General features: G+C 42.8%; 1 protein-coding gene across 1 annotated transcript; it reads left to right on the top strand.

The window, feature by feature from the left end:
• Positions 1-6605: 6605 nt before the first annotated feature.
• Positions 6606-54017, top strand: ano7 (anoctamin 7). The gene is made up of 21 exons (XM_023967035.2): positions 6606-6683; positions 7218-7325; positions 7674-7810; positions 8241-8298; positions 8993-9103; positions 13595-13763; positions 15275-15365; positions 15606-15702; positions 17020-17163; positions 17358-17495; positions 17813-17911; positions 24053-24155; positions 24263-24374; positions 24498-24552; positions 38594-38691; positions 39099-39259; positions 47697-47902; positions 48003-48142; positions 48270-48360; positions 50058-50177; positions 52056-54017. Exons 1-21 carry the CDS (start codon positions 6681-6683, stop codon positions 52218-52220), a joined length of 2406 nt encoding a protein of 801 aa, XP_023822803.2. The 5' UTR covers positions 6606-6680; the 3' UTR covers positions 52221-54017.
• The last annotated feature ends 7533 nt before the right edge of the window (positions 54018-61550 follow it).

The following is a 61550-nucleotide window of genomic DNA, read 5'->3' as shown; positions in this document are numbered from 1 at the left end:
TGTATTATTAGGATAGAAAACACTCTGAAGTTTCTAAAACTGTTATAAATTATGTCTGTGAGTATAACAGAACTGATATGGCAGGCAAAAACCTGAGAAAAAAATCCAAACAGGAAGTGGGAAGATCCTATTGAATAGGAGCCGTAGGAAGTTTGCACTTCCTACGGCTTCCACTAGATGTCAACAGTCTGTAGAAACCTTGTCTTGATGCTCTACTGTGAAAGGGGGGCCGAACGAGAGGGAAATTAGTCAGGTCTGCCATGACCTGACCATTCTTTGACCATGCGCATTCACATTGACGGCGAGCTCTGTTCCATCGCTTCATCTGAAGTCAATGTAATTCTCGGTTGGAAGGTTATTCAAGATTTATGTTAAAAACATTCTAAAGATTGATTCCAATACATCGTTTGACATGTTTCTACTGACTGTTACGGAACTTTTGGACATTTCGTCAGGTTTTAGTGAACGCGCTTCCTGACATTGGATTTGTTTACCAAACACGCTACAAAAATAGCTATTTGGACATAAAAAATGGACCATTACCTAACAAAATGAATATTCTTGTGGAAGTGGGAGTCCTGGGAGTGCATTTCACGAAGATGAGCAAAGTGTAGGTGAAGCTTCATTATATTGCTTTTTATGAGTTTTGTTTGACTGCCACAATTTGGCGGGTAACTGTATGGCTTGCTTTTGGGCTGAACGCTCGTTTCAGATTATTGACATAATAATATGCATATATTAGCAACTATGACTGAGGAGCAGGCCGTTTACTCTGGGCACCTCTGTGCACCTTTCATCAAAGCTACTCAATACTGCCCCTGCAGCCATAAGAAGTTAATAGCTATTTCTGACTTTTGTGAGTCCTCTCCTTGGCTGGATAATGTCTGTATGGTGTTTTGTGGCTAGGCGCTGTCCTAACATAATCGCATGGTGTGCTTTCGCCGTAAAACCTTATTGAAATCTGACACAGCGGCTGGATTAACAAGAAGTGTATCTTTAATCCTATGTGTAACACTTGTATCTTTCATCAATGTTTATGATGAGTATTTCTGTAAATTGATTTGGCTCTTCTGTAAATTGATTCGGCTGTTACACGTGGTCTGCCACTGCGAGGACGATCAGGTGTCCGTCCTGTCTCCCTGTAGCGCTGTCTTAGTGGTCTCACAGTACGGACATTGCAATTTATTGCCCTGGCCACATCTGCAGTCCTCATTCCTCCTTGCAGCATGCCTATGGCACGTTCACGCAGATGAGCAGGGACCCTGGGCATCTTTCTTTTGGTGTTTTTCAGAGTCAGTAGAAAGGCCTCTTTAGTGTCCTAAGTTTTCATGACTGTGACCTTAATTGCCTACCGTCTGTAAGCTGTTAGTGTCTTAATGACCGTTCCACAGGTGCATGTTCATTAATTGTTTATGGTTCATTGAACAAGCATGGGAAACAATGTTTAAACCCTTTACAATGAAGATCTGTGAAGTTATTTGGATTTCTACGAATTATCTTTTTAAGTTTATTTTATTGCTGAGTATATCTCTTAACACCATCCAGTTTTTCAATTGTGCTGTGACATCTCACAAAAGTTCTGAACCTATCTAATCTCATAGTTTCTACAGATTGTAAATGATTATTATTCATTATTATTATATTATTGATCGATTGACTATGACTTTTCAAATCACCCAGCAATGCTATTTGTAGAGTTAGCTCCAGGTAAATGTTGCAATTCCTTAGCCATTCCTGAACCTAGTTAAGAGTTTCCAAAGAAAGAAAAGTAAATAAATTAGTCACAGGAAAGAGTTGTTCAGGGCCTAAGGCTGGGATTCGGTCAAACCTGACATATGTTTACGCAGTGTCTACATGTACGAACTACTGTCTGAACACACACCAGCAGCAGCAGTAGCACTAGTAGTAGTAGGKTTTCATAGCACCCAAAACCAATCTGTGATTTTATTTAACCATGGCGTAAAARCAACTGCATTAACACCGTAATGCGGGTTAGATTGAATTGAGCCCTATTGCAAGTGCATGATACCATTCTGCCCTACAGCTGGCCCTGTATACAGTAGAGCCATTGCTGCGAGTCAGARCCCGAATGGAGTGCTATCTGCATGGCTCATATCCAACAGTGTGAGGTGAAACATGCAGCCACACTCCAGTGCCACATAGCAAACCTCCTGACCGGTTTATTTGACTAGATTGTGAATAGACACATTTGAGGCCTCAGGGTTTTCTCATTACTCAATGTCAGTTGGTCCTCACCGACTGCAGGAATTCTGTGAAATTTGTGGTGAGACGTTGCTGTTAAGAGGCCATGTTCTCTGAACCCCAACTTAATTTGCTACTCTTAATGGCCTCAATTGAGTTAATATGAAAACATGATTTTGTATCAAATGGCACCCTATTCCATATATAGTGCACAGTAATGCTCTATATGGGGGATAGTGTGTCATTAGGGACACAGCCCCATGACTGAGATGTTTGCGCTGTATACCTTCAAATGGTCACTGTCTAGCTACTGAGGCGAATTCCTCTGCCACTGTACATTAATGCAGCTAATGATGGCATAATCAGGCATAATCGTGTTACTTACAGACATACAATAACTTGGGATGTAAAGTCATTTAAATTGGACATACAGTGRTGGGAACAATTAGGACGTGGCTGTTTTGCTGTGTGAGTTTCATGTTGTGTGTTTTGATGAGAGGGCATATTGTGCTGAGTCCCCTGGCATCTTGCTTGCTCTGGGAGCTTGTTGACACCAATGGAACATGAGGGTACTTTATGTGGAGCAGGCCTGSAGCCAGACAGCCTACTGAGGGACCATGAGGAAGAGGGGAGAGGAGCGAGAGGACATCACCACTCTCATCGCCATGACTAATACTGCAGACCACAACTACGGGAGCATGGATACTGGGGTAATCATGAAAGTATATTGTTTGATCATATTTAAACACTCAGAGTTATGGACTGTGTGTGTGTGTGTGTGTTGTGGGTGTGTGTGTGTGTGTGGTGTGTGTGGTGTGTGTGTGTTTGTGGTGTTGTGTGTGTGTGTGTGTGTGTGTTTGTGTGTGTGTGTGTGTGTGTGTGTGTGTGTGTGTGTGTGTGTGTGTGTGTGTGTGTGTGTGTGTGTGTGGTGGTGGAAACATTATGTTATGTCAACACCCGCCCATGCTAGTCTCCTGTTATGGTGTTGGGACATTAATCAGTGACTCTGATTACAAGGACAGGAAGTCAGAGAGCATTAGTCGAATGGCAACAACACTATAACTAAGGGGAGAGAGGATGTTGGTTAGGAACAACTTAAGTGGATACATTGATAATAGATCAACGTTTCATGTTCACAGATGTCTCAGGTCAGCTCTGGGGACAAAAATGTGTTCAGCATGCATCACTCGCATTGGTGAGTATACTGATGGAATGAGATGCGTAAGGATGGATTTAAAAAACGATTGGAAAAAACTGGTTGCAATGGTTGTACACAGCTTGTGTAAGGACGTTTCCTTCACGTCTTTATCTGGTTGTAATCTTTAATCTGACCTGATAATAACGTATGGATCTTGTCCTGAAAAATATATGTTTATATGGTCTTTACAGAGACCAGTTGATTGTAATTTGGTGACGTCTTCTTAACCCGTTTTAACTCATAAAAAGCAATCAATTACATTATGTGCGAAAGTTTGCCCGCTAGGTACATTACTTCCATTCCTGGTGTCCTTTCCTTTGTCCTCACTGGGTTTAGGGTGAAGTCGACCCTAGACGCTGATCTTAGGTCAGTTTTGCATTTCCCTACTAATTAGTCCATGGGCCAGAGGGCCACATTTCACATATATGTTATGGCCCCTAAGCAGGTTAGTACGGCAAACAGGATCAGGGTATTACATGTGGGTTTGTATTATCAGGGAACAATCTTCTCTAACTAAGGCAATTTGATATGTTATTAACTTCATAATACAACATATTAAGGTATGAAACAATTGGAATGGGAAGGACCTGCATTGATTTTGCATGGTCAAAACCGAATAAATAATTGGTGTAACGACCGATAATGTCCTAACATGTGTGTTACAATGAGGACAACTCAAAATGATGGCCCAAGTATGTCATGCATATACATATTTAGCTCGATATTACCAGAATAGTGATAAAAATATTCCTAAAAAGCTGCTTGAATTGCTGAGTTTTGTAGCCGTTTCAAATATATTACATGAAAAAACACTTAACATGTTCTAAAAGCGTTCACTGATTTCTAATAATTCCAATGGAATGCAATATGGTGCTGAAATATGTATTGGTTAGTGGCTGCTGAGGGTTGTCAAGAGCATCAGCGATGGTTCAATTGCTAAAAGGCTGAATTTTTTTCGAATCATCAATTGCATAATTTCTATGAAATTTGTCAACCAGCCACTGAACTAATGGCTACAAAATAATTAGGTAACATATTTCAATAAATAACAAGGTTAGAGAGTATGTGTTTAAATCGTGATGGTCAGGGACAGAAGCAGTGATGTAAAAAGTACTAAATTGTCATACTTGAGTAAAAGAAAAAGATACCTTAATAGAAAATGACTCATGGAAAAGTCACCCAGTAAAATACTACTTGAGTAAAAAGGTTTTACATTTACTTATGTACAGGGGTGGAAAAAGTACTCAATTGTCATACTTGAGTAAAAGTGAATTCTGTACATCAAATTCCCATATATTAAGCAGACCAGAAAACAAATAATTTACAAAGGCAGTATTTGCATTTAGTGAGTCCACCAGATCAGAAGAAGTAAGAATTACAACTTGTTATATTGATAGGTGCGTGAATGGGACCATTTTTCTGTACTGCCTGAGCATTCTAAATATAAAGAGTAGGTGTCAGGGGAAATATATGGGAGTAAAAAGTACATATTTTCTTTAGGAGTGGAGTGAAGTAAAAGTAAATATTGTCAAAAATATCAATAATAAAGTACAGATACCCCAAAAAACTACTTAAGTACTACTTTAAATTATTTTTTATTAAGTACTTTACACCATTGGACAGAAGAGATGAATCACCCATCTTCCTTTTTAGAGATCCTTGTGTTTACCTAAATCTTTGTTGACTTGCTGAGACAACTCAACAAATGACAGAGCACACATTTTAACTTCGCATTGCTATACTATCACGTTTCAGGTAAGACCCAGATGTGTCGAGGTCACAAAAGTGTATTACTAGTACAAGGGACGGCAGAGGTCAGTAATCCAGATAGGGTGCAAAAGGTCCAGAACTGCAGGCAGTCTCAGTGTCAGAGCAGGCAAGGGTCAATTATCCAGTGTGGTGTGGCAAGGTACAGAACGGCAGGCAGGCTCAGCTTAGGCAGAATGGTCAAAACCRGGAAAACAAGAACAGACAGGCGCAAGGGGAAACCGCTGGTAGGTTTCACAAAACAAAACAAATTGGCAACAGACAAACTGAGAACACAGGTATAAATACACTGGGGATAATGGGGAAGTTTGGCGACACCTGGAAGGGGGTGGAGACAAGTACAAAGACAGGTGAAACAGATCAGGGTGTGACACTATACAACAGACTATTACAGGTGGCAATTATAAAACCAATATGCTACCAGCTGATATCATCTGACTGTTATTTTGTCATGTGTCTGTAGTATTCTTTTTATATCATGTGACAAATGGCAGTGTAAGCAATGTTTTGGTACAATTGTTGACAGAATAACAATATGTTGTGTGCTCACCACGCCCACTGAGACTTGGAAAAGCATGCACAGTTTTATTAGGCTACAGATCTAATAATTTACTTAGAACTTCACATGGTGGTGAGAGTGTACAGTGATGAGCTTGATGCTAATTTCCTATAAATATTGTATTCTGGTGAGATGATGATCAGTGCTTGGCTGCCGTTTTTATTGACAAATAAAAAKGATSTSGCTCCTATCCATAACATCATCATGTACCCTCTAGACTGTGTCTGCGAGCTGTTGGCTAGAGCACATGTGCAAAGAGCATAATGGCCACATTTACTGTTTGTTGCAACACTTCTTGTGGCAAAACTATCAACAGAGTTAAATTCGGTAAATGAAATGTTATACAACAAAGTGTTTTTCATGTGCACTACTTCATTATGAACAGCTTTGCATTCGCAACAAGCCAGCTTGATGTAAACACACCGCTGATAATAGAATGTGCATATTTTTGTGTGCAAATATTAATATACTTGCTTGAAAATCTTTCAACAAATGGATTGACTGTTTGCTGAGCCGAGACTAAGCCCTATTGGTAATTACAATGCTAATTGTACACTGCATGAAGGGGTATATGTACAGTATGCACATGTTTAWATGACGAATATACCTGGGTCCCACAGAATTTGTGTTTAATTTAGGAGGAGAATTTGGCTGTGTTGAAGGATGGTGCTTCAGAGAAAGATGCTGAGCAGAGCCTATGGAGAATATAAGTTTGCTGAGCAGAGCCTAAGCCTTATTGGTAATTACAATGTTCATTTTATATATCTGCACATGTTAATACCATGTATACACCTGGGTCCCGCAGACTTTGTGTTAGTTTGGGAGGAGAGTTTAGCTGTGTTGAAGGATGGCGCATCAGAGAAAGACAAGTCAAGTCACGCCACCCAAGACACACACAGGAAGTGGAGGGAAGACTTCCTGTCCAGACTTCAAGCAGCCGGCATCGACCAGGAGATGGTGAGCGAGGGCAAAGGGACAGAGTCGTTTACATTTACTAGAGCGCTGAGTTTTGTGCCCAGACTAGGAAAAACTCTGAGCCCTAGTTATAGCCTATAACCAGGGCCCAGAGTTATTCCTGATCAGGTTATGTCATCTGGAAAAACTCCTGCCCCAATAAATGACACATCACCCATGGTAAACAACTGCTCCCATACCAGTCATGGTTCCTATGTGAGCTGCACACTACAGGATTCACCTGGAAAGAGAAAGACATGATCAATATTTACACGGCTTCCAGAGAGCTTGTCTTCCAAGTCATTTACTTAGCCCTTTCTACTGGGTGCTTGAATCAACAAGCTACCACATATAATATCGATGCATAATACCATATAATTGTACTATGCCAACAATGCAAAAAGTGTGAAACTTTTAAATTTTTTATTACATTATAATAGTTTTATCGTCCAGCATCAGTGGAAATAAATCATTGCTGTATCCAATTTATAAACACGCATAGTCAGTGATTTCTGTTTTCCTGTTTGCCTCGTCTAGCGGGAAGTTCTTCAAGCTAAGAAGAAAATCTCMTATGTGCTCCTGAGCGCCCCCTGGAGTGTCCTTTGCTACTACGCTGAGGAGATCAGTCTCCGGGTCCCTCTGCAGGTCAGTTAGTCAGTTGACTCCGTTCTTATGTTTCTACTCTCCTGTCACATGTCAAGCGATGTACACCTTTGGTATTAGGGTCAATTCAGCTTTCAATTCAGTCAATTCACAAAGTGAATTGAAATGAAATGAATCAATTGACAAAATGCACATAGAAATGCTGAGTTCATTAACTGAATTTCAATTCACTAGTCAACTGGCATTCTGGAGAACTACTGAACAGCCTTTATACCCAGTAGCTCTCCAGGAGGAGGGTTGGCCACTCTTGCTTTAGGGTGCTTAATCTCACGTGTTCACAAAATTAAACAAATGAGACACAAGTAGATAATGGTGCTGCATATTCCTCAGATGGTAACCACACCAAATTACAACTGGTCAGAGAGGATGCTAGAGAAAACAAAAATCCCAAACCTCATGAGCCAAGACGTGCCCAGCATGCCCCCGGACTATTACACCTGCCAGTTTCGCACCAACAAACTGGAAAGGTACGTTAAAAATCCTAAATGCTTTGCTTAGCATCTGCTGTCATTCAAACCACACCAAATTCTTTGCATTTCCACAACTAACTATCTTCCTGAAACAGTTAAACAATATGACCCGTTTAGATTTTCCCAGCAAGACACTAGTCCAGTTTTAAAACGAGTTGACTGGTTTTGTACAGAGAAAAACACCTTCTATAAAGTATTATTCCCTCAGGCCATGCTGTTTTACCTGAAGGTGAAAAGGCATGATGTGTACATTCAGGCTTAAATGGTGTCGAATACATGGTAAATAAAAACACAGTGTTGTGTTTGAGTTGCAGGTGTTGCAACAGAGAGGTGGAATCTAGGCAACAGACGAGTATATCCAATATTTAACATCAAAGCCTGCCATATACTGTACATACTATGTATGACCACCTGGCTGTGTCTACAGGTTTCTGGGCAGTGAGAATAAGGAGACGTTCTTCAAGACTACCCAAAGACACCAAGTAGTGAGTTTGCCATTTCAACTCGATTCTTCAAATTGGATCCGTATCTTGCAGTAAAAGCGTCACCAATACGGTATTTCAAGGAAACACAGCCGTGTAGATTCTGTCACACAAATGTGGACCTCTCTACTCTTCAGGTAACTCTCTATCTGAGCTCAGGGTTGTGTTCATTAAGGCAGGCAACGGAAACCATTTCAAAGCATTTTGGAATTGAAAACGAAATTTGACAATTATTGTTAGTCCCTCCCTGTTTCCGTCCGTTTTCTTCCATTTGGTGCCCAGTGAACACTACCCTGATTTACTAGTCAGATCCTTCTAGGTTTAAACAGTCCCTATTTAAGGTCATTATTCCTATTTAAAAACATATATTTTGGGGGTGTTTTTTAGACTTGACATATTTTTACACTTTTTATTGAGACAGCATGCATATCAGAAGGGGATAACGGCAGGTGGAAGAAACAGTGGGAAGGGTGGACTCAGTGATAGAACACCGGTCTCCGGTGCGTTACCACTCAACCATGGCTCCATTTGGATGACTGTCTGTTAGATTAATGCAGGGAAATGTAATTGTAAAACCACCATACCAAGAGGTCATGATGAACATGTGATAAACACATTTGATATATATGACACTACAGTAGTAGAATAATAGACTTCCTCACTTTGACAGTACAACACATTCCTTTGTCTGACCTAGCTGTATGAGATTTTAGCACGCACGCCTTATGGGGCATTAAAAAGAGGAGAGGTGGGAATCGAAAGGCTGCTCAGCGAGAACGCCGTCTCTGCTGCATACCCCCTGCATGAGGTTAGTGTCCTGCATAGACATACCATATGTTATGTATATATAATGTATGTTATGTATGTACATTTGATGTCGGAAGTTTACATACACTCAGGTTGGAGTCATTAAAACTCATTTTTCAACCACAAATTTCTTGTTAACAAACTATAGTTTTGGTAAGTCCGTTAGGACATCTACTTTGTGCATGACACTAGTAATTTTTCCAACAATTGTTTACAGACAGATTATTTCCCTTATAATTCACTGTATCACAATTCCAGTGGATCAAAAGTTTACTTACACTAAGTTGACTGTGCCTTTAAACAGCTTGGAAAATGCCAGATAATGATGTCATGGCTTTAGAAGCTTCTGATAGGCTAATTTACATAAATTCAGTCAATTGGAAGTGTACCTGTGGATGTAAGTCTAGGCCTACCTTCAAACTCAGTGCCTCTTTGTTTGTCAGTATAAACACCATGGGACCACGCAGCCGTCATACCGCTCAGGAAGGAGACTCGTTCTGTCTCCTAGAGATGAACATACTTTGGTGCGAAAAGTGCAAATCAATCCCAGAACAACAGCAAACAGGTACAAAAATATCTATATCCACAGTAAAACAAGTCCTATATCGACATAACCTGAAAGGCCGCTCAGCAAGGAAGAAGCCACTGCTCCAAAACCGCCATCAAAAAAGGCAGACTACGGTTTGCAACTGCACATTGGGACAAAGATCGTACTTTTGGAGACATGTCCTCTGGTTTGATGAAACAAAAATAGAACTCTTTGGCCACAACGACCATCAATATGTTTGGAGGAAAAAGGGGGAGGCTTGCAAGCCGAAGAACACCATCCAAACCGTGAAGCACGAGGGTGGTAGCACCAAGCATACTTCCAAAGTTGTGGCAAAATGGCTTAAGGACAACAAAGGCAAGGTATTGGAGTGTACATCACAAAGCCCTGACCTCAATCCCATAGACAATTTGTGGGTAGAACTGAAAAAGCGTGTGCGAGCAAGGAGGCCTACAAACCTGACCCAGTTCCACCAGCTCTGTCAGGAGGAATGGGCCAAAATTCCCCCAACTTATTGTGGGAAGCTTGTGGAAGGCTACCTGACACATTTGACCCAAGTTAAACAATTTAAGGGCAATGCTACCAGATACTAATTGAGTGTATGTTAACTTCTGACCCACTGGGAATGTGATGAAAGATAAGCTGAAATAACTCATTCTCTCTACTTTTATTCTGGCATTTCACATTCTTAAAATGAACTGGTGATCCTAACTGACCTAAGACAGGGAATTTTTACAAGGATTGAAAGTCAGGAATATTTTAAAAACTGAGTTTAAATGTATTTTGCTAAGGTGTATGTTAACTTCCGACTTCAACTGTATGTATGTATGTATGTATGTACAGTGCCTTCGGAAAGTATCTCTTGATTTTTCCACATTTTGTTACATTACAGACTTATCCAATATTTCCCTTGCCAAAAAAAAAACTATACCGATAATCGATATTAAATATTTTAGTGGCCTTTTAAGGTTTCTAGTACAGTTAAATAGTTGAAACACACACACACACACACACACTGACCACACACATATACTGACCATTTACGTGTGTCCCCATTACCAGTAAAGGCTCAGAGAGAATGCCACGAATCGCTGTTCACAGTCTCTAGTGGAGTACTTTTCCAAGTTAACCGGACGGTCTGTGTTGGCACTTTTGTTGAGCAGGCGTTTCAATGCCATGACCGAGGGTATCACGTTTGCTGCAGACGCAGTTGAGCTTATTTCTCGAGTCAGTTGTTCGAATGGAGCTAGGAGTGTTCATGTTTCCAAGTTTCAAACATGTTCTCAAATGCCATTGAAATGGCAGCAGCGGTATGAGAACAGGCACATTCTTGAGCATGCAATTCTGCTTTCCTCAGTAGGAAATCCTCGTCGACCCACCGTGCTGTCAGACTCATAATGGTCATGGGGCTGACATCACTGGTCCAAATGTCAGTCGTGAAGCTAATAGCATTGACGCCCATAGCAAGTAGCTCATGGATGTGCGTTTCAACAATACTGTGTAACTCCAGTAGGGCAACATCTGAAAAATAGCGCCTATTTGGTAGTGTGTACCGGTGCTCCACCAGTCGGTGAAAGCCAACATCATCCACGACAGAGAGCGGTTGATTGTCAAGGGAAATTATCTTGGCGATAATGGATTTCGCCTTTGAGTTGTCTCACTGAAATATTCTTACTCTTTCAAATGACTGCTCGACTTGTTGACTGCTCAAACATTGTAGGCTAGGTTAGGAATGCTGTGTTGCACGTATAGATCCCAAAAAATTGTGGCGTCATTACGTTATTTACCTACGCTATATAGGTATGCACATCAGCTTTGACATGGGTTTTGCACATCGGCGTTAAACTCGACATCGCACCGATGCCGATGTATGCATTTTTAGCTAATATCGTCCGATTCTGATATGCTTACCGATATATTGTGCATCCCTAGGTTTTAGGGAAGAGTACCAAAACAAGTCTGGGGAAGGGTATCAAAAAATGGCTGCTGCATTAAAGGTCCCCAAGAACACAGTGGCCTCAATCATTCTTAAATGGAAGACATTTGGAACCACCAAGACTCTTCCTAGAGCTGGCCACCTGGCCAAACTGAGCAATCGGGGGAGAAGGGCCTTGGTCAGGAAGGGGACCAAGAACCCGATGGTCACATTGATAAAGCGCCAGAGTTCCTCTGTGGAGATGGGAGAACCTTCCACAAGGACAACCATTTCTGATTTCACCAATCAGACTTTTATGGTAGTGGCCAGACGGAAGCCAGTCCTCAGTAAAAGGCAAATTACAGATCCGTAAGGAGTTTGCCAAAACGCACCTAAAGACTCTCAGACCATGAGAAACAAGATTCTCTGGTCTAATGAAACCAAGATTTAACTCTTTGGCCTAAATGTCAAGCGTCACATCTGGAGGAAAACTAGCACCATGCCTACTGTGAAGCATTGTGGTGGCAGCATCATGCTGTGGGGAGTCAGGATCGATGAACAGAGCAAAGTACAGAGAGATCCTTGATGAAAACCTGCTCCAGAGTGCTCAGGACCTCAGACTGGGGCGAAGGTTCAACCTTCCAACAGGACAATGACCCTAAGCACACAGCCAAGACACTGCAGGAGTGACTTCTGAATGATAAGTTTCTGAATGTCCTTGAGTGGCCCAGCCAGAGCCCGGACTTGAACCCAATCAAACAGTTCTAAAGAGACCTGAAAAAAGCTGTGTATCAACGCTCCCCATCCAACTTGACAGAGCTTGAGAGGATCTGCAGAGAAGAATGGGAGAAACTCCCCAAATACAGGTGTRCCAAGCTTGTAGCATCCTACCGAAGAAGACTCGAGCCTATAATCGCTTCCAAAGGTGCTTCAACAAAGTACTGAGTAAAGGGTCTGAATACTTCAGTTTTTTTATTTTGAATAAATTAGCAAAAAAATCTAAAAACCTGTTTCTGATTTGTCATTATGGGGTATTGTGCTTAGATTGAGGGAAAAAACGATTTAATACATTTCAGAAGAAGGCTGTAATGTAACACAATTTGGAAAAAGTAGAGGGGTCTGAACACTTTCCGAAGGCACTGTATGTACAGTACCAGTCAAAAGTTTGGACACGCATACTCATTCCTTCTTTTTACTATTTTCTGCATTGACTTCCTACATACTATGAAATGACACATATGGAATCAAAGAATTCCAAGAGTGTGCAAAGCTGTCATCAAGGCAAAGGGTGGCTACTTTGAAGAATCTAAAATATTTGTTTGATTTGTTTAAAACTTTTTTGTTTACTACATGATTCCATATGTATTATTTCATAGTTTTGATGTCTTCACTATTATTCTACAATGTAGAAAGAAAAACCCTTGAATGAGTACGTGTGTCCAAACTTTTGACTGGTACTGTATGTATGTATGTATGTATGTATGTATGTATGTATNTGTATGTATGTATGTATGTATGTATGTATGTATGTATGTATGTATGTATGTATGTATGTATGTATGTATGTATGTATGTATGTATGTATGTATGTGAGTGAGTGAGTGAGTGAATATGATTTCATTACTGTACGCCCATACCCAGGAATCTTCTGATAAACATAACTCTAAATCTCACTAATCTTAGAAATCTTACCCTGTAATGTTAAATCAAACATTCATCTTGACTGTAACCAGAGGAGTCATGCCTCTAATGTTTTTAAGGGGGCTCTGATGACCAAAATCTATGTCTTTGGATTATATCTGTATAAAATAAATTGCAACTTGTAATTGTATCCAATGAATATCCTTCGGTAACACTGTATTTGAAATTCATGTTATAATAATGTCATAAACGGGACATAAATGTTGTGATGTCACATGTCACGGAATGTCAAGTCATAGTGGGCATGTTACCTTTGACTCTGACTGTAACCCCAAAACCTGAATAGTTAGTTATCCACCGTCTGACTCTGTCCTACGATGTTCCTGCAGGGCCCATTTCAGATGCCAGAGGGGGAGGCGGTGGACTCTCAGTCCTTGAGCATGAGGCAGATCCTCCACCAGTATTGGGCTCGCTGGGCCAGCTGGAAGAAGTACCAGCCGCTGGACCACATCCGAGAGTACTATGGAGAGAAGATAGCACTGTACTTTGCCTGGCTGGGTAAGCATTGGCACTGGCAGTGTTTTGTTGGCTTGAAGTAGAGAGTCTGGCTTTTGGAGGAGTACTCGTCTTAGAAGCGGGTTAGCATTTATTTGGAAGACTCATGTACTGGAGGCCGCTCTGCAGAGTGGTCATTAGCAGGCACAGCCACAAAGTCATAAAATCATATTTTAATCCTAACCCTAAACCTAATGAAAATAATAATGATTCAAACATACATTTAATAATAATTTAAACATACATTTAAACAAACATATAAACGTACCTGCAGTGAGGCCACTCAACATTTACATTACATTCAGTAATCTAAGAGACTCCCATCCAGAGCGACCCACAGGAGCAACCAGGGTCAAACGCCCCGCCCAAGGGCACGTCGACAGATCTCCCACCGTGTCAAAATGGAGATCCGAACCAGCAACCTAATGGCCGCCGGCCCAAGCTCCCAACCGCCAGGCCACCTACCATCCAAGATCCTCCCACAGTTCCCCGAGAGCTGCCCCTCAACCATCTGAGACCTATCTCTGCTGGCCACCCACTTTGGATTTATACGCACCATATCTCTTTAAACTATGCTGTAATGTTTAGCATCCAATTTGAATCGATCTAATCGAATAGAATCCACAGATTGCGAGTTGAAAATAAATACTTTTACAAAGAGTAGTAATATATTAATAATTGACTGAACAGGTTTCTCCAGATCTCCCAACAATGCTATTTCTAGGGTGAATTTTAGATTCATGTTTTGCTTTTTCAGCCATTACTGAACCTGAGACCAGAAACAAGCTACCTGAGGGCAATACCAGAACAAATAGTATTGATTCTAAATCATCACAACAAAATCTACAGAGCATGCGCAGACTGTATGCCCAAATATTCAACATCTTGCGTCGTTTTATATATCATCTTATACACCCTGTGCCATGGTATCGGTACATGAAAAATCTCTTCCCAGAAATTTTGCAATCTGTATGGCACAGCTGTCAACATCCTGGTCCTCAAATTAAACTGGTATACATTCCTATTTAAGCTATTTTTCTTCCTCTGCCAGTTTTGATCCTTTATATTGGGCAGACAGACCCGTTCCTTACCTCCTCACGCTGCCACCTGCCTCCTCCATTTTTGGGGTAATGCTGTAGTCAACCCTAACCTTAATTACACTGCTAACCTTAATGGCTAACGCTAACCTTAAATTAAGACCAAAAAGCAAATTTAGGTTTTCATGAGTTTTTACAATATAGCCAATTTTGACTTTGCAGAGCACATCTAGGGGAAATTGCTCAGTTCTGCCACCAGGACAAGACGCATCCCAATAACCTGCTTCCTGGAATATAATAGTAAGCTTAAATATCCCATAAAGAGAAATTAGCAAATTTGCTTCACAACAAAGAACAAGCTCCTTGGCAAAAATATCATCCCAAGACTTACGTCACATCAAATAATATACATCACACATCACAAGACATAATGAAATGACTCTTCTTTTGCTTACTCTCGCTCTTACCTCCATGTAGGGTTCTACACAGGCTGGCTGCTCCCAGCAGCTGTGGTCGGAACACTGGTCTTTCTGTTTGGGATCTGGTTGATGTTCACTGATGCGCCAGCGTGAGTATGAAAGAGGACGACTTCAACCAAGCATGTCACTCCTCTTCTTAAGCCTCGCCCACCATAATCCGTGTTGAGGGTTCCACCAGGGTTGTGAACATTCTGTGTTTGTTTCCACACCTTAACACGTGTAAGAACTAATAGTTGAACTCTGCTCAGGTGTGGGTTCAAACAGGGTTTCACTGTAACCAACTGTGTCACCAAAGGTCATTTTCTGAATGTCTATCCTCTGTCCCATAGGCGGGAGATCTGTGAGAGCGAGGATGAGTTTGTCATGTGTCCTCTGTGCAAAATCTGCTCCTACTGGAACCTATCCAGCATCTGTACCACCTTCAAGGTGTGTGTGTGTGTGTGTGTGTGTGTGTGTGTGTGTGTGTGTGTGTGTGTGTGTGTGTGTGTGTGTGTGTGTGTGTGTGTGTGTGTGTGCTGTCTCTTATACACATCTAGATGTGTATAAGAGACAGGTGTGTGTGTGTGTGTGTGTGTGTTCACATGCATGTGTGATGGCATGATTGATTGTACTTACTGTATGTGTTTTAGTGTACAGTGTCCTCAGAAGTTATTCACACGCCTTGACTTTTCTAAATTTTTATGTGTTACAGCCTGAATTTAAAATGGATTAAATTGAGATCTTTTTGTCACTGGCTTACACACAATACCCCATAATACCAAAGTGGAATTATGTTTTTAGAATGAAAAGCTAAATGTCTTGAATACTTATCTTGAGTCAATAAGTATTCAACCCCTTTTTTTAAGGCCAGCCTAAATAAGTTCAAGAGTAAACATTTGCATAACATGTCATATAATTGCAGGTGCATTGGCTCATTCGGTATGCAATAATAGTGTTAACATGATTTTTGAAAGACTACCCCACACATGCAATCCTCAGTAAGGTCCCTCAGTCGAGCAGGGCATTTTAAACACAGATTCAACCACAAAGACCAGGGAGGTTTTCCAATGCCTTGCAAAGAAGGGCACCCATTGGTATATTGACATTGAATATCCATTTGAGCATGATGAAATTATGAATTATCGTGAATGGTGTATCAATACACCCAGTCACTACAAAGATACAGGTGTCCTTCCTAACTCAGTTTCTGGAGAGGAATGAAACCGCTCAGGGATTTCACCATGAGGCCAATGGTGACTTTAAAACAGTTACAGAGTTGAATGGCTGTGATAGGAGAAAACTGAGGATGGAACAACAACATTGTAGTTACTCCATAATACTAACCTAAATGACAGAGTGAAAAGAAGGAAGCCTGTACAGAATACAAATATTCCAAAACATGCATCCTGTTTGCAATAAGGCACTGAAGTAAAACTGGGACCGACAGGTGTGCAAAGCTCTTAGAGACTTACCCAGAAAGACTCAAAGCTGTAATCGCTGCCAAAGGTGATTCTAACATGTATTGACTCAGGGGCTTCAATACTTATCGAATCAAGATATATTCGTGTTTTTATTTTTCATAAATGTTAGAATTGTTCTTCCACTTTATTTTGTGTAGATCGTTGACAAAAAATKWGAATGAAATCCATTTGAATCYCACTTTGTAAAAACAAAATGTGGAGAAAGTCAAGAGGTGTGAATACTTTGTGTGTCCACTGCCCATGCCGTTTTACTACATACTGTATGGCCATCCTCTCYTCACAGGCAGGGCTGTTATTTGACAATGGGGGAACGGTATTCTTCAGTATTTTCATGGCTCTATGGGCTGTCACTTTCCTGGAATACTGGAAGCGCACCAGTGCAGTGCTGGCCCACCGATGGGACTGTTCAGAGTTTCAGGAAACTGAGGTACAGTACAGTATGATCACAGTGATTATATTATTTTGGAAAGCCCAATCGATCCTAAKTTCAAGCTTGTCAAGTTTGTATGTGAAAACTATTTCTAAGATGCACAATTTCAGATTTTCTGTCATGGAGATTTAAGAACCAATAAGGACTGACAGATTTTGGATGTTGTTCCCGTTTAACCCTTTGTGACCCAGGAGCGCCCAAGGCCAGAGTTCACTGCCACAGCGCCCTTGACCCTGCGGAACCCTGTGACTGGTGCAGAGGAGCCGTACTTYCCAAAGCGACGCCGCTTCAACCGCACCCTGACCGGCAGCATGGTCATCATGATCATGGTAAGGTGCTGCAGGGCAATGTTCTTTAATCCTACCTTGGAGTCGCACAAGGGTGCACATTTTTGTTCTAGCCCAGCACTAGCACACGTGACTAGCAACTAATTAGCAAGCACTTGATTAGTATAATAAGGTGTGTTGGGCTTAAACAAAAGTCTGCACACACTCTGGCCCTCCAGGATTGGAGTTGCCCATCCCTGATGACATGTGAGATAGGAAGTCAACTTATGATGACATGAATTAATGACTAATGAATTACATTAATCAAGAATCCCCGAAAAGTCCTAACTTTATCTTTGATGCATTTTTGTCTCTCACAGGTATCCGTAGTGCTGATGTTTGTGGTGGCAATCATCCTTTACCGGGTGATTCTGAGCATCATCATTTACAAATCTCACAATGCCTTCTTGATCTTTTCTGTGAGTCCCTTTCTAGACCTAAAACCCACTATGGTTGCATCATTCTAGTGTAATTAGAAACTGTTTTTCTACCATTAACAGGACAATGATTAATACAAGTTCTAAAGACTATTGCTCTCTCAGACAACATACTGGAGAAAAAAATATTTGATGAATTTGGCCTTACTGCTGTTAGCCCATACAAACGCACTGAATAACAGATTCATACATAGAAAACAGATAGTCCAAAAATAAATCAAAACTAAGTATGCTTTGAAGTGAAGCAAAAATATAAAAAAATAAATCACCATGGAATTATTCGTATACCTTTGAAAATGGAAATGCCCCATTCACACGGCACCGGGATACAATCAGACAAGTCCCGTGACACTTGTGGGGGTCTTTGAGTAAAACATATTAGTTTGTAGCCCAAACCATTTCGGACGCTACAGACGTTTTGGTGAGAAGAAGAAAGATATTTGGGATGTCTTCTGCTCTGACAAACAGCATTGTAGCTGCCGCCTTCCACAGCAGATGTGGAAGGCCGACATTGGCGGATGCAGTGACTGAGATGCAGCCCATGCAAAAACTCATATCTCTAGCTGAAACCGACAGATCGGAATGGGGATTTGTTTATTGTGTTAATTGGATATCCGCGGGGGCGCAGAAATTGACTCTAGATTATTTCGGTTCAAGCTGGGTGAAACCCTATTGTATTTGTTGCCATTCATTATTATTACACATCTTCAGTCAAGGAAATATAACATGCAAATTCTTGTGAAATGGTAAGGCCTAGGAGGGTRCAACTTGGCGTGATGGTAAAGTCCCATGGGCCATACCCTCTCAAGCAATGCCATGTCAATTGGCCACATGGTGACGCTATAACATGCGATTGAAGATGTAAACTCACCCAGTTTGATAAAAAAAATATATATTTTTACCCTTATTTTACTAGTTAAGTTGACTGAGAACACATTCTCATTTACAGCAATGACCTGGGGAATAGTTACAGGGGAGAAGAGGGGGTAAATGAGCCAATTGTAAGCTGGGGATGATTAGGTATGAGAGCAAGATTGGATTTTAGTGTGTGTGTGTGTGTGTGTGTGTTGGTGTGTGTGTGTGTGTGTGTGTGTGTGTGTGTGTGTGTGGTGTTGTGTGTGTGTTGTGTGTGTGTGTGTGTGTGTGTGGTGGTGTGTGTGGTGTGTGTGTGTGTGTGTGTGTGTTTGTGTGTGTGTGTGTGTGTGTGTGTGTGTGTGAACTCTGCCTAGGAGGCCAGAGTCACCTGTGAGATTGGTGTTTTGCGGGTAAATTTTAATGAAGCTGCCAGTTGAGGACTTTGATGAGCGTCTGTTTCTCAAACTAGACACTCTAATGTACTTGCTCAGTTGTGCACCGGGCCTCCCACTCCTCTTTCTATCTTGGTTTAGAGCCAGTTTTGCGCTGTTCTGTGAGGGAGTAGTACACAGCATTTTACAAGATCTTCAGATTCTAGGCAATTCTCGCATGAAATAGCCTTCATTTCTCAGAACAAGATAGACTGACAAGTTTCAGAAGAAAGTTCTTTGTTTCTGGCCATTTGACCTAGCAAATACATTTCATAAAGTTTTCACAATTCCTGCCATTTAACTTGTAAAAATTCCCTGTTTTAGGTCAGTCACCACCTAATTTTAGAATGTGAAATGTCAGAATAATAGTTGAGAGAATGATTTATTTCAGCTTTTATTTCTTTCATCACATTCCCAATGGGTCAGAAGTTTACATCCACTCAATTTGTATTTGGTAGCATTGCCTTTAAAATGTTTGACTTGGGTCAAAAGTTTTGGGTAGCCTTCCACAAGCTTCCCACAATAAGTTGGGTGAATTTTGGCACATTCCTCCTTACAGAGCTGATGTAACTGAATCAGGTTTGTAGGCCTCCTTGCTCGCACACACTTTTTCAGTTCTGCCCACAGATTTTCTATAGGATTGAGGTCAGGGCTTTGTGATGGCCACTCCAATACCTTGCCTTTGTTGGCCTTAAGCCATTTTGCCACAACTTTGGAAGTATGCTTGGGGTCATTGTCCATTTGGAAGACCCATTTGCGACCAAGCTTTAACTTCCTGACTGATGTCTTGAGATGTTGCTTCAATATATCCACATAATTTTCCTACCTCATGATGCCATCGATTTTGTGAAGTGCACCAGTCCCTCCTTCAGCAAACCAGAACATGATGCTGCCATCCCCATGCTTCACGGTTGGGATGGTGTTCTTCGGCTTGCAATCCTCCCCCTTTTTCCTCCTAACATAACGATGATCATTATGGCCAAACAGTTCTAGTTTTGTTTCATCAGACCAGAGGACATTTCTCTAAAARGTACGATCTTTGTCCCCATGTGCAGTTGCAAAGCATAGTCTGGMTTTTTATGGCGGTTTTGGAGCAGTGGCTTCTTCMTTGCTGAGCGGCCTTWCAGGTTATGTCGATATAGGACTCGTTTTACTGTGGCTATAGATACTTTTGTACCTGTTTCCTCCAGCATCTTCACAAGGTCCTTTGCTGTTGTTCTGGGATTGATTTGCACTTTTCGCACCAAAATACGTTCATTTCTAGGAGACAGAACGTGTCTCCTTCCTGAGTGGTATGACGGCTGYGTGGTCCCATGGTGTTTATACTTGCGTACTATTGTTTGTAAAGATGAACGTGGTACCTTCAGGCATTTGGAAATTGCTCCCAAGGATGAACCAGACTCGTGGAGGTCTACAATTTTTTTTCAGAGGTCTCGGTTGATTTCTTTTGATTTTCCCATGATGTCAAGGAAAGAGGCACTGAGTTTGAAGGTAGGCCTTGAAATACATCCACAGATACACCTCCTATTGACTCAAATGTTGTCATTTAGCCTATCAAAAGCTTCTAAAGCCATGACATAATTTTCTGGAATTTTCCAAGCTGTTTAAAGGCACAGTCAACTTAGTGTATGTAAACTTCTGACCCACTGGAATTTTGATACAGTGAATTATAAGTGAAATAATCTGTCTGTTAACCTTTCTAGCCCCCCCACCCACATTCCACTCAAAAATATTTTTTTGAAAATATTTAACTTTCCACACATTAACAAGACCAATACAGCAAATGAAAGATAAACATCTTGTGAATACAGCCAACATGTCCGATTTGTTTAATGTTTTACAGCGAAAACACCATGTATATTTATGTTAGCTCACCACCAAATACAAAAAAGCACAGACATTTCTTTCACAGCACAGGTAGCTTGCACAAACCCCCAAATAGAGATAGAATTAGTCACTAACCAAGAAACAACTTTCATCGAAGACAGTCTTATAACATGTTATACAATAAATCTATGTTTTGTTCGAAAAATGTGCATATTTCAGGTATAAATCATAGTTTTACATTGCAGCTACAATCACAAATAGCACCGAAGCAGCAGAATAACTACAGAGAGCAACGTAATACCTAAATACTCATCATAAACATTTATGAAAATACATGGTGTAACAGCAAATGAAAGATAAACATCTTATGTAATCCAGCCAATATTCAGATTTTTTAAGTGTTTTACAGCGAAAACACAATATAGCATTATATTAGCGTACCACAATCAGCCAACCACACACAGCATTATTCACCGCAAAGGTAGCGATCGCAAAAAAACAGCAAAAGATATAAAATTATTCACCAACCTGACAAACTTCATCAGATGACAGTCCTATTAACTTAATGTTACACAATACATATATGTTTTGTTTCGAAAATGTGCATATTTAGCAGTACAAATCATGGTTTTACAATGTGATACGTAGCCAAACTGCACAAAATTATCCAGATATATTTCTGACACTCACCTATCTAATCAAATAACTCATCATAAACTTTACTAAAAAATACATGTTGTACAGCAAATGAAAGATACACTAGTTCTTAATGCAATCGCCGTTTGAATTCTAAAAATAACTTTAGTACGACATACAGCTTACGTTATAGCGAGACAGCGCCTGCAATGAGGGCGGAAAATAGTACTAAACATTTTCCACAGAAAACGAAATAACATCATAAATGGTTCCTACTTTTGCTGAGCTTCCATCAGAATCTTGTACAAGGGTCTTTGTCCAGATAAATCGTTGTTGTTGTTTTAGAATGTCCTCTTCTCCTGTCGAATTAGCAACCAAAGCTAGCCAAGTGGGCGGGTTGTCCATCTTCACCAAACGCAGAAACGAAAAGCCAAAACTCCGATAAACGTTCAATAATCTGATAAAACTATATTGAAAACAATACTTACGATGTATTATCACATGTATCAATAAATCAAAGCCGGAGATTTTAGCCGTCTATACCGAAAGCTTTTCAGAAGGCAATCCAGGGTTCCTTCCCGCGCCTTCTGGACAAAGGAAATTTGGGGTCACGTCATTCCAAGAGCTTTGTTCGACCTCAGATCAAGCATAGACACCCCATTCCACTCCCACTGCCTGTTGACATTCTAGTGGAAGGCGTATGAAGTGCATGTATATCCATAGATTTCAAGCAAATTAATAGGAAGGAGCCTCGATTTCAGATCTTTCACTTCCTGACAGGAAGTTTGCTGCAAAATRAGTTCTGTTTTACTCACAGATATAATTCAAACGGTTTTAGAAACTTGAGAGTGTTTTCTATCCAATAGTAATAATAMTATGCATATTGTACGATSTAGAATAGAGKACGAGGCCGTTTAAATTGGGCATGATTTTTTCCCAAAGTGAAAATAGCGCCYCCTACACACTAACAGGTTAACAATTGTTGGAAAAACTACTTGTGTCATGCACAAAGTAGATGTCCTAACTGACTTGCCAAAACTGTAGTTTTTTAACAAGACATTTGTGGAGAGGTTGAAAAACTAGTTTTAGTGACTCAAATCTAAGTGTATGTAAACTTCCGACTTCAACTGTATATATAGTCATTATATATGTATGTATACAATAGTCATTTACAACATTAMCAATGTCCACACTGTACTTATGATCAATTTGATGTTATTTTAATGGACAAAAAATTTGCTTTTCTTAAAAAAGAAAATACATTTCTAAGTGACACCAAACTTTTGAATGGTATTCAGACCATTATTCCTTGACTTTGGTATTGGTATTGGTATTATTCCTTGACTTTTTCTAAATTTTGTTACGTTACAGCCTTATTCTAAAATGGATTAAATTGTTTTCCCAGCTCACCAATCTACACACAATACCCCATAATGACAAAGAAAAACACAGGTTTTTAGAAATGTTGGAAAATATATATAAAAAAAACAACTGAAATATCACATTTACATAAGTATTTAGACCATTTACTCAGTACTTTGTTGAAGCACCTTTGGCAGCGATCACAGCCTCATAATGACGGATTTYTTGAAATATTTTCTAATTTATACATTTTTTAAAACATACCTCATTTGCATAAGTATTCAGACCCTTTGCTATGAGACTCACAATTGAGCTCAGGTGCAACCTGTTTCCATTGATCACTCTTGAGATGTTTCTACAACTGAGCTGGCCACCTGGCCAAACTGAGCAATTGGGGGAGGAGGGCCTTGGTTAGGGAGGTGACCAAGAACCTGATGGTCACTCTGACAGAGCGCTAGAGTTCGTCTGTGGAGATGGAAGAACCTTCCAGAAGGACAACCATCTCTGCAGCACTCRGGGTCCATTTGGGGCCTTTATGGTAGAGTGGCCAGACAGAAGCCAGTCCTCAGTAAAAGGCACATGACAGCCTGCTTGGAGTTTGCCAAAAGGTACCTAAAGACTCGCTCCCCATCCTGACAGAGCTTGAGAGGATCTGCAGAGAAGAATGGGAGAAACTCCGCAAATACAGGTGTGCCAAGCTTGTAGCGTCATACTCAAGAAAACTCAAGGCTGTAATCGCTGCCAAAGGTACTTCWACAAAGTACTGAGTAAAGGGGTCTGAATACTTATGTAAATGTCATATTTAAAACTTTTTTTGCTTTGTCATTATGGTGTATTGTGTGTAGATTGATTTGGGGAAAAAACAATTTAATCCATTTTAGAATAAGGCTGTAATGTAACAAAATGTGAAAAAAGTCAAGGGGTCTGAATACCTTCCGAATGCACTGTATATAATATAATCTCATTAAATCATATTATTTTAATAATAATAGTACTGTACCTATCTCGGCAGGCTGGTCGGATAGCCAGTCTCACAGGGTCCGTGCTGAACCTTCTGGTGATCCTCATGCTCTCCCGGGTCTACATCTACCTTGCCCAGGTCTTAACGCGTTGGGGTGAGTCAGCAAGTCCGGCTCTTGTCAATCGTCGCTCAGATGGAAGATAAATCTGTGATTTAATTAACCAATGTTTGCTCATTCTTTTTGCTTTGTCATRTCAACAGAGATGCACCGCACACAGACCAAATATGAGGACATGTTTATTCTCAAGGTCTTCATCTTCCAGTTTGTCAACTTCTACTCCTCCCCAGTCTACATTGCCTTTTTCAAAGGCCGGTGAGTARATCAAACAACGTCAAGGCACAAATGAGCCGTATGTATTGAAAGGTCCTGTATTTATAGACCCTCACAGTACAATGAAAATGTGTCTCGTCCTCAGCAAACTCCTATGTTTTGCAGGTTTGTTGGTTACCCGGGCAATTACTACAATCTCTTGGGAATACGGAATGAGGATGTGAGTGTTGTTCTTACATACTAAAACGTACTTAACTTCCCAGCAAACAATTTCTAGTTTGCCTTGCATTCCCAGAATGTTAGTCACAACGTTACCTGAAAGTTTGCCAGAGATTCCCAGGGATGTTCCCATGACACATCTATAATGTTTTCACCATGAAGGTTTGGTTAACACATTCTAAAAGTGTTAAAAACAAACATTTTTGATTTTTTTTCTCCAAATGCTCCTATAACCATTATAGTATGTCCTTCTACTAATGTTGATCAAATGATGTTTGTTGTGGCAATTTCAAAAACATACATTTTGTATTTAACCTTTATTTTGACAGGGAAAACAAATTGAGACATAGAGGTCTCTTTTCCAAATGTGCCCTGTATTTTATTACCTTTATTTAACTAGGTAAGTCAGTTAAGAACAAATTCTTATTTTCAATGACGGCCTAGGAACAGTGGGTTAACTGCCTGTTCAGGGGCAGAACGACAGATTTGTACCTTGTCAGCTCGGGGATTCAAACTTGCAACCTTTTGGTTACTTGTCCAACACTCTAACCACTAGGCTACCCTGCCACCCTGTATAGTACAATATAAAATACAGATTAAACACTATACAGTGCATTCGGAAAGTACTCAGATCCCTTCCCTTTTTCCACATTTTGTTACATTACAGCCTTATTCTAAAATTGATATTTTTTTTATCCTATTCAATCGAAACACTATACCCTATAATGAAGAAGAGAAAACAGGTTTAGACATTTTTGCTCATTTATAAAAATAAAAAATTGAAATACCTTATTTACATAAGTATTCAGACCCTTTGCGATGAAATACGAAATTTAGCTCAAGTGCATCCTGTTTCAATTGACCATCCTTGAGATGTTTCTACAACTTGATTGGAATCCACCTGTGGTAAATTCAATTCATTGGACATGATTTGGAAAGGGACACACCTGTCTATATAAGGTCCCACAGTTAACAGTGCATGTCAGAGCAAAAACCAAGCCATCAGGTCGAAAGAATTGTCCTTACAGCTCTGAGACAGGATTGTGTCGAGGCACAGATCTGGGGAAGGGTACCAACAAAAACTTCTGCAGCATTGGCCTCCATCATTCTTAAATGGAAGAAGTTTGGTACCACCAACACTCTTCCTAGAGCTGGCCTTGGTCGGGGAGGTGACCAAGAACTCGATGGTCACTCTGAGAGAGCTCAAGAGTTCCTCTGTGGAGATGGGAGAACCTTCCAGAAGGGCAACCATCTCTGCAGCACTCCACCAATCAGCCCTTTATGGTAGTGGCCAGACGGAAGCCACTCCTCAGTAAAAGGCACATGAGTTTGCCAAAAGGCACCTGACCATGAGAAACAAGATTTTCTGGTCTGATGAAACCAAGATTGAACTTTTTGGCTTGAATGTCAAGCGTCATGTCTGGAGGAAACACCTTTTTATTTTATTTATCCGTTATTTTACCAGGTAAGTTGACTGAGAACACATTCTCATTTACAGCAACAATCTGGGGAATAGTTACAGGGGAGAGGAGGGGGAGGAATGAGCCAAATGTAAACTGGGGATTATTAGGTGACCATGATGATTTTGAGGGCCAGATTGGGAATTTAGCCAGGACACCGGGGTTAACACCCCTACTCTTACAAAAAGTGCCATGGGATCTTTAATGACCTCAGAGAGTCAGGACACCCGTTTAACATCCCATCTGAAAGACGGCACCCTACACAGGGCAGTGTCCCCAATCACTGCCCTGGGGCATTGGGATATTTTTTAGACCAGAGGAAAGAGTGCCTCCTACTGGCNCTCACAGTACAATGAAAATGTGTCTCGTCCTCAGCAAACTCCTATGTTTTGCAGGTTTGTTGGTTACCCTGGCAACTACTACAATCTCTTGGGAATACGGAATGAGGATGTGAGTGTTGTTCTTACATACTAAAACGTACTTAACTTCCCAGCAAACAATTTCTAGTTTGCCTTGCATTCCCAGAGTGTTCGTCACAATGTTACCTGAAAGTTTGCCAGAGATTCCCAGGGATGTTCCCATGACACATCTATGTTTTCACCATGAAGGTTTGGTTAACACATTCTTGAAGTGTTAAAAACAAACTTTTTTTTTTCTCCAAATGTTCCTATAACCATTATAGTATGTCCTTCTACTAATGTTGATCAAATAATGTTTGTTGTGGCAATTTCAAAAATGTTTTTATTTAACCTTTATTTTGACAGGGAAAACATATTGAGACATAGAAGTCTCTTTTCCAAATGCAACCTGTGTAATACAATATAAAATACACATTAAACACTATAGTGCATTTGGAAAGTACTCAGATCCCTTCCCTTTTTCCACATTTTGTTACATTACAGCCTTATTCTAAAATTGATATTTTTTTATCCTATTCAATCAAAACATTATACCCTATAATGAAGAAGAGAAAACAGGTTTAGACATTTTTGCTCGTTTATAAAATTTCAAAATAGAAATACCTTATTTACATAAGTGTTCAGACCCTTTGCGATGAGATTCGAAATTTAGCTCAAGTGCATCCTGTTTCAATTGACCATCCTTGAGATGTTTCTACAACTTGATTGGAATCGACCTGTGGTAAATTCAATTGATTGGACATGATTTGGAAAGGGACACACCTGTCTATATTAGGTCCCACAGTTGACAGTGCATGTCAGAGCAAAAACCAAGCCATCAGGTCGAAAGAATTGTCCGTACAGCTCTGAGACAGGATTGTGTCGAGGCACAGATCTGGGGAAGGGTACCAACAAAGATTTCTGCAGCATTGGCCTCCATCATTCTTAAATGGAAGAAGTTTGGTACCACCAACACTCTTCCTAGAGCTGGCCTTGGTCAGGGAGGTGACCAAGAACTCGATAGTCACTCTGAGAGAGCTCAAGTGTTCCTCTGTGGCGATGGGAGAACCTTCCAGAAGGACAACCATCTCTGCAGCACTCCACCAATAAGGCCTTTATGGTAGAGTGGCCAGACGGAAGCCACTCCTCAGTAAAAGGCACATGAGTTTGCCAAAAGGCACCTGACCATGAGAAACAAGATTTGCTGGTCTGATGAAACCAAGATTGAACCTTTTGGCTTGAATGTCAAGCGTCATGTCTGGAGGAAACACCTTTTTATTTTATTTTTCCATTGTTTTACCAGGTAAGTTGACTGAGAACACATTCTCATTTACAGCAACGACCTGGGGAATAGTTACAGGGGAGGAATGAGCCAAATGTAAACTGGGGATTATTAGGTGACCATGATGATTTTGAAGGCCAGATTGGGAATTTAGCCAGGACACCAGGGTTAACACCCCTACTCTTACAATAAGTGCTATGGGATCTTTAATGGCCTCAGAGAGTCAGGACACCCGTTTTAACGTCCCATCCGAAAGACGGCACCCTACACAGGGCAGTGTCCCCAATCACTGCCCTGGAGCATTGGCATATTTTTTAGACCAGAAGAAAGAATGCCTCCTACTGGCCCTCCAACACCACTTCCAGCAGCATATGGTCTCCCATCCAGGGACTGACCAGAACCAACCCTGCTTAGCTTCAGAAGCAAGCCAGCAGTGGTATGCAGGGTGGTATGCTGCTGGCTTCTGCCACCATCTGGCACCATCCCTACGGTAAAGCATGGCGGTGGTGGCAGCATCATGCTGTGGGGATATTTTTCAGTGGCAGGGACTGGGAGACTAGTCAGGATTGAGGGTTGGATGAATGGAGCAAAGTACAGAGAGATCCTTGATGAAAACCGTAGGATGCTCAGGACCTCAGGCTGGGGCAATGGTTCACCTTCCAACAGGACAATGACCCTAAGCACACAGCCAAGACATCGCAGGAGTGACTTCGGGAGTCTCTGAATGTCCTTGAGTGGCCCAGCCAGAGMTTGGACTTGAAACTGATCGAACATCTCTGTAGAGACCTGAAAATAGCTGTGCAGTGACGCTCCCCATCCAACCTGACAGAGCTTGAGAGGATCTGCAGAGAAGAATGGGAGAAACTCCCCAAATACAGGTTTGCCAAGCTTGTAGCGTCATACCCAAGAAGACTCACGGCTGTAATTGCGGCCAAAGGTGTCTCAACAAAGTAYTGAGTAAAGAGTCTGAGTACTCATGTGCATATTTTTATACATTTGCAAAAATGTATACAAACCTGTTTTTGCTTTGTCATTATGGGGTATTGTTTTTAGATTGATGAGAAAAAACAATTTAATCAATTTTAGAACAAGGCTGTAACGTAACAACATGTGGAAAAAGTCAAGGGGTCTGAATACTTTCCGAATGCACTGTAAGTAGTGAAAAGGACAGGCCCCAAAATCGACCCCTGTGGTACACCTTTATGCACTTCAAGAAATTCAGACTTAACGCCATCCATCACGATTTTCTGAGTTCTGTCACAAAGATAATCATGAAACCAAGAACAGGCGTCAGAGMGCAGGACAACTTATTCAATAAAATATCATGATCAACAGTATCAAGAGCTTTTGACAGGTCCACAAACAAAGCAGCACATTWCATTTTAGTGTCTAAAGCAWTKMCAARATCATTAAYAACTAAAGTGGTTGCGGTAATWGTGCTATGCCCAGGYCTAAACCCTGATTGATTTACATTCAAAATACATTTCTCAGATAACAAAAAGAAAAATGTACATTTACCAAGGATTTGAGAATGTTAGCTAGACAAGGAAGACTTGAAATGGGATGATAAGATTAGATCTCTAATATCCCGCCCTTATGGAGTGGCAGCACAAGAGCTGGTTTCCATACTTTTAGAAAATTTCCTGATAACAATGTTAAMTAAACATTTGGGTTATTGAGCCAAAAATGATGGGTGCTGCACACTAAAGCAGACCAGGAYCCAATTTGTCGGCCCCAGTGGATTTCTTATTGCTCGCAAAGCGTCCAGGACTCCCAGCCCAATATCATTGTGAATACACTTAGAAGTTCTTACAAAGAGATAAAACGGTGATTAAATGCATCAATGATGGCATTTATTTCTGTAGTGAGGCTAGTGTCTGAATTAATATGTTGTGGTATAGAGGAAGTTGAACCCATCAGGATTTTCCAGTGTTCCAGAATTTAGCTGGGTTTCCATTACAATCTGAAAGAGCGATTACATAATAATCAGATTTATCCTTTCTGATTTGTTTTCAGTTGCTTAAAGGCTTGCCAGTCTGGGCATAAGCCTGTGTTCCTTGCCTTGACCCAAGCATCATCTCTTTTATAAATGACTTCTGATAATTCCGGAGTATACCAGGAATACAATCTACCTTAAACCCTTACGTTTTTTGAAAGGAGCATGATTATCCACAATAGTATTGAATACATCTGCAAAGAGACTCAAAGCTAAATCAGTTTCAGGGATAGTTGAAATAAAATCAAGGTCACTAAAATAAAGCTCATGTAAAAAAAGCCTGTTCACTGAAGTTTTTAAAGTTCCTCTTTGTGATCACAACTGGGCAATGATCACTAATGTCTTGGGAGAAAACACCAGTAGAAACATATTTCTCTGGTGTATTCATTCAAATAAGATGAAGCAAAGAGGACTTTGAAGGATCTCTAGGGTTGGAGCGTGTAGGCTTAGTCACCAGCTGTGTTAGGTTTTGATAATTACACATGTTTATTAGATTGTCTGAAGCACCCAGGATATCCTGTCACCCAGGATAAACACTTCTTTAGTAAATTACATGTAAACTTAGTAAACTACATGACCAAAAGTATGTGGACACTTGGTCGTCATCATCTCATTCCAAAACCATGGGCATTAATATGGAGTTAGTCCCCCCCTCTGCTGCCTCCACTSTTCTGGGAAGGCTTTCCRCAAGATGTTGGAACACTGCTGCGGGGACTTGCTTCCAAGAGCATTAGTGAGGTCAGGCACTGATGTTGGGCGATTAGGCCTGGCTCGCATTCGGCGTTCCTAAGTTGTTCAATGGAGTTGAGGTCAGGGCCCTGTGTTGGCCAGTCAAGTTCTTCCACCYGATCTCGACAAACCATTTCTGTATGGACCTCACTTTGTGCATGGGGGCATTGTCATGCTCAAACAGGAAAGAGCCTTCCACAAACGGTTGCCACAAAGTTGGAGGCACAGAATCATCTAGAATGTCATTGAATGTTGCAGCTTTAAGATTTCCCTTCACTGGAACTAAGGGGCCGAGTCCAAACCATGAATAACAGCCCCAGACCATTATTCTTCCTCCACCAAACTTTACATTGGTGAAGCGTGATTCATCACTCCAGAGAACGCGTTTCCACTGCTCCAGAGTCCAATGGCGGCGAGCTAAACGCCACTCCAGCAGCGCTTGGCATTGTGCATTGTGTTCTTAGGCTTGTGTGTGGCTGCTCGGCCATGGAAACCCATTTCATGAAGCTCCTGACGAACAGTACGTGTGCTGGCGTTGCTTCCAGAGGAAGTTTGGAACTCGGTAGTGAGTGTTGCAACCGAGGACAACCGATTTTTACGCACTACGCTCTTCAGCACTTGGCAGTCCCGTTCTGTGAGCTTGCGTGGCCTACCACATTGCGTCTGAGCTGTTGTTGCTCCTAGACGTCTCCACCTCCTTCATAACAGCACTTACAGTTGACCGGGGCAGCTCTAGCTGGGCTGAAATTTGACAGACTGAGTAGTTGGAAAGGTGGCATCCTATGGTGGTGCCACGATGAAACTCATCGAGCTCTTCATTAAGTCCATTCTACTGCCAATGTTTGTCTATGGAGATTGCTTGTCTGTGTGATTTTATACACCTGTCAGCAACGGTTGTGGCTGAAATAGCAAAATCCACTAATTTGAAGGGGTGTCCACATCCTTTTGTATATATAGTGTAGTTAACTCCTCGAGTGCACAAAGGTTAGCCGAGGGAGGATGGTAGACTCCTATAACCATTATGGATACATTTTTCCCAGACAAAGGCTTAAAGATAGTAGCTCAGATTTTAGGGAAAGTGAAATGGATTTTAGTAAAGAAACAGATAAATTATTTTAAATGAAAATGCCACTCCACCACCTCTACCCTGCTTGTCAGTTCTGAACACATGATAAGAATGTTCCCTGAGACCCAAGTTTCAGAAAATACCAGAATATCCGGATTTGTCTGCACAGCCCAGATCTTGATGTAATCCAGTTTAGGAAGTAAGCTCCTAATGTTCAAATGCATCAACCCAAGACCTTGAGGATTTTTAAAGTCACATGGAAGCTCCAACTCACACAAGCTATGTTCAATAGTGTCACGCCCTGACCATAGAGAGCCTTTTATTCTCTATGTTGGTTAGGTCGGGGTGTGACTAGGGTGGATAATCTAGGTTGTTTTATTTCTRTGTTGGCCTGGTATGGTTCCCAATCAGAGGTGGCTGTTTATCGTTGTCTCTGATTGGGGATCATATTTAGGCAGCCATTTCCACACTGTGTTTTGTGGGATCTTTTTTTGTGTGTTGATGCCTCTGAGCACTCCAGAACGTCACGTTTCGGTTGTTCTTTATTGTTGTTTTGTGCGGTTCACTTCAAATAAAATGTCGAACCGATTTCACGCTGCGCTTTGGTCCGAATGTTCTTACGGAAATCGTGACAAATAGGCGRTTGATATTGATATATAGTAGTTGGTATGGCTATAAGATTGCATAGGAATTGCACCACTTGGTCTATCTCTATTAGTAATAGAGGAAGGAGAAGAAATTGTAATTACTATTCCAAGGTTAGCACCATAAGGCCATAGGGCCACAGCCCATGTCAATTTGAGTAACCAATTATGGAATGTTATAAACTGACTTACATGGGCTTTGGTTGCTATCGTGCAACAGCCCAAGCCCTCTACGTGATTTGAAAACCAAGTGGTTATTCAAGTTTATGGAATTCACATTTGAACTAAAAGCACTGGATGAGCAGACCACAGTGGGATCCTCTTTTGAGCTAACAATAGCAGATCTAATAGCTGGAGCCTCAGACACCCTCAAGGCCTGATGTGTGAGGGAGCCCCGGAGGTACGGGCCTCTGGTAGAGACCCCTGAGTTGGACCCTCAGGAGACAGGGTAGAGGACGAAGGACCAGGAATATATGGAAGCAGGTGGGGGAAACTGTTGGTCAGCATGATGGGATAAAGTCATTTCAGCCCCATTCACCAAAGACCGCTGCCTTGCGCTGGGCTCACGGTGTGTGACATTACTCCACTGGGATGCAGGATCGCCAGCTCCTCCTAAAGCGTCCTTGCTCCTTTATTCTCCAAGGGGGGTGGGGAGTGGGTGCCAGGATGGGAGGTCGGTGTAGGATGGGAAGAGTGGGTGAGATGGGAGGGGAGAGGTGACTTCACTAAGGTGGGGTYACTGCAGGGCAGCCCTGGCCTGTCAGTCAGAGAGTGGCGACATGGTGAAGAGGCAGTCAAATCAAATCAAATGTATTTATAAAGCCATTCTTACATCAACTGATATCTCAAAGTGCTGTACAGAAACCCAGCCTAAAACCCCAAACAGCAAGCAATGCAGGTGTAGAAGCACGGTGGCTAGGAAAAACTCTCTAGAAAGGCCAGAACCTAGGAAGAAACTTAGAGAGGAACCAGGCTATGAGGGGTGGCCAGTCCTCTTCTGGCTGTGCCGGGTGGAGATTATAACAGAACATGGCCAAGATGTTCAAATGTTCATAAATGACCAGCATGGTCAAATAATAACAATCACAGTAGTTGTCGAGGGCCAACCCAGACAGGAAGATCACGTCAGTGACTCAACCCACTCCAGGCTGTGGAGTAGAAAAGGACAAGGTCTTAGAGTGGGACCTAAAACATTACAATACATTCATTACAGAATTCACAACACACTAAGTGTGTGCCTTCAGGCCCATACACCGCTACCACATATCTACAACACAAAATGAACGTGTATAGTGCATATGTTATCAAGTGTGTGTATGCATGTGTCTGTGCCTATGTTTGTGTTGCTTCACAGTCCCTGCTGTTCCATAAGGTGTATTTTTTAAATCTGATTCTACTGCTTGCATCAGTTACCTGATGTGGAATAGAGTTCCATGTAGTCATGGCACTATGTAGTACTGTGCGTCTCCCATAATCTGTTCTGGACTTTGGGACTGTGAAGAGACCTCTGGTGGCATGTCTTGTGGGGTATGCATGCGTGTCTGAGATGTGTGCTAGTCGTTTAAACAGACAGCTTGGTGCTTTCAACATGTAAATACCTCTCACAAATAGTAGTGATGAAGTCAATCTCTCCTCTACTTTGAGCCAGGAGAGATTGACATGCATGTTATTAATGTTTGCTCTCTGTGTACATCCAAGGGCCAGCCGTGCTGCCCTGATCTGAGCCAATTGCAATTTTCCTAAGTCCCTCTTTGTGGCACCTGACCACACGAATGAACAGTAGTCCAGTCGCGACAAAACTAGAGCCTGTAGGACCTGCCTTGTTGAAAGTGCTGTTAAGAAGGTAGAACAGTGTTTTATTATGGAAATATTTCTCCCCATCTTAGCTACTGTATCAGATTGCGGGCACTGGTTACAGTTTGAAGCTTTTTCTTGAGTGGGCAGCTTAATGAAAGCCAGATCATATCTAAATCACCCAGAAAATATACCTCTCTGTTGATATCACATACATTATCAAGTATTTCACACGTGTTATCCAGATACTGACTGTTAGCACTTGATCTATAGCAGCTTCCCACAAGAATGGGCTTTAGGTGAGGCAGATGAACCTGTAGCAATATTACTTCAACAGTATTTAACATGAGATCCTCTAATCTTTACAGGAATATGGTTCTTTATATAAATAGCGACACCACTGGCATTTCTGTATTTTCTGTAAATGGTATAAACTTGTATTGCTACCCCTGTATCATCTAAGGTATTGTCTAAGTGAGTTTCAGATATTGTCAGAATATGAATGTCATCTGTTACTAGCAAATTATTAATTTCATGAACCTTGTTTCTTAAGCTACATATGTTAACGTGGGCCACTTCGAGCAATTTTGTGTATATCCAAGATGGCGCAGCAGTAAGGTATATTCAGTATTTTTCGTTTTTTTGTATACATTTCATTATATTTCAATCTCTTTTTTCCATTTTTGAATTAAATATACCTTCCTGCAACCCGCCTCACCCAATGTGGTACGGATCAGCTTTTCCTTTACATTATAACTGGAACCTCCATCATGAGCTAGCCAGCTAATTAGCTACTAACTATTTAGTCATTGTTAGCCACTGCTAGTGGTCTTTACCTTTTAGCTCGGACACCACCCGCTTTATCCCGGATAACACCTGCCAGTCTGCACAGCGCGATATCAGTCCTCAGCATATCGGACTGCCTTTTTTTCCCACTACATCACCGGATTCCTGCCGCAAGCTCTGGACCATTACACCGGATCTTCGCAGCTAGCTAGCTGCTACCGAGTGGCTATTGCGGCTAACGCCCTTGTCCATGCACCAGTTAGCCTCGAGCTAGGCCCATCTCCCGGCTAGCAAATGAAGTACACCAAATACAATGCCTCTCTAGACAATTGGCCTGGACCCTTTGTCGACACAGAGCTCCGCCGATCCATCACGACTGGTCTGCTGATCTGCTGACGTAATTCAGCCGATGTGCTCTCAACCGGCCTCTGCATCGTGGATGTGGTGAAGATCCATCTTCTAGCACCGGCCTGCTAGCTTCCTGAACGCCGTGTCTCCCGCTCGCCTAGCGTAGTAATTGACTACCGAACAGCTCCCTGTTTCATCTATTGCTGCTCATTGGACCCTATGATCACTCAGCTACACAGCTGATGCCTGCTRGACTGTTCATTAACACGGTACTTCATTTTGTTTATCTGTCGGCCCCAGCCTCGAACTCAGGCCCTGTGTGTAGCTAACTGACCCTCTCCGCCCATTCATCATCATTTACCCGTTGTTGTTGTCTTAGCTGTTTACCCGTTGTTGTCTCACCCGTTGTTGTCTTAGCTCTCCCAATCAACACCTGTGGTTGCTTTATGCCTCTCTCTAATGTCATTATGCCTTGTATACTGTTGTTAAGGGCAGCTCTCATTGTTTGATTTTTCTGCAGAATCCCTAGTCCTACTCAACATAATTCAGAAAGCCCCTTGTCCCACCCCCCACACATGCGGCGACCGCACCTAGCTTAACTGGCACCTCCAGAGATGCAACCTCTCTCATCGTCACTCAATGCCTAGGTTTACCCCCACTGTAYTCGCACCCTACCATACCCTTGTCTGTACACTATGCCCTGAATCTATCCTACCACGCCCAGAAACCTGCTCCTTTTATTCTCTGTTCCTAAAGCACTAGACGACCAGTTCTTATAGCCTTTAGCCGTACCCTCATCCTACTCCTACTCTGTTCCTCTGGTGATGTAGAGGTTAACCCAGGCCCAGCAACACACCCATTCCCCAGGCGCTCTCATTTGTAGACTTATGTAACTGTAAAAGCATTGGTTTCATGCATGTTAACATCAGAAGCCTCCTTCCTAAGTTTGTTTTATTCACTGCTTTAGCACACTCCGCCAACCCTGATGTCCTAGCAGTGTCTGAATCCTGGCTTACGAAGGTCACCAAAAATTCTGAAATTTCCATCCCCAATTACAAACTTTTCTGTCAAGACAGAACTGCTAAAGGGGGCAGAATTGCAATCTACTGTAGAGATAGCCTGCAGAGTTCTGTCATACTATCCAGGTCTATGCCCAAACAGTTCGAGCTTCTACATTTAAAGATCCATCTCTTCAGAAATAAGTCCGTCACCATTGCCGCTTGCTATAGACCCCCCTCAGCTACCAGCTGTGCCCTGGACACCATATGTGAATTGTTTGCCCCCAATCTATCGTCAGAGTTTGTACTGCTAGGTGACCTAAATTGGGATATGCTTAACACCCCGGGCGTCCTACAATCTAAGCTAGATGCCCTCAATCTCACACAAATTATCAAGGAACCTAACCAGGTACAACCCCAAATAAGTAAACATGGGCCCCGTCATAAATATCATCCTGACCAACTTGTCCTCTAAATACACGTCTGCTGTTTTCAACCATAATCTCAGCAATCACTGCCTCATTGCCTGCGTCCATTATGGGTCTGCGGTCAAATGACCAACCCTCATCACTGTCAAACGCTCCCATAAACACTTCTGCGAGCAGGCCTTTCTAATCAACCTGGCCCGGGGATCCTGGAAGGATATTGACCTCATCCGCCTGTAGAAGATGCCTGGTTGTTCTTTAAAAGTGCYTTCCTCACCATCTTAAATAAGCATGCCCCTTTCAAAAAATGTAGAACTAAGAACCGATATAGCCCTTGGTTCACTCCAGACTTGTTTGCCCTTGACCAGCACAAAAACACCCTGTGGCGTACTGCACTAGCATCGAACTGTCCCCGCGATATGCAACTTTTCAGGGAAATCAGGAACCAATATACACAGTCAGTTAGGAAAGCAAAGGCTAGCTTTTTCAAACAGAAATGTGCAGCACTAATTCTAAAACGTTTTGGGACACAAAAGTCCAAGGAGAATAAGAGTACCTCCTCCCAGCTGCCCACTGCACTGAGACTAGGAAACACTGTCACCACTGATAAATCCACAATAATCAAGAATTTCAATAAGCATTTCTCTACGGCTGGCCATGCTTTCCACCTGGCTGACCCAACCTCGGCCAACAGTTCTGCAACCCCCGCAGCAACTGGTCATGGGTGCACCTCAGCCACCCTCAAGGTACTTAATGATATCATAACCGCCATCAAGAAAAGACATTACTGTGCAGCCATCTTCATCGACCTGGCCAAGTCTTTCGACTCTGTCAATCACCGTATTCTTATCGGCAGACTCAACGACCTTGGTTTCTCAAATGACTGCCTTGCCTGGTTCACTAACTACTTCTCAGATAGAGTTCAGTGTGTCAAATCGGAGGGCCTGTTGTCCGGACCTCTGGCAGTCTCTATGGGGGTGGCCACGGGTTAATCCAAAACTCTACTCAGCAAATTGGATGCAGTTTATCACAGTGTCGTCCGATTTGTCACCAAAGCCCCATATACTACCCACCACTGCGACCTGTATGCTCTCGTTGGCTGGTCCTCGCTACATATTCSTCGCAATCCCACTGGCTCCAGGTCATCTATAAGTCTTTGCTAGGTATAGCTCTGCCTTATGTCAGCTCACTGGTCACCATAGCAACACCCACCCGTAGCACACACTCCAGCAGGTATATTTCACTTATCATCCAAGACGCCATTTTGGAAGTATTCAGTTAAAATCCACGCAAATAAAAAAGGTTGGCGAGGAATCAGCTTAAAATCAGTCAATCCACAGTGTGATAGTCAGTTTGAATCACACAGTTTGTAGGATCACCACAGTTATAGGCAGCAAGCCAGAACCCAACCATAGACTAAAAGGCAGCACTAGGACCCACAATCAACACAACCAAGGCACAAAACTGGCCAACATAACAACAGTAAGGAGAGAGGGGTGACTTACTCGATGCAATTAAATGCTGGAGCCCATCAAAACAGCAACACAACGCAGGCCATGTTACCAGTATTATAGCCAGGAGAGAAGCACCTTGGAGGGGATGTAGTTTCCAGTACAGGCCGATGGAAAGCCAGAAGGGTGGCAAGCGCTACACGGGGCTGCGAGAGAGTCGAAAAGGGTAAATCCAAGTGGAGTTCAAGTTTGGTAGTTGTCCAAAAACATCCAATGCACAATGTCAAGTGGAAAGATGAAAGCCACAGTAGGCAGGTGTTTGCTCAGATCATGTCCCAGTGCAGGGTAGGGTGCCCAGGTATATCCAAGTAGGCCTCAAGAGTTTCATAGGTCTGTTTTGTATGGGATGCTGCCATGCTAAGGGACCTGTAGCAATGTTTGCTGGGATGTACATTTGCTGTCTTTATCAGCGTGTGTGAGTCTGTGTGTGTGTGTGTGTGTGTGTGTGTGTGTGTGTGTGTGTGTGTGTGTGTGTGTGTGTGTGTGTGTGTGTGGTCTCTTATACACATCTAGATGTGTATAAGAGACAGGTGTGTGTGTGTGTGTCTGCGTGCATGCATGCGTGCCTGTGTGCATAACCTGTCAGTGTGTATTGTTGTTTGCAGTGCGGTGATGGGGGCTGTCTCATTGAACTGGCCCAGGAGCTACTGGTCATCATGGTGGGAAAACAGGTCATCAACAACATTCAGGAGTTTATCATGCCGTGAGTCGTGTAATCCTACAGCTTCCCCCAGTTTTGTCTAAAATCCAATCACAATCTCAATACACTTGGGAAAAACTGGTTGAATCAACGTTGTTTCCATGTCATTTCAACAAGAAAATGAAATGCGATGACGCTGAATCAATGTTGAAAACTGATTGGATTTGTCTTTTTTCCCACCCAATTTTTTACCTAAATCCAATGACACGGTGACATTTTCTGTTGATTTAATGTTGAATTCATATCAGTTGACGACGAATCAACCAAATGTCAATCAAAACTACGTTTGTTGAACTGACATCTGTGCCCGGTGGGAGTAAGTTATTGTAATGGTCTTGCCCACATAAAGGACCTATGCACTGCTTCTGTGCTCGTTAAGGTAAAATCTCTCTCCTTTTGTCTCTTGATAGAAAACTAAAGGCTTGGTGGCAGAAGCGCAAGATCCATCCTAAGGTTCGAGCTGAAGATGGGAAGGTGAAAGAGGGAGGACAGACACAGGATGCTGCACCCTGGGAGACCGACTATGAGCTCCTGCTGTGTGAGGGACTGTTCGATGAGTATCTGGAAATGGGTGAGTGTTCCTGCCCACCTTTACTAGGGCAGGGCTGTGGAAGATTAGGGCACACAATGTTTTAAAACTATTTTCAATGGAAAATGTCATTGTGGATTTCTTATTGGATGAGGAATTACTCTTGTGATTTTTGTTACTCTYGTATAAGTGAGGTTATCTGGGTAACTGGCAGTGACACGAACCCTAACATTTGAAATAGACAGGAGTCTGTGTGCGATCATTGATGGAGAAACACAGTTGAAACCCCTAGGTCTTGACAATATGATTCTACTAAGCCGTTGAGGAGAATTAGCTTCCCACGTGCTCTACTTCCCCCAGTCAATGTAACTGTCCCCTCATCCCAAAGATTAATGTGCCATGTAGGTAATTAACATTGCTGTGCAGAACCTACTCAGTCAGACTGTGTAATCCATAACCCAAATGAATGAATTCACTCGCTCTGGAGGATAATATACAGAATATACAGTACACGTCGTGTACAATACATTAAGAAGACCTTCCTTATATTGAGTTGCAACCCCCCTTTTGCCCTCAGAACAGCATCAATTTGTCGGGGCATGGACTCTACAAGGTGTCAAAAGCGTTCTACTGGGATGCTGGCCCATGTTGACTCCAATGCTTCCCACAATTGTGTCAAGTTGTCTGGGTGTATTTTGGGTGGGGGACCATTCTTAAGGCACACAGGAAACTGTTGAGCGTGAAAAATTCAGCAGCTACATATCGGTGCGCCTTGCACCTATTGCCATACCCCGTTCAAAGGCACCCTCTGAATAGTACACACAACCGTGTCTCAATTGTCTCGAGGCTTAAAAATCCTTCTTTAACCTGTCCCCTCCCCTTCATCTAAGTGGATTTAACAAATTACATTAATAAGGGATCCTATTTTTCACATTGAATTAACTTGGTCAGTCTATATTGTGGAAAGAGCAAGTGTTCTTAATGTTTTGTACAATCAAAGTATTTATACCCCTTGACTTATTCTACATTTTGTTGTGTCACAGCCTAAATTCAAAATTGGTTAAATATTATTTTTTTCCTCACCCATCTACACACAATACCCCATAATTACAAAGTGAAAAGATGTTTGTATTGCAAATGAAATACAGAAATAACTATTTTATATAAGTATTCACACGGTCAATACTTTGCAGAAGCACCTTTGGCAGCGATTACAGCTCATAAGAGMTTTCCACACCTGGATTGTGCAACATCTTTTCAGAATTCTTCGAGCTCTGTTAAATTGGTTGTTTATCATTGCTATACAACCATTTTCAGACCTTGCAATAGATTTTCAAGTAGATTTAAAACTAACAGCCACTCAGGAACATTCACTGTCTTCTTGGTAAGCAGTGTAAATTTGGCCTTGTGTTTTAGGTTATTATAGATTTTCCTTTAAGGTTTTGCCTGTGCTTAGCTCCATTCAGTACATTTTTTATTCTGAAAAASTCCCTCTGAGTACAAGAATACCCATAACATGATGCAGCCACCACTATGCTTGAAAATATGGAGAGTGGTACTCAGTAATGTGTTGTATTGGATTTGCCCCAAACATAACACTTTGTATTCAGGACAAACCGTTAATTGCTTTGCCACATTTTTTGCAGTATTACATTAGTGCCTTGTTGTAAACAGGCATAGCCGCGGGAAATAGTTTTGGGGATGCAGAAAAAAAAGGACCAGTAAAGGCCCAGTGCACTATTTTTGTGAAAACTGAAATGGTCTATTCATTCCTTTTACATTTAACTGAGCCAGATCGTCACATCACATCATCACAAACCACTTGATGTGTCAATGTACTCAATTACTGTATTGTGCCTTGTTTTTCTTAATTTTWAAAATTCTTTATTTAACTAGGCAAGTCAATTAAGAACAAATTCATATTTTACAATGGCAGCCTACCCCGGCTAAACCCTCCCCTAACATGGACGACGCTGGRCCAATTGTGCGCTGCCCTATGGGACTCCCGATCAAGGCCGGTTGTGATACAGCCTGGGATCAAACCAGGGTCTGTCGTGACGCATCTAGCACTGAGATGCAGTGCCTTAGACCGCTGCATAACTCGGGAGATATATTATACAGTGGCTTGCGAAAGTATTCACCCCCCCTTGGCATTTTTCCTATTTTGTTGCCTTACAACCTGGAACTAAAATAGATTTTGGGGGGTTTGTATCACTTGATTTACACAACATGCCTTACCACTTTGAAGATGCTAAATATTTTGTATTGTGAAASAAATAAGAAATAAGACAAAAAAACAGAAAACTTGAGCKKGCTTAACTATTCACCCCCCCAAAGTCAATACTTTGTAGAGCCACCTTTTGCAGCAATTACAGCTRCAAGTCTCTTGGGRTATGTMTCTATAAGCTTGGMAYATCTAGCCACTGGGATTTTAGCCCATTCTTCAAGGCAAAACTGCTCCAGCTCCTTCAAGTTGGATGGGTTCTGCTGGTGTACAGCAATCTTTAAGTTATACCACAGATTCTCAATTGGATTGAGGTCTGGGCTTTGACTAGGCCATTCCAAGACATGTAAATGTTTCCCCTTAAACCACTCGAGTGTTGCTTTAGCAGTATGCTTACGCTTCGAACATACCGACTGCGTTATTGCGTTTTGGTACACCAGAAGTACATTCATTTCCAATGGAACGATGCGTTTGCCTTGCAGCATTGCATTGCAGAGGCAGTTGCAGTGCGTTTTGTGTGGTGCATACGTTGGATTTATCAAACATATGCATCAAATTGTATGCGTAGACTTGACAGAAAGTAGCAAAATGTGAATGTTGATTTTTTGTTGCACACATATCCAGAAAAAAAAATATGTTGGATAACATAATAAAAACAGTTTGACTGTAGAATTTCTTTAGATTTTTTATTCATTTGTCACGTTCGTCGTGTGGAGGAAGAGAGGAGGACCAAGGCGCAGCGTGATACGAATACATTATTCTATTTATTAATAACGAAACAAAGAACACTTAAACAAACTAATCAAAACAACAAAACGAACGTGAAGCTATATATATATAAAGTGCAGACACAAGCAACAAATACATAGACAATAACCCACGAAATACCCAAYGGGATATGGCTGCCTAAATATGGTTCCCAATCAGAGACAACAATAAACAGCTGCCTCTAATTGAGAACCAATCTAGGCAACCATAGACATACAAACACCTAGACTAGTAAACACCCCATAAACATACAAAAACTTCTAGACAATACAAAACACATACATCCCCCATGTCACACCCTGACCTAACCAAAATAATAAAGAAAACAAAGATAACTAAGGTTGGGCGTGACAGTACCCCCCCCCCCCCCCCCCCCCCMYMMMGGTGTGCGGACTCCGGCCGCAAAACCTGACACAGAAGGGGAGGGTCCGGGTGGGCCTTCTTACGGCGGCGGCTCGGGTGCGGGACGTGGACCCCACTCCACCATAGTCATTACCCGCTTTGGTGGCCCCTCAGCTCAGGACTGACGGGCAGCTCCGGACTGACGGGCAGCTCCAGACTGAAAGGCAGCTCCGGACTGACGGGCAACTGCGGACTGACGGGCAGCTCCGGACTGAGGGGCAACTCCGGACTGACGGGCGGCTCTGGCGGCTCCTGACTGGCAGGCGGCTCCTGACTGGCGGACGGCTCTGGCGGCTCCTGACTGACGGGCGGCTCTGACGGCTCAGGACAGACGGGCGGCTCAGGCGGCGCTGGACAGACGGGCAGCTCAGGCGGCGCTGGACAGACGGGCAGCTCAGGCGGCGCTGGACAGACAGGCAGCTCAGGCTTGCCGAGGCGCACTGTAGGTCTGGTGCGTGGTGCCGGAACTGGTGGTACCGGGCTGGAGACACGCACCTCAAGGCGAGTTCGGGGAGAAGGAACAGGGCATACTGGACTGCCGAGGTGCACTATAAGCCTGGTGCGTGGTGCCGGAACTGGCGGTACCGGGCTGGGGACACGCACCTCAAGGCTAGTGCGGGGAGCAGGAACAGGGCATACTGGACCCTGGAGGCGCACAGGAAGCCTGGTGCCGGAACTGGTGGTACCGGGCTGGGAACACGCACCTCAGGGCTAGTGCGGGGGGGRAGAACAGGGCGTACAGGGCTCTGGAGACGCACAGGAAGCCTGTTGCGTGGTGTTGGCACTGGTGGTACTGGGCTGGGGACACGTACCTCAAGGCGAGTGCGGGGTGCTGGAACTGGAGGCCTGGTTCGTGGCGCCAGCACCGGAGGACTGGTGCGAGGGGCTGCCACAGGAGAGCTGGTGCGTGGGGCTGGCACTGTCATTACCAGACGGTTAGCACGCACCTCAGGACGAGTATGGAGAGCTGACTCAGGTAACATCAAATCCCGGACACGCTCCGTCGGGCGGATGTCGTGTCTCATGCACCAACACAGCAACTCCCTCATTTCACTCTCCTCCAATTTCCCCATTAATTTCTTCGCAGTCTCTGTTTCACTCCCCTTGCTCACCTCCAATTTCACCCCGACTGGCTCTGGTTCCATCTTCGGCTCCTCACGGTAAGCACGGGGAGTTGGCGCAGGTCTCCTACCTGAACTCGCCACACTCCCCGTGTTCCCCCCCCCCCAAGACATTTTTGGGGCTGCCTCTCATGCTTTTTGAAATTGTCCATTATCGCAGATTTATCAGTGACCTGGTCACCTACCTGATGTCACCTGGGCAGGTGCCAACAATGCCCCCAGACAGGCACTCCAGGTGAGGGAGAAGCTGAMCACCTACTTCTCATCGCCAGCAGGTGAAGTCCTATGGCAGTATGCTCCGGAGTGAAACTGCTTTTTTAAGAGCACCCTAACACGAAGGTTATTTTAAGAGCCATCCACCGTTGTTCATAAAATAGCATTTTTCCCCAGATTATTTTATGTCTCATTGTCTCTCTTCATTTGGAAGTTATATGAAATTTAACACCTTCCCTCTCCCATTAACGTCAGTATTATACACACCTGGAATGGTACATCAGGTGAGCAGGAGCACTAATTAAGGTTATACGACATATACTTAGTATGATAACAAAGGGAAAGGGTAACCTAGGGTCTATTCAAATAGTACAGTTTATCACCATCTTCACTGGTCTGACAAAATGCAGGTAGAAAAAAAATGTATGTATGTGCGTGTAAAAATACAAACATGTATGTGTAGCCTGTAATCTGTAAGAGAACAACAAGAGCATGTATTTTTGGCACAACTGCAGACAGATACAGGCACTTCTCATAAAGCCTAGACGTAGTAGGGGAACTTCAGACATGGCCATAAAGAGAGAGAGGGCAGGGCACTGGAGATCTGAGGCACAGAGAGGAGTGGAGGAGAGGTGTGTGTGTGTGTGTGTGTGTGTGTTGTGTTGTGTGTTAGTGTGTGTGTGTGTGTGGTGTGGTGGTGTTGTGTGTGTGATGTGTGTGTGTGTGTGTGTGTGTGTGTGTGGTGTGTGTCTCTGAAAAAAAGTTATATGTGACAGCCATAACACAGCTAAACAAACAAATTGTCCCTGGATGTCATGGACCAGTCGATGGAACTTAACTTCACAAAAAGATTCAACACCCTGGTTTTCAAGTGGTTTTAAATTAAATATATATATATATTCACCTTTAGTCTTGTAAGAGACCAAAAAGAGCATCTGTGAATTCTCCAGTGGGTGAGTTTCAATTCTGTCAATTCAGAAATCTATGTAACACTAGTAATGAGTGCTATCCTAAGACTTTAGAAACAAATTACTTTATGAATTGACTGAATTTAAASGGAACTGACGTGTGTAAAAGGAAAGGTACTGTAGTGTCTTAGCTCTTATTACTTAGTTATATAATAAGAAAGACTCTGAATACAAGAAATGGAACTGGAGCTTCACATTTACTAAAACGAGTTAGTACCAGAATAACATAGATCAACACTGCGCATGACCAAGGGTGCTCCATTCTTAAAGGGGACATCAGTAATTAACAGAACATCCTGAACATCCTCAGTGTGTGCTTGTTCCATTATAGCTTCTGCTATAGCAGCACCTTCATCAACACGTTCCCTTCTTTCAGCCTGGGGTCTCTTTACTGCCCCACCGTCCTCTACAGTTCCATGTGTGTCACTCTCAGGAGCTCTCTGTGCCTGTTCTCTCTCGATTGTTGTGCTGTTTTCCGTGGAATGCATTTGRTTAATGTGACGCCGCCACATTATGTCTGGGCTCACTTGAACCTGGTAAGTTCTGGGTCCCGTTTGTGTATGTATGGTCCCTCTTGTCCATTTCCCTCCTCTTCTGTAGTCTCGCACCATCACTTCCTGTCCTGTTTGGAAATGGAGCTCCCGGCCACCGGAGAGCATCTTGGATTGTTTGTTCAGCACTTCATTACGCCTGTTTGGCTTCATGATGTCCAGCTGTGTGCRGAGAGGCCTCCCGMACATCAGTGCGACTGGGCTTTCATGTGTCGTGGCATGTGGGGTGTTTCGGTAGGAGGCCAGGAACTTGGCCAGTTTTGTTTGCAAAGTCCCTTTGTCTCGTTTTGCTGCACGGAGTCCTTGCTTTAGGGTTTGCACAAAGCGTTCTGCCAGCCCATTGGTGGCAGGGTGGTACGGAGCTGAGGTTGAGTGTTTGATTCCATTTACTGACATGAATCTTGTAAACTCGTCACATACAAAAGCTTGCGCGTTGTCACTTACCAGCTGCAGCGGCAATCCGAAGCGTGCAAACGTTGTTCTGAGACACTCTATCGTCTGAGCTGAGGTGGAGGAGTCCATTTGGAATGGGCATCAACTATAACCAGAAACATGTGCTTTTCAAAGGGACCAGCGTAGTCCACATGAATTCTCTGCCATGGCTCTGTGGGCCATTCCCATGGGTGGACTGGGACAGGAGCAGGCATGTGAAGGGTTTCCAAACATCCGCTACAGTTCTTTGCCATATTTTCTATCTGTTGATCCAGACCTGGCCACCAGAAGTGGCTCCTTGCGAGCAGCTTCATTTTGACAATTCCAACATGACCTTCATGTAGTTGCTGCAAAACCTGATGTTGGCATTTCTGTGGTATCATGACTCTCATTCCCCACATCAAACATCCTTGGTACATTGTAATTTCGTTTCTCCGCTGGAAATACGGAGTCAGCTCCTTTCTGCCAGTAGCTGGCCATCCTGACATGGTGTAGGTGTACACTTTTGACAAGGTCACATCTTTCCTTGTCTCCTGTTTGATAACTGTKCTTGTGACCGGTAGTGCCTCGAGCTGAGCTGTATGGAAAATGTCCACTGCATCCACACTCCTTTGTCTTTCTTTTGTACAGGGCAGTCTGGATAATCCATCTGCATTTCTGTGGAGGGACGACGGCTTAAACTCAATATCATACACATACATATGACTGGCAAGGAACAAGGCGTATCGCTGTAACCTGGCTGCTGTCAGAATGCCTTTCTTTGGACAGCATCATGTTGTGGGGGTGCTTTGCTGCAGGAGGGACTGGTGCACTTCACAAAATAGATGGCTTCATGAGGAAGGAAAATCTCAAGACATTAGTCAGGAAGTTAAAGCTTGTTCGCAAATGGGTCTTCCAAATGTACAGTGACCCCAAGCATACTTCCAAAGTTGTGGCAAAATGGCTTAAGGACAACAAAAGCAAGGTATTGGAGTGGCCATCACAAAGCCCTGACCTCAATCCTGTAGAAAATTTGTGGGCAGAACTGAAAAAGTGTGTGCGTGCAAGGAGGCCTACAAACCTGACTCAGTACCACCAGCTCTTTCAGGAGGAATGGGACAAAATTCACCCAAATTATTGTGGGAAGCTTGTGGAAGGCTACCCGAAACGTTTGACCCAAGTTAAACAATTTAAAGGCAATGCTACCAAATACTAATTGAGTGTATGTTAACTTCTGACCCACTGGGAATGTGATGAAAGAAATCAAATATTAAATAAATATCTCTACTATTATTCTGACATTTCACATTCTTAAAATAAAGTGGTGATCCTAACTGGCCTAAAACARGGAATTTTGACTTGGATTAAATGTCAGGAATTGTGAAAAACTGAGTGTAAATGTATTTGGCTAAGGTGTATGTAAACTTCTGACTTCAACTGTTTTGACTCCAGAAATTTCAGCTTTTTATTTTTTATTCATTTTTAAAAACATAATTCCACTTTGACATTGTAGGATATTGTGTTTAGGCCAGTGACAAAAAAAACTCTATTTAATCCATTTTAAATTCAGGCTGTAACACAACAAAATGGGGAAAAATTAAAGGGGTATAAATACTGTGTACAAAACAATAAGAACACGTGCTMTTTCCATGACATAGACAAATTAACAAATTATTTCAGAATATTTTCACTATATTCTGCTTATCCATCATTTAATTAATTTAACAGAATTGTACATTACTACATGGCTTAGATTACAGATGCATTTTACATACCCCAACACAAGCAGAAGGTGACTGCTGACTGCCCCCCTCTTTGCAGTACTGCAGTTTGGCTTCATTACCATCTTTGTAGCGGCATGTCCACTTGCCCCGCTGTTTGCCCTGATCAATAACTGGGTAGAGGTGCGTCTGGACGCGCAGAAGTTTGTGTGTCAGTACAGACGTCCCGTAGCGGAGAGGGCTCAGGACATTGGAATCTGGCTGGACATTCTGCAAGTCATCACCTACTTTGCTGTCATTAGTAATGTAAGTGTACTATGTGTGTGTGTGTGTGTGTGTGTGTGTGTGAGTCTGTGTGATGTTATAAGTGGGCTTGGTTTAATGAAGACTCCTGCCTCTCTGCCAGGCCTTCCTGATAGCTTTCACTTCTGACTTCCTGCCTCGCCTCTACTACCGCTACAACAATGATGGAAACCTTAAGGGTTATGTTAACTTCACCCTGGGTACTTCCCCAAGCAACTTTAACGCCAACAACACGCAATGCAGGTAGAGACACACTCATAATCACCCATGAATGTATATATGCATTTCGTGAATGTTGTTGTTTTTTTTGTTCCTATTACTCTACAACTGGCATTGTCATCTAGCATTTCTTTGTTCGTTWTTTTTTTAGATATCGAGGATACAGGGACAGAAATGGGCATTTTCGACCGGAGTACTTCCACCTTCTGGCTTGCCGGCTGGCCTTTGTCATCATTTTTGAGGCAAGTTCCGTTGAGTTGAGCTATGTCATTATGTGGACGACTTCTGCAGTACAGATTCAATGCAATTCATTGACCAATTCAGTGTTTATAGGTCTATCTGTGAATGCATTTTTGTTAAGGAGCTGAGGGATGTTGGAGAATTGAGATTGAGGTGCCTTGTCGTGTGCTCTGAGAATGTGTGCACTGCCACTGATTGGTTTAAAACCGAAGGGTGTTTCATTTTTATACTGTGGCTAGTCAACACATTGCATCTGAGTAAGCTTACAGGCTTGTTACAATGTTCATATACAGTGCATTCAGAAAGTATTCAGACCCCTTGACTTTTTCCACATTTTGTTACGTTGCAGCCTTGTTCTAAAATTGATTAAATTGATTTTTCCCTGATAAATCTTCACACAATACTCCAATACGACAAAGAATAAACCGTTTTTTATTTTATTTTTGCAAATGTATAAAAAATTWAAAACAGATACCATATGCTATGAGACTTGAAATTGAGTTCAGGTGCATACAGTTTCCATTGATCATCCTTAAGATGTTTCTACAACTTGATTGGAGTCCACCTGTGGTAAATTCAATTCATTGGACATGATTTGGAAAGGCACACACCTGTCTATATAAAGTCAGTGCATGTCAGAGCAAAAGATGTCAGAGCAAAAGGAATTGTCCGTAGAGCTCCGAGACAGGATTGTGTCGAGGCAAAGATCTGGGGAAGGGTACCAAAACATTTCTTCAGCATTGAAGGTCCTTAAGAACACAGTGGCCTCCAAGTTTTGAACCAATAACACTCTTCCTAGAGCTGGCTGCTCGACCAAACTGAGGAATCGGGGGAGAAGGGCCTTGGTCTGGGAGGTGACCAAGAACYCGATGGTCACTCTGACAGTGCTACAGAGTTCCTCTGTGGAGATAGGAACTCTCAGACCATGAAAAACAAGAATCTCAGCTCTGATGAAACCAAGATTTAACTTTTTGTCCTGAATGCCAAGCATCACATCTGGAAGAAAATCTGGCACCATCCCTACGGTGAAACATGGTGGTGGCAGCATCATGCTGTGGGGATGTTTTTCAGTGGCAGGGACTGGGCGACTAGTCAGGATCGAGGGAAAKATGAACGGAGCAAAGTACAGAGAGATCCTTGATGATAACCTGCTCCACAGTGCTCAGAACCTTAGACTAGGGCGAAGGATCAACCTTCCAACCTTCTAAGCACACTGCCAAGACAAGGCAGGAGTGGCTTTGGGACAAGGCTCTGAACGTCCTTGAGTGGCCCAGCCATCCCACCTGACAGAGATGAGCAGATCTGCAGAGAATAATGGGAGACACACCCCATATACAGGTGTGCCAAGCTTTTAGCGTCATACCCATGAAGACACGAGGCTGTAATCACTGCCAAATGTGYTTCAACAAAGTACTGAGTAAAGGGTCTGAATACTTAAGTAAATGTGATTTTTCAGTTCTTTTTTTAATCAATTTCCAAACATAAAAAAACAGTTTTTGCTTTGTCATTATGGGGTATTGTCTGTATATTGAGGGGGGGAAAAACAATTTAATCCATTTTAGAATAAGGCTGTAACGTAACAAAATATGGAAAAAGTCAAGGGGTCTGAATACTTTCCGAATGCACTGTATGCTTATAATGTGTCTCCTTTCCTGGTCCATCTTCGCTCTCTTTCTTTTTTCCCTTTCTCTTTGCTCAGCATGTTGTGTTCTTCATCGGTCGTTTGATTGACTTCATGGTCCCTGATATACCTGAGGATGTGGAGATCAAAATTAAGAGGGAGCACTACATGGCCAAGGAGGCCCTGGCTGAGAACGAGGTGAGAACCCCTGTACCTCTTTCTAGATACCTGTCAGTCAATCGATCAATCAACCAACCGATTAACCAATCAAATCTCTATATTATTCACAGGGTAATTTTGGCTTCTTTTTTTAACCAATGATAACCCCAGCTGACTCTTCTACCAATTAGATAGTGTATTTTCTTCCTCATTATCAATCATCGAAACAACTTTACTATACACATAATTTCTCAACATAAAAGTTGAAACATGCCTTGCAGTAGCGGTCACTGATTGGCTGGTGACTGATTGATTGATGAAGGGAAAACAGATTAAGCACAGACTCAACAAATGAAAACTAATGATCTTACTCGGGATAACTAGTGGATATCACAAAGYAGAATGAGATGGCTCGCCAGTTTACTTTCCTAAATATTCTGAAATATTAGCTCAGATATAAATGGGCATGCTACTAGTTCTAGCTAGCTTACTCTACCTTATCAAAGGTTACTAGTTAATTTGACCAAAGTATTTCTGAATGTTTATCAAAATAACTTTAGCTGGCTAATTCATTTGTTCATGCTTTGTGATACACCCATGACAGAACTTTTTCACCAAGCTGTCACTCTCTCTAAACTGATGCAAAGGAATTTTAAGAAGGAACAGTCAGATGCGACAAAATATCCCAGAACCTAAGCTGCACTGTGAGCCAGATTTAAAACAGAATGACATTAAAATGAATTGACTGATGCATGCTCAATTTTCCGTCCCGACTCCCGGTCAGAAGCCCCAAAAAGATCTATAACCATCCATGAGCGATCATTTGCAGAAGAAAAGTATAGACGCGCAAGACTCTACACTGGATCGGTCAGAATRAGACACACCTAACCAATGACATTACAATAGAGGCGGGACTGAAGTTGTGTGGACCAATAAGGTGACAGGTTGCATGGCGCAAGCATCAGAAAAATAAAAAATGCTTCCCACATCACTGCACAGAGCGAAGACCGCTCAAATTAATTTGTCACATGCTTCTTAGTCAACAGGTGTAGACTAATAGTGAAATACTTATTTATGAGTCCTTTTTCAACAATTCATAGTTAAAGATAAGATACATTTTTATTTATAAAAAACMTAAATGTTGCCACAGTGAGTCAGGCTGCTCAGGACAGCCCGATTGATTACGCATGGTATTCAAAGTTTGAATTGCAGTGGGGCCACCATATTTATAAAAAATATATATTTAAGAGTACAGATTATTGTATTGGACAATATAAACTTTTTTTAGAAAGATCATTTACAATTTATTTGATTGAGTAAATGTATTTAGTTCTCTTAATTTTGATAAATGAATGTTGATGTAAAATTGAAATTTACTGATTTTAAAGTTGTGTCATTAGATTTGGGGTGGAGTCACAAGAAGAAAATTGGCTCCCTTTTGAAAAAGTATGAATACCACTGGATTACAGTATATTTTGGAACATTAAATCTACTGGGGCTCCACCCCTAACGCCCTATTGGTAGAGCCATGACTGGGCTCTTGAACAGTGTGACAAAGGACATGTGGGCTACAATACATATGCCGCGTACACGTGCTAGTCGGAACTAGGAAACTCTGAAATGTATAAATTGMTAACTGGTTGTAGTTATACACAAGCAATGTTCGACCAGTTAGCAAGTACGGGATTTCAGAGTTTCCTAGTTCGACTAGCATGTAAACGCTGCATGTTTGTACTGCATTATTATGTTGTATTATAGTGCATTGGTTGAGTATTTTGTTGGCTAACCTCAGAAAATGAATTTCCATGTATATAAAGTCATTGTATCCTATGATATGAAGAAAATTCTAAGCWAATTTTTCAGAGTCAATGAATCCACCCTTTGCTTTCTTTTTGTTTCACGCCCTGTATGTTGCAGGCTTTGGGTAAGGTTGTCGTCCTACTTGAAAAGGAGAATCTGTCCACTGAGCTGCGACACAGAGCCAAACCTCAAACCTCCACAGCGTCTCCACCCCGGGAGAGCAACTCACCACCACCCTTACTGAATCCAATCCCAGAGGACSCAGACAGATCACCGCTCTAACCCCTGACCTCCCCAGGGGTCGTTTGGGCGCCAGCTCAAGGTCACACGATGGTGTGATGAGATGTATTTTTCAGCTCTGTGTTTCTAACAATYTTCAGTGACATGGACAGGTAAAAGTCATGACTGTAAGACTGAGGAGAAGGCAAATAACAGGACTAATCCTTTCTCAGGACAGACTGCAGTGAGTTTGAGGCTTTGCATTGTGCTTAMTGTACCCATATTGAGCAGCAGTATCCCCCCCACTCTAACCATGCAGCAAATGTGTGGACTACTAGAGAACTATGACTAGACTAGTCTTTTGAATGAATCGTTAAATGGGAGTCCTGACTCTGTGGTCATAGAAAATKCCATTGCACTTATYGTAAGAATAGGGGTRATAACCCCGGTGTCTTGGCCAAATTCTCAACCTGGCCCCATTCAATCATGGCCACCTAATCATCCCCCTGATTCCCAATTGGCATATATCACTCCTCACCTCTCCACCATGATAKATGCTGTGTGAGTGTTCTGGCACTAAATGGCTGCTGTGCATCACCCAARTGGGTGCTACACATTGGTGRTGGAAGAGGTGAGTTCCCCCCTTTAATATGTAAAGCACTATACAAATCCAATCAATCAATTACTACTAGAGAAATGTGTCTCTTTCGGTGTACCTGCTCAGTCCTTAACTGAATAATATAATTACTTTTTTGGGTTGGCAGTGATCTCACTTCATGTTCCAGGAATTATAATCTTCCAGTTCAGTCTCCCCCCCCCCAAATATACTATATGAAGCAGCGTGAAGAGATAAGCACATAGTTAAATAAATACTTCAGTTGATTCCTAGTCTACACAATTATGATACATGTGTGTATATTAAACTCAGCAAAAAAGAAACATCCTCTCACTGTCAACTGCGTTTATTTTCAGCAAACTTAACGTGTAAATATTTGAATGAACATAACAAGATCAACAACTGAGACATAAACTGAACAAGTTCCACAGACATGTGACTAACAGAAATGGAATAATGTGTCCCTGACCAAGGGGGTCAAAATCAAAAGTAACAGTCAGTATCTGGTGTGGCCACCAGCTGCATTAAGTACTGCAGTGCATCTCCTCCTCATGGACTGCACCAGATTTGCCAGATCTTGCTGTGAGATGTACCCCACTGTTCCACCAAGGCACCTGCAAGTTCCCGGACATTTCTGGGGGAATGGCCCTAGCCCTCACCCTCCAATCCAACAGGTCCAGATGTGCTCAATGGGATTGAGATCTGGGCTCTCGCTGGCCATGGCAGAACACTGACATTCCTGTCTTGCAGGAAATAACACACGAACAAGCAGTATGGCTGGTGGCATTGTCATGCTGGAGGGTCATGTCAGGATGAACCTGCAGGGAGAGTACCACATGAGGAGGAGGTTGTCTTCCCTGTAACGCACAGTGTTGGATTGCCTGCAATGACAACATGCTCAGTCCGATGATGCTGTGAGACACCGTCCCAGACCATGACGGACACTCCATCTCCAAATGATCCTCTCCAGAGTACAGGCTTTGGTGTAATGCTCATTCCTTCGACGATAAACGCGAATCCAACTATCACCCTTGTGAGACAAAACCACGAAACCAAAACCTTTGTCAGTGAAGAGCACTTTGCCAGTCCTGTCGGTCCAGCGACGGTGGTTTGTGGCGACGTGGTTCCAGTGATGTCTGTGAGGACCTGCCTTACAACAGGCCTACAAGCCCTCAATCCAGCCTCTCTCAGCCTATTGCGGACAGTCTGAGCACTGGATGGAGGGATTGTGTGTTCCTGGTGTAACTCGGCGAAGTTGTTGTTGCCATCTTGTACCTGTCCGCAGGTGTGATGTTCGGATGTACCGATCCTGTGCAGGTGTTGTTACACATGTCTGCCACTGCGAGGACGATCAGCTGTCCGTCCTGTCTCCCTGTAGCACTGTCTTAGGCGTCTCACAGTATGGACATTGCAATTTATTGCCCTGGCCACATCTGCCGTCATCTGCCTCTTTGCAGCATGCCCAAGGCACGTTCATCAAATGAACAGGGACCCTGGGCATTTTTCTTTTGTGTTTTTTCAGGAGTCCATGTAGTAAGAGGCTCTTTATGTCCTAAGTTTCCATACTGTGACCTTAATTGCCTACCGTCTGTAAGCTGTTAGTGTCTTAACGACCGTTCCACAGGTTCATTAATTGTTTATGGTTCATTGAACAAGCATGGGAAACAGTGTTTAAACCCTTTACAAAGAAGATCTGTGAAGTTATTGTGATTTTTACGAATTATCTTTGAAAGACAGGGTCCTGAGTGTATATAGATATACATATATTTTATTAACAGAAAGTAACAGAAAAGTTGTATTCCATTCATTCAAGACTATACCTACTGCTACAAACCAGTTGACATTATGAATTGACAACTACATCTGTTTATGGGAGAGTCAAGCCAGAGATKATTAATGCAACATGCACGTAACATTGTCTTTGAATATAATATACAATATTTAAATGTAGTGTTTATTGGAACAAATAAAAATGTGATAAAATACGTGACTTGATATTACAGTATCGAATCTAAAATTTGGATTTTGAAGATTTAATCATTTTTAAACCATTTGCTGCATTATTCTCTGCCATTACATAGTCGTTTGAAACATGTATACAATTGGGCTCCTCAAGTAACAGTGACATTTGAAAAGGATAAAGTTGATGATCAACATTGACTTTACTCACTTTGCATGAGCAACAATAGTGAAATCTGCGGTTTGCCTGTAAAATGGCGCAGGAGAAGAATGCAGAAGTTTTACATGCCCCCGACCGATTGTGTTTTTTGTTCGTTTATTTGCGTTGTTTGTAACTTATTTTTTTACTTATTTTGTACATAATGTTGCCACTACGGTCTCTTATGACCGAAAATAACTTCTGGACATCAGGACTGGGATTATTCACCATAGACTGGCAGAATCCTTTTTTCATTTAATGACTCTGACGAGGCCGACTCGAACGATATACTGCTTTCTCGGCAACAGGCCCAGATCCCTGTGATTTGCGTGAAGAGGAGGCGGAGAGAAAGAGGCCGGAGGRCGGCCTGCCTTCTGAGAATTCGTAGGCGATCGAATAAACCCCCACTTCCTTCATTCTGCTAGCAAACGTGCAATCTTTGGACAATTAAATAGATGACCTACGCGGAAGATTAAACTACCAACGGAACATTCAAAACTGTAATATCTTATGCTTCACGGAGACGTGGCTGAACGATGACWCTATCAACATACAGCTGGCTGGTTATACGCTGCACCSGCAGGATAGAACAGCGGCGTCTGGTAAGACAAGKGGYGGCGGACTMTGTATTTTTGTAAATAACAGCTGGTGCACAATATCTAAGGAAGTATCGAGCTATTGCTCGCCTGAGGTAGAGTATCTCATAATAAACTGTAGACCACACWACCTACCTAGAGAGTTTTCRTYTGTATTTTTCGTAGCTSTTTACATACCACCACAGTCAGAGGCTGACACTAAGACAGCATTGAATGAGCTGTATTCCGCCATAAGCAAACAAGAAAATGCTCATCMRGAGGCGGCGCTCCTAGTAGCTGGGGACTTTAATGCAGGGAAACTTAAATCTGTTTTACCAAATTTCTATCAGCATGTTAAATGTGCAACCAGAGGGGRAAAAAACTCTGGACCACCTTTAYYCCACCCACAGAGATGAGTACAAAGCTCTCCCTCGCCCTCCATTTGGCAAACTGACCATAATTCTATCCTCCTGATTCCTGCTTACAAGCAAAAATGTAAGCAGAAAGCACCAGCGACTAGATCAATAAAAAAGTGGTCAGATGAAGCAGATGCGAAGCGACAGGAGACAGTTTTGCTAGCACAGACTAGAATATGTTCTGGGATTCCTCCGATGGCATTGGGAGTACACCACTTCAGTCATTGGCTTCATCAATAAGTGCATCGATGACGTTGTCCCCACAGTGACTGTACGTACAGTATATACCCCAACCAAAAGCCATGTATTACAGGCAACATCTGCACTGAGCTAAAGGCTAGAACTGCTATCAAACAGGCAAAGCATCAATACAGGACTAAGATCGAATCATACTACACCTGCTCTGACGCTCGTCAGATGTGGCAGGGCTTGCAAACCATTACACACCAGAAAGGGAAGCACAGCCAAGAGCTGCCCAGTGACGCAAGCCTACCAGACAAGCTAAACTACTTCTATAATCGCTTCGAGGCAAATAACACTGAAACATGCATGAAAGCATGTTCTGGAAGACTGTGTGATCACGCTCTCCGCAGCCGATGTGAGTAAGACCTTTAAACAGGTCAATATTCACAAGGCCGCAGRGCCAGACGGATTATCAGRACATGTACTGCGAGCAAGTGTCTTCACTGGTCTTTTCAACCTGTCCCTGTCCGAGTCTGTAATATMAACAGGTTTTAAGCAGACCACCATAGTGCCTGTGCCCAAGAACACTAAGGTAACCTGCCTAAMTGACTACCGACCCGTAGCACTCACGTCTGTAGCCATGAAGTGCTTCGAAAGGCTGGTCAYGGCTCACATCAACACCATTATCCGAGAAACCCTAGACCCACTCCAATTTGCATACCGCCCCAACAGATCCACAGATGTTGCAATCTCTATTGCAATCCAAACTGCCCTTTCCTACCTGGACWAAAGGAACACCTATGTGAGAATGTAATTCATCGACTATAGTGCCCTCAAAGCKCATCAAAAAGCTAAGGACCGTGGGACTAAACAYCTCCMTCTGCAACTGGATCCTGGACTTCCTGATGGGCCGCCCCCAGGTGGTAAGTGTAGGTAACAACACATCCGCCATGCTGATCCTCAACACAGGGGCCCCTCAGGGGTGCGTGCTCAGTCCCCTCCTGTACTCCCTGTTCACTCATGACTGCACGGCCAGGCACGACTCCAACACCATCATTAAGTTTGCCGATGACATAACAGTGGTAGGCCTGATCACCTACAATGACGAGAGAGCCTATAGGGAGGAGGTCAGAGATCTGGCCTCTCGCTAACAATGTGAATCAAGACAAGGAGATGATTGTGGACTACAGGAAAAGAGGACCGAGCACGCCGCCGAATTCTCATTGACGGGGCTGCAGTGGAGCAGATTGAGAGCCTCAAGTTCCTTGTGTCCACATCACCAACGACTATCATGGTCCAAACATACCAGACAGTTGTGAAGAGAGGCACGACAAAACCTTTTCCTCCTCGGAGAGAAAGAGGCATGGGCCCCCAGATCTCAAAGGTTCTACAGTCGTGCCAAAAGTTTGAGAATGACACAAATATTATTTTCTGCTTCAGTGTCTTAGATATTTTTGTCAGAGTTAGTATGAATACTGAAGTATAATTACAAGCATTTCATAAGTGTCAAAGGCTTTTATTGACAATTGCATGATTACAGAGTCAATATTTGCAGTGTTGACCCTTCTTTTTCAAGACCTCTGCAATCTGCCCTGGCATGCTGTCATTAACTTCTGGGCCAAATCCTAACTGATGCAGCCCATTCTTGCATAATCAATGCTTGGAGTTTGTCAGAATTTGTGGCATTTAGTTATAGTCACCCGCCTCTTGAGATTGCCACAAGTTCTCAATGGGATTAAGGTCTGGGGAGTTTCCTGGCCATGGACCCAAAATATCAATGTTTTGTTCCCCGAGCCACTTAGTTTATCAGTTTTGCCTTATGGCAAGTGGCTCCATCATGCTGGAAAAAGCATTGTTCGTCACCAAACTGTTCCTGGATGGTTGGGAGAAGTTGCTCTTGGAGGGTGTGTTGGTACCATTCTTATTCATGGCTGTTGTTCTTGGCAACAATTGTGAGTGAGCCCACTCCCTTGGCTGAGAGCAACCCACACATGAATGGATCTCAGCATGCTTTACTGTTGTCTTCTCCGGACAAGCTTTTTTCCGATGCCCCAAACAATCGGAAAGGGGATTCATCAGAGAAATTGACTTTACCCCAGTCCTCAGCAGTCCAATCCCTGTACCTTTTGCAGAATATCAGTCTGTCCCTGATGTTTTTCCTGGAGAGAATTGGCTTCTTTGCTGGCCTTCTTGACACCAGGCCATCCTCCAAAGTCTTCGCCTCACTGTGCGTGCAGATGCACTCACACCTGCCTGCTGCCATTCCTGAGCAAGCTCTGTACTGGCAACTGCTCGGCATCTGACCGTTAGGCGCTACAGAGGGTAGTGCGAACGGCCCAGTACATCCCTGGGGACAAGCTTCCTGCCATCCAGGACCTATATAATAGGCGGTGTCAGAGGAAAGCCCACAAAGTTGTCATAGACTCCAATCACCCAATCAATTATATTCTATAGGCTGTTTTCTCTGCTACCGCATGGCAAGTGGTACCGGAGCACCAAGTCTCCGACCAAAAGGCTCCTCAACTGCTTCTACCCCCAAGCTATTAGACTGCTGAACAATTCATAAAAATTGCCACAGGACAATTTACCGTGACACCCCCCCCCCCTCCACCCTCTTGTACACTGCTGCTACTCGCTGTTTGCTTGTTACCTATGCATAGTCACTTCGGATTGTTGAACTCACTGGCAGTCTTCCAAGCATTGGTCAATGACATGCTGCGGGATATGTTGAATCGGTTCGTCTTTGTTTACCTTTACGACATCCTGATCATCTCCAAGACCCTTCCGGGACACATTCTGCACGTCCGCCAAGTCCTGAGACGCCTCCTGCAGAGTCAACTATACATCAAGATAGAGAMGTGTGAGTTCAATGTATCCCAAGTTTCTTTCCTGGGCCACATTATCTCCAAAGCCGGCATCCAAATTGACCCCGTAAAGGTAAGGGCGGTCATCGACTGGCCCCGTCCCSCCTCACTCAACAAGTCCAGTGGTTCCTTGGGTTTGCCAATTTTTACAGCYGTTTTATACGCAACTTTGGTGCGGTGGCAGCGYCTCTCACAGCCCTAACCCGCAAATCCTAGAAGCGTTTTTGCTGGACCCAAGGGTGACAGGGCTTTCGGGGAGCTCAAGGAATGTTTCACCTCCGGACCTATCCTCATCCATCCTGATCCTACCAGTCCCTTAGTGCCTCAGACACCGGAGCAGGGGCGGTCCTTTCACAGCGGAATGAAGGGGACAAACTGCACCTATCTGCCTTTCTCTCCAAGCGGTTCTCGCCAGCCGAAGGCAACTACAATATAGGCAACCGGGAGCTCTTGGCAGTTAAATGGGCCCTTGTGGGGTGGAGACAMTGATCATCCTTTYGTGATCTGGATGGACCATAAGACCTTGGTTTCCATTCAAGAAGCCAAGAGGTTGAACGCTCGGCAGGCTAGGTGGGCTCTGTTCTTTAATTAACTTGTTTGGGATCGGTGTCCCTTCCACAGGATGGTTGAGCTAATGTAGGCTAATGTGGTTAGCATGAGGTTGTAAGTAAGATGAACATTTCCCAGGACATAGACATATCTGATATTGTCAAAAAGCTTAAATTMTTGTTAATCTAACTGCACTGTCCAATTTAGAGTAGCTAKTACAGTGAAATAATACCATACTATTGTTTGAGGAGAGTGCACAATTTTGAATATGAAAAGTTATTAATAAACCAAATAGGCACGTTCAGGCAGTCTTGATACAACATTTTGTACAGAAATGCAATGGTTCATTGGATCAGGCCAAAATCTAAATTGCACCTGGGCTGGAATAAAACATTATGGCCTTTCTCTTGCATTTCAAAGATGATGGTACAAAAAAATACAAAAGAACAGTTGGTTTTTTCTTCGTATTATCTTTTACCTGTAAGGGTCCTGTGTGTAGCTGGTGTAGAGAGTCAGGCGCAGGACAGCAGATATGAGTAATCAACGTACTTTACTCAAAAAGACAAATATACAAAGTAACATCACAAGCCCACAAAGACGGACCGAATTACAATAAACAATCACTCACAAACACAACATGGGGAACAGAGGGTTAAATAATAAACAAGTAATTGGTTGAGTGAAGCCAGGTGTGTAAGACAAAGACAGAACAAAATGGAAAATGAAAAGTGGATCAGCGGTGACGTCGCCCGCCGAACACCGCCCGAACAAGGAGAGGGACCGTCTTCGGCAGAAGTCGTGATATTACCAGTTCTATTGTGTTATATTCTACTACATTCCTTTCACATTTCTATGTTTCCTTTCAAATGGTACCAAGAATATGCATATCCTTTCTTCAGGTCCTGAGCTACAGGCAGTTAGATTTGGATATGTCATTTTAGGTGAAAATTTAAAAAAGGGGCCAATCTAACATGATTTCTCTAATGAGGAGAGGGACTCCGAGCCCATCATCCACAGCTCCCCCATTGTGGCAACATGTGATATGGAGTATTGACACCACGGTCCGACAAGTCCAGACCCAAGAACCTGACCCCTGCGTGGGTCCCACTAACAAACTTTATGTTTCGCGATCAGCCCGTTTCTGAGAACAATAACGGGGACACTCCTCTAAATTAACTGGGCATCCAGGGGTTAATCGGACACTGGAGTTCCTGAGGCGGAAATTCTGGTGGCCCAACATGATTGAGGATGTAAGATCTTCATTACAGCCTGCTCCACCTGTTCCCAAAGCAAGTCCTCACGACAGCGACGGGCTGGGTTGCTCCAACCTCTGCCCATTCCCAGCCGGCCCTGGTCCCACCTGTCCGTAGACTTTGTCACAGGGTTACCCACATCCCAAGGCCTTATCACTATCCTGGTGGTCTTCGATCGATTTTCCAAGGCAGCCTATTTCATCGCCTTACCCAAGTTGCCCTCAGCGAAGAAGACCGCTATTCTCATGATTACCCATGTCTTTCGACTACACAGACTTCCCCAGGACATTGTCTTGGATTGTGGGCCCCAGTTCATCGTATGGTATTCGAAAGCCTTCTGCTCCCTGTTGGGGGCGTCGGTGAGTCTCTCCTCGGGGTTCCACCCACAGTCGATATGGGCAAACGGAGCGGGCTAACCAGGAGCTGGAGAAGTTCTTCCTCTGTTTCGTCTCCACCCAGGCCAGCAACTGGAGTAAGTTCCTCAGAGTATGCTCACAACACACTGCCAAACACTGTCGCTGTTCGGCAGTGTGTTGACACTGTCAGTGATTTAGTTAGAATTCAAGACGCACTTAACCAGCATGGCTACCACAGCATTCTGCGGTGATACGCCATCCCATCTGGTTTGCACTTAGTGGGACTATCATTTGTTTTTCAACAGGACAATAACCCAACATACCTCAAGGCTGTGTAAGGGCTATTTGACCAAGAAGGAGAGTGATGGAGTGGTGCATCAGATGACCTGGCCTCCACAATCACCTGACCTCTGAGTTGGACTG

Source organism: Salvelinus sp. IW2-2015, linkage group LG22, assembly GCF_002910315.2.
Source record: "Salvelinus sp. IW2-2015 linkage group LG22, ASM291031v2, whole genome shotgun sequence".
Lineage (NCBI taxonomy): Eukaryota > Metazoa > Chordata > Actinopteri > Salmoniformes > Salmonidae > Salvelinus > Salvelinus sp. IW2-2015.
The sequence above is the reverse complement of the archived record's forward strand: the minus strand, read 5'-3'. Positions and strand labels throughout refer to the sequence as shown.